This window comes from Cryptomeria japonica, chromosome 5, assembly GCF_030272615.1.
Source record: "Cryptomeria japonica chromosome 5, Sugi_1.0, whole genome shotgun sequence".
In the NCBI taxonomy this organism is placed as follows: Eukaryota; Viridiplantae; Streptophyta; class Pinopsida; order Cupressales; family Cupressaceae; genus Cryptomeria; species Cryptomeria japonica.
In genome coordinates this window covers 725,934,596-726,006,684 of record NC_081409.1, presented here as the reverse complement: position 1 = coordinate 726,006,684, position 72,089 = coordinate 725,934,596, and the positions used below count along the sequence as shown (strand labels likewise).

At 35.4% G+C, this 72,089-nt stretch overlaps 1 protein-coding gene and 1 long non-coding RNA gene across 17 annotated transcripts; both read right to left on the bottom strand.

Annotated features, from left to right (window-relative positions):
* Window positions 1-41,385: 41,385 nt before the first annotated feature.
* LOC131032853 (uncharacterized) lies at window positions 41,386-42,731 on the bottom strand. Its single transcript, XR_009103520.2, has 3 exons — window positions 42,466-42,731; window positions 42,060-42,369; window positions 41,386-41,945 (listed from the first exon to the last, which is right to left on the bottom strand). It is a non-coding gene; the product is annotated as an uncharacterized LOC131032853 (long non-coding RNA).
* Window positions 42,732-46,045: 3,314 nt separating this feature from the next.
* On the bottom strand, window positions 46,046-65,761 carry LOC131032836 (uncharacterized). Of its 16 annotated transcripts, XM_059221700.1 has the most exons (11): window positions 62,604-62,627; window positions 62,330-62,422; window positions 61,779-61,910; window positions 61,443-61,482; window positions 50,526-50,566; window positions 49,932-50,165; window positions 48,986-49,741; window positions 47,638-47,797; window positions 47,267-47,529; window positions 46,843-47,138; window positions 46,046-46,561 (listed from the first exon to the last, which is right to left on the bottom strand). In XM_059221700.1, the coding sequence occupies exons 6-10, from the start codon at window positions 50,097-50,099 to the stop codon at window positions 46,878-46,880; spliced, it is 1,608 nt and encodes a 535-aa protein (XP_059077683.1). In that variant the 5' UTR covers window positions 50,100-50,165; window positions 50,526-50,566; window positions 61,443-61,482; window positions 61,779-61,910; window positions 62,330-62,422; window positions 62,604-62,627; the 3' UTR covers window positions 46,046-46,561; window positions 46,843-46,877. The 16 variants fall into 16 exon arrangements, with proteins under 16 accessions (XP_059077683.1, XP_059077674.1, XP_059077675.1 ...); XM_059221691.1 differs by lacking the exons at window positions 50,526-50,566; window positions 61,443-61,482; window positions 61,779-61,910 and adding exons at window positions 64,131-64,279; window positions 65,196-65,761 and having other exon boundaries at window positions 62,604-62,696; XM_059221692.1 differs by lacking the exons at window positions 50,526-50,566; window positions 61,443-61,482; window positions 61,779-61,910 and adding exons at window positions 64,131-64,279; window positions 64,519-64,662 and having other exon boundaries at window positions 62,604-62,696.
* Window positions 65,762-72,089: the final 6,328 nt, after the last annotated feature.

Genomic DNA, 72,089 nt, shown 5'->3' with positions numbered 1-72,089 from the left:
ATATATGGCAAATTCGATAGGTATGCTGGGATTGGATGGTAGGGGTTAAGATATCTTCCACGAGAAATTTGTAATGTTGTTGATTCTCTTTATTTTGCAAGAGCATCTGCTGCTTTATTCTCATTTTTGGGGACCTGGGTGAATGTGATTTCTTTAAAGTGCCCTTTAAATTCCTCCACTAGCTGTTTGTATGGCATAAGCTTATCATCCTTTGTTTGATACTCATCATTTATTTGATTTATGACAAGTTGTGAATCACCATAGACATGTAGTTCTTTAACATTCCATTCAATGGCCATTTTGAGCCCTATAACCAATGCTTCATTCTCTGTAGTATTATTGGTGCATGGAAATCACAGTCTATACGATTTCGGAATTGTATGTCCTTGAGGTGTGATAAAAAAGATTCCTACACCTGATCCATATTGAGTATAAGAACCATCAAAATATAATTCCCAAAAGTTTGTACTTACTGTCAAGATATCTGCATCAGGAAATTCGATGTGCAAGGGCATGTTATTTTGTAAAGGTGCATTAGCTAATTGATCAACAATGACTTGTCCCTTGATGGCTCTTCGGTCAACATATTCTATGTCAAATTCACTCAGTATCATAACCCATTTGGCTAGCCTCCCTATTAATGTTGACTTGCTTAATAGATATTTGAGAGGATCTATCTTTGCTATTAGTTTTACAGAATGAATCAACATATAATGTCGTAGCTTCTGAGTTGCAAATACAACTGCTAGACATATCTTTTCAATTGAGGAATAATTTAATTCGTATCCAACAAGTGTTCTGCTGATATAATAAACTGCTCTTTCTTTTCCTTCATCATCATGTTGAGCTAGGAGTGCGCCTAATGACACACTTGTTGTTGAGACATAGAGTAACAATGGTTTCCCTTTGGTTGTTGATATTAGTACTGGAGGACTCATAAGATATTCTTTTATTTGCAAGAAAGCTTCTTCACATTTTGTATCCCACTTGAATGGAACATTTTTATGTAAAAGATGTGTAAATGGAAGACATCTATCAGCCAATTGAGAAACAAATCTCCTAATTGATTGCAACCTTCCTTGTAAAGATCGCAATTGACTTATGTTCTTGGGTGACTCCATCTCCATGATAGCTTTAACTTTTCCAGGATCTACTTCGATGCCACGGGCTGATATAATGTACCCTAGGAGCTTTCCAGAGGTTACCTCGAATGCACATTTCTTTGGATTTAATCTTAATTGATATCTTTCCAGCCTGTCAAAAATCTTGCTTAGAATGTTCAAATGTTCTTTTCTTGTGTGAGATTTTGCGAGTATGTCATCGACATAATCTTCCATGAATGTATGCATCATGTCATGAAAAATTATCGTCATAGCTCTTTGATATGTCGCTCCTGCATTCTTAAGCCCAAATGGCATAACATTCCAGCAGTATGTTCGCCATGCACAGGTGAAAGCTGTCTTCTCTTGATCTTCAGGTGAGATTCTGATTTGATTATATCCTAAGAAGCCATCCATTAATGAAAACATCTCATGTCCTGCTGACAAGTCTACTATGATATCAATGTTTGGTAGCGGGAATTGATCTTTTGAACATGCTTTATTCAGATTTCTGAAATCTGTGCAAATTCTTATGCTCTTATCTGGTTTTGATACTGGTACAATACTTGAGACCCATTCTGGATAAGCCATTGGTCTTATGAAACCTACTTCCAATAGTTTCTTAAGCTCGGTTCTTACAAGAAGAGCAATATGCGGGTGCATCTTTCTTAGCTTTTGTTTAACAAGTTTTGCTTTTAAATCCACATTAAGATGATGCATGATAAGATCTGGGTTAAGCCCTAGCATATCTGCATAAGACCAAGCAAAATTTATTTGTCTTTGCTTAAAGAATTCCATGTACTCTTTCCTTTCTTTTTCTGATAATGAGGCAACAAAATGAAGTATTTTAGGATCCTTTGATGTATCAATGTTTACTGCTTCTGTTGGTTCTATCAGGATAGCAGATCTTTCTTGAAAATATGCAGGAAAAATGTCAAACTTTCCATCTTCTGATGCCTCAAGGAGGTTTTCATCATGAGATACGCCCTTTATTTTCTCTTTTGATTGATCTAATGTTGCCATGAAATGGTTTTCAACAATAGGTCTCTTTCCTTGTTTTATTTCACTTTTGCGACTAAAAAGTTTGGCATTCTCCTGACTATGAAAAATATTACTTGATTCTGTAGTGGAAGATATCTTAGGTGGGATGGGTTCAATAGCATTAAGGTACACAACTAATTCATGATCATTGGAAAAGACATTTAGTTCGGGGTTGTCTAAATTATCCCAATCAATTAGCTCAGGATGAAGGAGGGGTAAATCATAATCACTGTCATCATTAGGTGTTTCAATGTTCATGACACAATGATCATAATTTAGCATAGAATAGGTATTATCATAGATTAGATGTTTTTGAGGATTGTCTTTCTCAAGTGTTTCCGAATTAGTCTTAACAAGATTAATACTAGCATTTTGTAGTTCACACTCAAGTGGTTCTTCAATTGACGTTTGTCCCTTAAATGAATGGATTATATCCACACGTACATCTTTGATACTGCAATTTTCTTCTTGATTGCCCTCATTTGCATTTAGAAGTTGACATATTTGTGTACATGATAAAGTAGATTCTTTTAATAGATTTTGTCTCCTTTCAAACTCAACTTCTTTGGGACTAATAGTTAGTCCAACTTGACTATCTCTTAGTTGTTCTATGGTTCTTGCATATCTGATCTTTGTTTGCGCTTCTTGTGGCATTGCTTCTCTGTCTTTGTCATTTCCTTTCCTTTTTGCATACGCCTCTTTTCTCTGGATTCTGAGTTTTTCTTGTCTTTTTTCTAACCTCATCCTTTGTTCTGCAATAGACAGGTCTTCTTCTGTGATAGCTGCTTGATCTTCATTGTGTTCTTTACTTGATGTAGTTGATAAGGCATCTGGACCCCATTCATATTCATTGGAATCTGTTTCTGAATCCTGATCTAAGATTACTCCACTATACCATATTGGAATGTCGTATGGTGCAAAGAGTTCTTTGATTTTTGTCATCTCTATTTTTACTGCTTTTGGAATATCTTGTTCAGATTTTGCCTTTGTTTGTATTTTTAGGACTTGTTGACAAGATTTTTCTTCATCTTTGATGGTAGTCTCCTATTCTTTCTTTGCACGATCTTGCTTATTTTGCTTATTAGCTACTGTTTTGGCCGCTTGATGTATCTTTTCTTGCCAATTTTCTTCTTTAGAAACTGATTTCTTTCTCCATTTTTGCTACTCATGATTATGTTGCTTTTGATTTGATTTTAGATATCCCAGCCCAGATTTATCTTCTGTGGATTGCGAATGCAGACAAATAGGTTATGAAATACCTTGATGTTGCTTACCAATTGGTCCTTTTCCTTCATATCCCATCTTTTGCATGATTTCATATCCTTTGCCATATTGTTTTATGGGAATATTAACTTCTGTTGTTGTTGCTATAGTTTTATCCTCATCTTTGTATAACCAAGCAAGAATGTCTTTATCTTCATTTTCCTTTTCAAGGGTTCCAGCACTAACAAAGGCTCCTTTAAACATATGTTTTGATTTGCTTGATGTCTGTGACTGAATATCTACAGGTTTTCCATATGACTTAGGGGAGAGTGGAAAATTATTCAAAAAATACTTGCCCATTCCTTCATCATTTAACTTGAGCTTTTTTTCAAAAGTTTCCCACAACTTTGCTTGAACTTCTTTGGTAGGATATACTGATTCCCTGTTATGTGGAACTCTTGTATCTTGTGCGGGTTTCAAATTATTGCAATATTGACTGGAGTCTGCAATTACAATGATCTCTTTTCCTTCATGAAGAAATTTTACACATTGATGATAGGTAGAAGGAACTGCTTGCATCTTGTGAATCCATGGTCTCCCTAGAAGAATGTTGTAGGAGAGGTTTAAATCTAAAACTTGACACAATGTATCCTTTTCCACAGGTCCTATCCTTATTGGTAACACCACAGTTCCTTTAGAAGAACGTTCTGCTTCATCATAAGCTTTGATAGTTATTTTCTTTTTCGGGTCCACTGCATTTTCTGAATATCCCAAAGCTTTTATCAAACTTAATGCACAAATGTTTAAGCCAGCTCCTCCATCTATGAGCACACGTTTGACACGAGTTTTGTTTATGGAAACTTCAACATGTAAGGGAGCATTATGAGGATGTTGTAAGGACGCATCATCATTCTCAGAGAATGATAAGCAATGAGGAGTTATGAGGTGTCCTACCATATTTTGGAATTGATCTACATCCAAATCCTTTGAAGCTATTGTTTCCACTAAAGCTTTCTCCAAAATTTCCTTATGTATAGGTGAGATCTTGAGAAGTTCCAGAATTGATATTTGAGCTGGTATTCACTGTAATTGCTCTACTAGATTGTATTATTGTGGATTGGGTGGTGGATCTTTTGCTACACCTGGGAAGGTAACCTTTGCTTTGCTTCTTGTGATAATAGTAATTGGTTCCGAAGATGAGTTTTCGTTAACAATGATCACATTCACCACATCATCATATGTGTAAGTGTAATTCACTTTAGTTTTTCCTTTGTCATCTTTTAATTGGGATGATTTGCCTTTGTCATAATTTGGGAGTGGAGTTTTAAAAGCCAAGTGTGATTCATTTGTTTTATGGCTATCCACTATGATTGTTCCATTATCGATTAGATCTTGGATAAGGTGTTTCAATCTTTGACAATCATTTGTTAGGTGTCCTTTATTCATATGATAGTTGCAAAAATGATTGTCATTCCACCAATTAGGCTTGACTGGTGGTTCATAATTTCTTGCTTCTGGTAGAACAATTAATTTCTTGGCAAGCAAAGTTTTTAGAGCGGATTCCAGAGATTCTCCAATGTTTGTGAATTTCCTTCGAGGATTGGAGAAAAAGGACTTAGCTTTATTGTTTTCTGGATTGTTATTGCTTGGGTTTTGACTTGATAGATTGAAAATTGGTTGTTGTTGTTTTGTATTACTATTATCGTCATTCCCTTCACTGCTGACATTCCTATTCTTTGACCAAAACTTGGGTTTGTCATTGCTGTTATTGTTGTTGTTGTTGTTGTTGTTGTTGTTGTTGTAAAGTTTTAGTTCTCCTTTCTTGATCATTGCGTTCTCTATTTTCAGACCATTTTCAATCATTTTGGCAAAAGAGGGAGGACATTGCATTCTTAGTCGATAACTCATTTCGCTGATAAGATTATCAATGAATATGTCATTTTTTTCTTGATCAGGTACATCTCGTGGATACCTATTAAACATGCATTTCCATCATTGTAAGAAAACCATAAAGGATTCACCATTCTTTTGTTTAACATTGCAAAGATCTAGCATTGTTATTTCATTCCTTATATTGTAGGAATATTGTGAAATAAACCTATTCACAAGTTCTTCAAAGGATTTGATTCCGGATGGTAATCTTGAAAACCACTCCATTGATTGTCCATTTAAACTCCTAGGAAAAAGACGCATAAGGTAAGTTTCATCATGAGCAAATTCCATGCTCATAGTACAAAACTCCCTAATGTGATCTTGAGGATCAGATTTTCCATCGTATTTGTCATATTTAGGAATTTTGCAATATTTCGGAAATGGTATCATATTCATATTTTTATCAAAAGGATATGGGCATATATCTTGTAATGAATACTTCTTGGATCTTGTGCCACTTTGCATGTCTTGTATTTGTTGTTGAAGAGTTTGTATTTGTTGAGTAAGGTTTGAAAATGGATTATCCACATAGTCTCTCCTTATTTCATCATGAGTCTTTTTGTCACTACGCTCTTTTCTTTTATCATCCCTTTCTTTCCTTGTTTCTTCGTTGCTTTCTTTGATCACATCTTCGTTGTTCTGTTCATCTATGTTTTGGGTATTACTTGTTTCCACGTCTTATTTTAAGCTTTCTATGTTAAAGTCTTGTGGTAGTTTAGCTCCAGATTTTGCCAACATCAAAAGATATTTCTCTTTTTGTTTTGCCAACAATTTTTCCATTAACTTATCAAATGTGTAGTCTTGCTCTAGATTTCTAATGGTGTTATTGATTGCTTCTTCGTCAACAGAAGTAAATCCAAAAGTGTGGACTAGAGGAGTATCTTCTTCCTCCATTTGTTGTTGTTTTCTAAGTTGTTCGTGTTGAGCTCTAGTCCAAATTGGCATGCACGATTGTTTCAAAGTTGTCAAAAGTTCCCAAGAACAAGGTCAATAGGTGATTATTGGTTTAGGAAGATATGCTTTATTGATCTTACCACTATTGTTTGTTCATTGGGATAAAGCATCTCTTTGTTGAAAAGCACGTCCTTGTAGAGTTTCACCGTTAAATTCTCTACTGCAACCACGTAAATAGTGACGAAAATGGTGTAGGAATGTCCTATGTTTCAGCAAGATCTTGCGATTGATATACAAGAATCTTATTCTCTTCTGAGTAGCTTTGTAACTGGGTTTTCTTTTCTTAAGGTGATACTTAAAAGTCATATAAGCATTTGACAGTTTACAAGTTTGATTGATTCCAATGTTGGTGCAATTTTGGTTCTAATATAACCTAAGTTCAAAATAGGAAAGATATATCCAAGATTAGAAACCTAGTATAGATTGATCAAGCTTCGTGATAGAGGATTTGAGTATCCTGATGAGAGACTTGACAAGGATGTTGATTTTTGCACTTAAGATGTTTGGATCAATAGCTTGTTGAATGTTGATGTTTATAGAACTTTTTGGGAATAACCTGTAGGATTAGCAACCTAGTTTGTTTGAGCTATTTTGAAAATATGTGATGGTTTAGAGACAAAACCTACTTCAAGATTTATTTTGATATTTTGATGTTTTGATACTTTGATTTTGAGTTGGTGTTTCAAGTGTTGGAATGCTTTTTGTTTTATCCTTTTGATCATACTTTTTAGAAATTTGTTGATTTTTAATCTCTTGTACATGATAATTTTCTTCAATTTTTGACCATTTGGAACATGTTACAGACATAGAAGACACAATTTTTAATAAATAATAAAAGAAAAAGCACAAACAAATACAAATCCCTATGGCAAACTGAGACAATAGTTGTTGAATCTCACATGGAGTTTCCCCCGAGGTTACGCTATTCAAAGCAAATATTTAGATGCTTGAACCCACTGGCTCCACCCTCGGCACTCACTTCTTCAGGGCAGCCAAGCACCAGTTTCCATGAAATCTCGTCATGGCAAACTTTATATCTCTACTAGGAACCGTATGTGTGTGAGCCGCTTCAGAGGTCCGACCTCCTGCGCCAACAACTAGAAGGTTTTTGGCAACTAGTACAAGTAGTTTTTAGTAAAGGCTTCCGGTCATGTGGCCATACATGCGGCACTTTCAGCTCTGTAAATACAGAAGGTTCCCAGCTTGTAGAGGTTACGCTCTATAGGGTTTATGGGGAAACATAGTGTCAGTATGAACTTATCAGCACATGTTGTTTGAACTTTCGTCACAAACATGATTTATTTATAGTGGATTGGAAGGACTCAATATTAGCCCATTTTCACTGTAGGTCGTTCCCCTCTCACTGGCCCCCTCAAGGCAGCTCGGGAAGGCAGGCCATCTAAAGGATTAATTGCTTGAAAGTAAAGAAAGCGTAAAAGAGTGGGTTTGACTTTTTGATCACCCAATAAAGGGGAGAGCATCTACCTACCACTTTCGAGACATGAAATACAAATGTTCTTTTTAACTTTCCATAGCAATGTGATCTATCCTCTATTTGGAGATGTTGCTCCAACAAGCATGGTGTTTATTTTAGCCCCACATAGCAAATGATTTTCTAAATTAAGAATTAGAAATCCTGGTCAACAAAATGAAAATCGTTACAAAAATTAACTTGCTTCGTAAAAATGGACAAGTTGATTGTTCTTTTTAACTTGCAAAATATAAAATTGATTGTGCTTTTTACCTTTGCAAGAAAATAAAATATTGTTTGTTCTTTTTAGAGCCCAAAGTTTGAGGTGTGAATCCTAACTTTTGCAAGAAAGTAAATGTTTGATTTGTTGTTCTTTTTACCTTGCAAATGTGATTATTTTTAGAGCCCAAAAACAAGTGAGTTATTTTTTAGAACACCAAATTTGAAAATGAAGTTCTTTTTACCCAAAAGGAAATATGAGTTCTTTTTAACCAACTTCGAAAAAGCTAGAAAAGAAATCACTAAATCCTAACTTAACTCCTCTAAATCTGCAAGAAATTGTTAGAAACCTGCAAAAATAGTAAAAAGTTAGTGAAAAACCTTAGGTGGGCTTCACAAGCCTAATTTGAAATCACGGTTACAAACTTTTCTATCAAATGCGCTAACCTACGATGCAAAAGCGCTAACCTGCGTTACAAAAGTGCTAACCTATGATGCAAAAGCGTTGTTTTTTAGACAAAAGCGCTACGCTACATAACATATGCGCTAACCAATGATGCAAAAGCGCTAATTTTTAGACAAAAGCGCTAACCTACATGACATATGTGCTAACCTATGATGCAAAAGCGCTAATTTTTTGAGGAAAGTGCTAACCTACATGACATATGCACTAACCTATGATGCAAAAGCGCTATCGTATTATGCAAAAGCACTAACCTATGATGCAAAAGTGTTGTCAAAATTCACACATGCGTGAATCTGCATTACAAAATATGTTAATTTTATTTTTGCGAGATTTTTAAAGATATATGCATGGGTTCGAGCCCCACGGTGGGCGCCAAAATGTGTGAGCTTGAATTTCATCCTTAGAATATTTCCTGTAATAAGTTAGTTTCACAAAATACAATGGAAATGCATATAGGAAATCCAAAATCCACCAATGAAACTACATGAAATACATATTAAAATAAAACATTATTTTACCTTCATGATTTATGTCTCATTGTGTCTTAACTCCACTGTTCCTGGTTGCAGATGGTGTGCTCTCAGATAATGCATTGTTGGCTTCCAAGATGGCATATGAAGAATGGACTGATAACTTGTAGTTAACTAATAGTATGATATGCAAAGCTACATGATTATGCTAAATGATATTATATGGTAATTGCTATTACTATTTGCTATTTGTTTCAAAAACTCACGGATGCATAAGATTGGCTTGAAGACTATTTTTGGAGACTCACTTGAAGAGTATTTTTGAAGACTCACTTGAAGATTATTTTTGAAGACTAACTTCCTCTCAACTGAAGCTCTTGATTTTATAGACCTTGAGAGGATTAGATGATGTGGCTCAGATCAACGGTCATGATCAGATCTATAGATTTGAATGACTATGAACAAAGGTGAAGGTTGAGAGAAAGGGGGAAGGAGAAGACACGTGTCACTCATCTCACCTTGACTAGGTTGCTGACTGAGAGAATCTAGGGATGGTTGGAGGAAATTTAGGTATGAGAGGACAAGTGGACTCAAGTCCTTCCTAAGATGTAGGGGTTGTTGGAGAGAATATAGAAGATGGTTATGAAATATGTGTACGTACACAATTTTCATTAAATTTTGGTAGTTGAGGATAAATGATGGATTAATATTTAAGAAATATTAATTTCCTTAGCCACATGTTTGATGAGTTGGCAAAGGGAAGATGAAGTGGAGATGGAGGGTGAGTTGGAAAAGGGATTTAAATAATTAGAAATTATTTAATATTTAAGACTATAGGATAGGAGAATAACCATTAAATATTGTATATTTAATTGATTGGAGGAGATAATTAAATATTAGATATTTAATTAACTTGGCTAGAGGAATAATTAAATATTAGATATTTAATTAATTGGAAGAATAGGATAAATGAATTAATTAATAAAATATTAATTAATAGAAAGATATGAAATGAATTAAATTAATTAATCTTTTCGAATTAACTATTTAATAGACGAATAATTATTAAATAAATATAAAATATTTATTTAATTGCCCATAGCCAATTTTCAGGTGTATACAATCATCATCCATAATTGCATCATCTACGTCCATCTGATCCCCCAAGGCATCATCGGGAATGTTTGTCTCTTCCATTGTTGTGGATCTAGAAGCATCAGGATTATTCATTGGTCGAATCGTCATTCTTCTATCCCTTTGACGTTTGGCCTCCTTCTCTCGTTCTTCTTGAATTTCCTCGACAGTCAATTTCCTTCTTTGTTTCTTCTTCTGACGTTGTTTAGACTCCATGACTAAAAACTTATGCAATAAATGCCACCTTCAAAAAATGGATCTAAAATTGCAACCAAAAAGCATCCAAAGGACAACTAGATCATAATATATCATGTAAAAACTCGCACATTTGAATCTACATGTTTTATTATGTTAAATGATCATATATTTATACAATTTTTTTAAAAAAATTAATGGTAAAAGGAAACGGGATCCCATTTGGTTTTTTTTTTAAAATAATTTGCAATAAAGAACGGGATCTCGTTTTCAACACGGAATCCCGTTTGTAAAAAAGATTTTTTTGGGGCCCGCTTGTAGGTTCGGAATTAGGCTTGGTAAATGGTTCAGAAAGCCGAGCCTGAGGCTTGGAATTGGTTTGACCTGCAACTTCAAGCCTAAATCAAGCTTCATACAAAAAAATGACTTCAAAAATATATCTGAACACCTAATTTTCAGAATTTTTTTAAACAACAAAAACCCATTATAGTACACATTGTCTAGATTCCAAATATATAATTTTTTAAGAGAATGGATCAATATTTTTAATTTTAAAATAATTTCTAATGAAAGAGATCCATAAACTTGAAATAAAATTATATGGCATCAAACTACAAACAAATATATGTCTTTAAGTTTTTTGAAAAAAAAATTATATGGCATGAAAATACAGACAAATATATACAGTTTAAAAAAATTAAAATTAAAAAATGTTAAGTTTAGGTCAAATTATGCTTTCCGTACACACAGATTTTTCAAAACAGTGATTATGCCCAATTAAAAAATAACAAAAAAAATAATATATGGAAAAAAATTACAAAAAAATATCCTCATCAAAGATGAGTGAGTTATAGATCTTTTCCCAAAAGGATAAAGAAAAATAGTTTCATTTAGGTCAAATTATGCTTGTCGTACACGAGCATGGTATGGTCCTAAAAAGTGACTTTTAAACTATAGGTTTTACTAATGCATATTCAAACTTCCTTTTTAAGATCTGGGTATTGAAAAAAATTACATATTTGGAAAGTAGACTTCGAGCACTACATTTTCTATTACTGAATTTTTTCAAGAATCATCCTTTAAGTGCCTCACATATTTAGGTCAAATGGGACGAAATCAAAAAAAAAGGAAAAAAACTTCCACTTTTTGGCCAAAAAGTGGACACAACTTCTTGCACTTACCCTGTTATAATAAAAGATTGCAGAAAATCATTGAAAGTACTAATGTGAAGATATATTAACATTTTAGAGGAGAATCAAGGTCTTTAGATTCTGAACCGATAGTTGAAATGATTATAAATGAACTGACAGATTGCACCGGTACAAAATGTAGATCCAGTCACACCAGCATCATCAGAAAACTCAATTGTGACTGAAGAACAACAACCTGTAAGTGGAAATCAGAATAAACCCAGGTATGTAAGATTGAATCATTTAGAGAATCAGATAATTGGAAATAAAAAATCAAGGTGTTATGACTAGAGGAAGATTGGCAAATGAAGAGGTATGTTTAATTTCTCAAGTTGAACTAGCATCTGTTATTGAAGCATGTCAAGATAAACATTGGATAAAAGCAATAGAAGATGAATTAGAACATATTAAAAAGAACAATACTTGGACATTAGTTCCCCGGCCTAAAGACATAAATTTAATGAAGATGGTGAAGTAATTAGAAACAAAACAAGATTAGTTTGTAAAGGTTATTCACAGAAAGAAGGAATTGACTATAATGAAACCTTTGCACCGGTTGCCCGAATTGAGGCAGTTAGACTATTTATTTCATTTGCAGCTCATAAGAACTATAAAGTTTATCAGATGGATGTAAAATGTGCATTTTTGAATGAAGATCTTGAAGAGGAAGTTTACATTGAACAACCTGATGGATTTTCATTGATAGATGATAAGGATATGGTTTGCAGGTTAAGGAAAGCTTTATATGGATTGAAGCAAGCTCCCAGAGCTTGGTATGCTAGATTGGATAAATATCTTTTAAAGCTTGGATGCAAAAAAGGTAATGATGACACTAATTTGTATTACAAAATTACCAATGATGACATTTTGGTTATTGAAGTATTTGTGGATAACATCATTTTTGGAGGTGAAGATGGATTATGTAAAGACTTTGCTATCAAGATGCAGGAAGAATTTGAAATGTCTATGATTGGAGAGAAAAAAAAATTTCTAGGTTTGTAGATTTCTCAAACAGATAAAGGTATATTCATATGTCAAACAAAATACTTGAAGGAACTTTTGAATAAATTTAGCATGGAAAACTCCAAACCGGTAAGCACTCATATGACTGCAAATGATAAATTAACGTTGAAGGATGATTCAGCTCCTATTAATCCGATAAGGTACAAATCTATGACTGGAGGATTACTATATTTGACACAAACCAAACCTGATATAATGAATGAAGTATGTATTGTTTCAAGATTTCAAAGAAATCCTTAAAAAAATCATGAATCAATAGTAAAAAGGATTTTCTAGTACCTACAAGGCACAACAAATCTTGGTTTATGGTATCCTAAGAATGATAATTTTGAGTTATGTTCATATACAGATTCAAATTGGGTAGGAGATGTAGATGACAGAAAGAGTACCACTGGCGGTGCATTCTTTCTTAGCAGATGATTGATTTCATGGATTAGTAAGAAGTAGACTTGTACATCATTTTCTACAACAGAAGCAGAATATGTTGCAGCAACAACTAATTGTACTCAGGTATTATGGATTAAGCAAATGTTGAAGGATATAAAGGTAAAATGCAAAGAACCAGTAATTATTTATTGTGATAATTCAGCATCAATTCATATATCAAAGAATCCGATATTTCACTCTAAAACAAAGCATGTTTCTACTAAGTATAATTTTCTGAAAGAGAATGTTGAAGCAAATGAAGTGAGATTGGTTTATGTGAATACTAAAGACCAAATTACAGATATCTTTACAAAGTCTTTGCCTAAGGAAACATTTGAATATCTCAGAGAGAATCTTGGGGTAATTTCCCAACCGACAGAGACTTGAATGATGAAGATTGGCATCAAACCGGCACGGACTAACAAAAAAATCTTTTTCCAGCTTTGATGAAGGAGAGCTACTTCTTGGGTTGAATAGTTAGCTGTATGTTAAGTTCTGATTTTGATTCTTAACTACTTTGGCATTTGATGTCAAAGGGGGAGAGATATCTATAGAAAAACTTTGTACTTTGGGGAGAGATGTATTTTGGTTTTGGTTATGTTTTTGGTACAGAACTTTGTGATTGATCTATCTTTGGGAGATTATTGGTTTGTTGGTTTTTGGCATTCTTTTTTTTGCACTTAGATTTTTTTCCATCTAGTGTTTTCATCAATGCCAAAGGGGAATATTGTTGGTATTATGGATGACTTCGTCATGTGTTGCAGTGATTTTGTCATTGATGTCAACACTTATCTTTCTGGAGGTCTACATTTTTGATTTGACACTCTGGTTATATTGGTTTGTTGTTGAACAGACACATTGTGTTCACCGGCATGGTTAGTGGCTTATGCACAGTTACCGGTATATGTTCACTGACAAGATATATTGTTCACTGGAAGTGATGATAACTTGTTATCATCTAGAGATCATTTGGTTATGTCGAAGACATGGATTGGATGTTTGGATTTGGTGTTTTGCTTATTGGTCTAATCGGGTTCTCATATTTGCCTTTACTGGTAGATAGGTCTAGGTTATGGACTGATACAAGATATCATGTTCCAGATTAGCACAACACATTTTGGAAATGGTTTATTGATTGGATATTGTATAAATGTATTGAGGCCAACATATTATATCACATCAAGACTTATTTTGTAATTGATTTAAATGTAATATCTTTAGTGATCCGACCTCATGTTAAGGTCTTAGGTTTTGTATAAATGATTGTAAGATCTTATTGAAGATCATATATATGGTATGAGTGTGTGTGAATATTGAATATCATTGAAGAGTGAAAATAACTAGATCCTTGTGCGAATCACGCAGATATTATCTCAAGGTTGAAGGAAGGTTATGAAGGTGTTTGACACTCATGTTTAGAGCTTAAACCGGTACTGAATCCAGCATTGTAGATGCTATTCTTAAGAAGTACATTGTCATTGGATTTAACCATCCAACTGTAGTCAGTGTGACTCCTATTTTGTGATTGAGCGGTGAGCTCTAGGCAGTTGGTCTTTCTGCATGCGCAGACCCCATTTGTATGCACTTACTATCTGCAGTAGTATCATCTGATTGTGGGTAAGGTTTCACACTGTGGTTTTTCCCCTTACAGGGTTTCCACGTCAAAATATTTGTGTCATGTGTTGTGGATGTTGTTTTCCTTTATGTTTCATGTATTAAGTTATACTGGTACTGCTATAACTGTTAATCTATTTTACCGACATTAAATTTTGATTTACCGGCACTAAGTTTTAAGTTGGAATAAATTATTTTGGGTTATAATTTATTGACAACTGGTTCACAACTGATTCACCCCCCCCTCTCAGTTGTCCTTCCCGGTTCCTAATAGATACTTCATCAAATGAATATTTGTTGCAACAACAAGGTTAGAGAAATGAAGAATATGTCTATGTGTTTCAAAGTCCTCGAACAACCAAACATCAGAATTCTTGATAGGGTATCTCTTAAGCCATGTTCTTGTCATGACAATAGACCCTATTGGGTACTCAATACCCTCTCTATCAATGATTGTGGTTGTCAATTTTCTTTTAGGCTCAACACAATGACACAAAAAGTAATTTGTTCCTTCTTCATCATTCTCTTCTACAACAACTGCATACACATGACTTGCATTTTATAAAGTGGTAATTAATACCAAAATTAAAGTGTGATGTACAATAAAATCAACCAAAAAGAGTACTTGCAAAAAAATTAACTCAAAAAATCACTTGAATCCACTAGGTCAGATACATGGTCAAAATCCATTGATGTCTCCATTTGGCTCAATTGTAATGCTTTGGGAATTTGATATGTATCAATGGGAACCAACAGTCTACAAGACCATTTGTCAACCCACTCTTGTGATTCACATTCTTCCCACAGAAATACATGCATGAAGAGTAAAAACTTACCATCTATCTCATATAAATTACTAGTGAACTTGCATTTGAACTCATAAATGAGTGCATGTCACTTGATCTTGCAACTGTACAACAATCTAGATAGTTTTCAATGAGATTCAGTGATCAAACAAAAATATATACGAACCATTGATGTACCTGGATTACCTGGACCCATCGTAGAGTTACACCATCGCACAATTGTTTCTACATCTATCAACTCAGCACACCTTCGTACTTCATTTCTTCTCTAGCGAGGGCTCTTTTTACACATGCTCCTGCACCATCGTGCTCTCCCTTACCATTTCCAGCCTCAGTGAAATTACAAAAATGTTGTACACCATTGGTCATATGCATCCGGGTCAACCAATAAAACATCCTTGCATTCTTGAATTGTGCGGTGCAATTATCTGATCATATTAAGTGTCAGTTGTATTGTATGTTTCTTTCCTTTAAATTATCATAGAAAATTTTAAAGCATCCTTGTACAAACTCCGATGAATGAGTATGATCATCACTTATGTAGATGTGATACTCTCTTACAACCTTTCTATCCTCCTTTGTGCTATCATTTGCATGCATGAATGTTATGTGTACAAAAATAGAAACTTTTGTAGAATGATAATACATAGATTGCACTTCATTTTGAGGTTGTAGTGTATAATTTTCAGCAAAATCAATGATAGAGACAATGGTCCCAAGAGGAAATGTGTCCTTGCATAACTTGAATTGCTCATATAACCATTGAGCTCTATGTGTATGCATTATGTACTTATAAACTAGTTTCTCTTGAAACATTTTCATAAATTCAGCTACACATCATTTTTCACTAACTCACATCTCTTCAAATTTTTTCCATTTTTAACTCCATATGTTACTGTCTTGTATTTTCTAAAAGAAACTAGTTTTGTACCAATTTCATGTGTGCTCTCCAAATGTACACATCTTGGTAAATGTTGCAAACCACCAAATATAGCACAAGAACCTTCCAAACAAGGCATCTTATAATGAATGCAACCATCATGTCTATTACATAGCATACCTGAAATAAATTCTCTTGTCGACTTAAGAGGTGCTTGTATATTGCATTCCTATAAAACATCATTAGTGTGCAAAGTAGAACAACAACACGTGGTGCATACATGATTAATCTTAATATAAAGAGGTTTTGTTATTTCAAATTTTTTTTGACAAATTCTTATTTGAGGAAACTTTTCAAGGAATCTTTCATAAAATTTTGTTTGAGTCTTATCCAAATAGTGTTTGGCATGTGGCTCATGATTTGTAGACCTGATTTGCCTTCAAACAACATCTATTTTGTGTTGTCACGCCAAAAAAAAATAATTAATGTTCTTAGTGCATGAACAACAACCTTGTCTTTGCATGGTAGTCTACCCGAGAATGCCCAAAGAGAATTATTGTTAGGTTCCTCTATTTTTTCCTGCCTCTGTAATGCTTTACTTAATGTTGTTCTACTAATGTTTAATGACTTACTTGTTTTCTTATCAAACGATCTTTTTTTATTTTCCTTCTCATTAAGGTTGATGTAATGACACGTCGAGTAACATTAGAATCTTCAGTACGTGATTTTGAACCAATAGCTTGATATGCATCAAATAGATTTCTCACAATAGTTCTTTCCCTGTTACTTTCGGATGATCTTAGGCCTAGAATTTTCATTGTCTCTCTAAAATTTAGATTTTTAATCATTTAAACAATTAAGTAACATCTTGTGGTTTGATTTAAATTTTCAAATAGTTTTGCCATATTCTTTTAACCATTCTCCTACAAGTTCGTTCATTCATTTTATTGTGCATTTGCTTCAATATATTCTCATCAATGTCAATTTGATACTTTGGTTTCCTACGAATGATTATAGGAGGTGTTAACATTGGTGCATTTCGTGCATTGGGTACATTCAATTCATCAAATAGAGAAGGTGTATGTTCATCATTTAATTGATTGGTCAATGTGGTCTCTTCTTCAATTGCATTAGGTTCATACGGTAAATCAAATGTCTCTTCTTCAATTGGATTAGGTGCATTATGTTCATTTGGTAAATCAAATTGAGATGTTGAGGATGACATGCCTTCTTGTCCCATTGTTCTTATGTCACATAATTTCTTCATGTGCGGCCTTTTTTTTTTCCTTTTTAGCCTCTCATTGCTGCATTGTTCCTCGCTTATTCTTTCCCATGGTTGATATCAGTTGTCCTAAATAGAATCATATTACATATATATGTAAACAAAAGTTCATAAACAATCAAATAACCATAAATTTGAGAACTACCATTATTTTTTTGAATCAAAACTATTAAACAATCATAATAACATTGACAAAACTAATAAGAACAACAATTCAATCATTTGAAATCATGCAAAAAAAAAAAAAATCACTTACTTCTATGTATAAAACAATCACAAAAGCGCAGACACAGTTGCAGTGGGGCCTTCAATGACCTCAACAATTTATTTTGAGGGTGTTGAGGCGGTTAGGAAACTAAAAGTATATGTCCCACTGTTGCGTATGCAATCTTTTTAGTAACCCCATACGCATTGTTAGGCCCAAAAAATGTTTGCGGATCAATGTTAATATTCCTAGTACCCCATACATGCTTTTAATGTATAAAGACCCTGTACGCACTGTTAGGCCTTAAAAATGTTTAGTAGACTAGCGAACTAATAGTCCCAGTTTCTCATACGTGCTTTTTGTAGTAAAGAAAATGTGAAGGAAAAGGGAGGGAGGGAGAGTGGGAGGGAGATGGAGGGAGAGGGGGAGAGGGAGAGAGAGAGAGGGAGGGTGAGGGGGAGAGAGCGAGAGAGAGGGAGAGGGAGAGAGAGAGAGAGAGAGAGAGAGAGAGAGAGAGAGAGAGAGAGAGAGAGAGAGAGAGAGAGAGAGAGAGAGAGAGAGAGGAGAGAGGGTGGAAAAGGGAGGGAGGGAGGGAGAGGGTGAGAAAGGGAGATAGGGAGAGAGGGGGAGCGAGGGAGAGGGAGAGAGAGGGAGAGAGGGAGGAAGGGAGAGGGAGGGAGGGAGAGAGAGGGAGGGAGGAAGAGGGGGAGAGAGAGGGTGGAAAAGGGAGGGGGAGGGGGAGAGAGAGAGAGAGAGAGAGAGAGAGAGAGAGAGAGAGAGAGAGAGAGAGAGAGAGAGAGAGAGAGAGTAAATTTTAATTATCATTAATAAAATATATATACACACATATTTTAAAGAACTCTTATTTATTTGACATGATTGCAAAATGTGAGAATATTTATTTGATGTGATTGCAAAAATGTGAGAATATTTATTTGAGACTGTTAACTAGACCGTCATCTTGGAAACAACTCTGTCATGTGGCTCTTAGTATTCTGAGAATTGTAAGGGAACAAATTGGAAAGAAAAAATGTGCATTACCAAAGATTGCGCAAAGCCCAACAACATGAGGAGTGTGAGTGAGGGATGATGCACAATGGTTTTTGTACACTAATTCAAATGCTAAGAATATCAAGGAAAGCATAGCCTCTACAACTCAAACTATGGACCTTGGGATTATTAGGTCTATTGTTCATCCAAATGGTGACCACTACATGAAAGACCTAATTGCAATACAACAATATAAATTAAGGGAGAGAGAGAGAGAGAGAGAGAGAGAGAGAGAGAGAGGATGGAAAAAATGTGCATTACCAAAGATTGCCCAAAGCCCAAAAACAGGAGGAGTGTGGTTGAGGGATGATGCACAATGGGTTTTGTACACTGATTCAAATGCTAAGAATATCAAGGAAAGCATAGCCTCTACTACTCAAATTGTGGACCTTGCGATTATTAGGTCTACTGTTCATCCAAATGGTGACCACTACATGGAAGACCTAATTGCAATAAAACAATATAAAGTAAGGGAGATAAAGGGGATAGGGAGAGAGAAAGAGTGGGGAGGGAGAGAAGAAGAGAGAGAGGGATGGGGTATGTAGGAAGGGAGAGAGGGGGAGCATGTTGGTTTGTTATTCTTTTAAGCAGTATTGGTACTACTTTTTATATTGTAATAATGGTTCATCTTTCCACCTTAGGATACCGTATGACCCCTTAGGATGTCATATGCTCCTAAAGGGTCATGTGGTGTTATGTGGGGTCATACAGTGTCCTATGAACCCTTAGGACACCATATGACCCCTTAGGTGTCATTATGGGTCATGTAATGTGTCCTTAGGGGTCATATTGTGTCCTACCACCCTTTAAGACACCATATGACCCCTTGAGACACCATATGGTGTCGTTATGGGTCATATGGTGTTCTAAGGGGTCATATGGTGTCCTATGACCCCTTAGGACATCGTATGACCCCTTAGGTGTCAAATTTTGCAAAAAGTATTGGCACTGCTTTTTATATTGTGATAATGGTTCATCTTGCCACCTCGGGACACCGTATGACCCCTTAGGACATCGTATGCTCCTAAAGGGTCATGTTGTGTTATGTGGGGTCCGGAGAGAGAGAGAGCGAGAGAGAGAGAGAGAGAGAGAGAGAGAGAGAGAGAGAGAGAGAGAGAGAGAGAGATGGGGGAGGAAGGGAGAGAGGGAGAGAAAGAGGGAAAGAAAAGGGAGGGAGGGAGATGGGGGAGAAGAAGACATGTCACATGATGTCATTAGGGGTGACGTGGGGTCCTAATTGATCCAAACATGTGTTACAACACCATATGACCCCTTAAGATACCATTTGACCGCTTGATATATCATACATGGTCTAAAGAGGTCATTAGGTGTTATGTGGGGTCCGAAGAGAGTGAGAAAGAGACGAATACAATACAGTACAATAAGATATCAAAAGATAATATATATCAATATACGTACATACACATATACATATAATACACATAAAATATCAAAAGGCAATACACATACATACACACATATGTGTGTGTGTACATACATAATATATTATATATCATTATATAATATATAATATGTAATACATATTATATATATATATATATATATTATATATATACATATATATAATATATATACACACATTATATATACATGAAATATCATATTTTACACATTATACATATACATATATGTATGCAAACACCCACATTTTAAACATGGGCAAAAGCACATACGCAATGTTTTAGCTTTAACACTGCGTACGCATTGCTTATTTTAAAGACACCCCGTACGCAGTTTTGTTTCACACGTTGTTTATAGTACAGGGAGCCCATACACGCTTTTGACTGTTTAGGCTTGTGAATAGGGCTGGATGACAAAGTTGCAGGTTGGGAGTTTGATTTCCCTCCAATTCCTTCCTTTTTCACGTGTTTTGTTTTATAACTTGGTTTCTCGACTTTGTCATCATCAGGTTTACACTTCAGCAAGTGGGTATTTCTAAAATTGCCACCATATTTTCACCCATCTTCTGAGCTTTCTAACCATATAATTTTTTAAAATTTGAACAATAATAATATATTATTATTGAATTTCTTTTACCAGTGTCTCTATAGTTCTCAAAGACATACGTGTACCATTTTTTTAATAACTTTTGATCTACTTATCCAAATTTTTAAAAAATTATATATTATTGTATTGCACTTGATTCTTTACAATTTAAAAAACAAAAATGTATTTTCGATTGTTTTGGTGCAAGTTATGCTTCGCGTACGAACAAGTCCCTGATTTTTAGGATGTGCTCGATTGGAAAAATCATTAAAAAAAAATACTCAACAAAAAATAACAAAAAAATACACAACTTCTAGTGTTCACTCTTAACTATCTTTCTGACAACAGATTTGTCAAAATACTAAATCTAACCGTATATGGTGAAAAGTGATGATAAACAATTGTAAAACCATATATAAAGATTCAACCACAAACAATCTAAGCCCTACAATGAAACATTCACCAATACCAATAGAGATACCTAAGATCATGTAAATCAACAAAAATAAAGCAATATTATCATTCACATGTATAGTAGGGTTTCAATCTCCATTGTCTTCCTATCTCCATTGATCTTGCTTGATATATTTTCTCTCAGATTTTATGTGTGCATAAGAACTCAAGAAAGAATGGAAATGTGGTTGATAACTTGATCGCAAAAAGGCTTGATTGCATAAGATTGATTAGACACCTTGATTAGACGATTAGAATGCTCATTAGCTTATTAGGGTTCTAATTAGAGTTGATAATGAAGGAGAGTATCCTCTTATATAGAAGACACTGTATGAAATGAAGGGATAAGATTAAGAGGTGTAAAGATAAATGGTCAGCTAGGATTAAAGGGTAGGTAGAGGAAATAATTAAATGATAAAGGGGGTAGGTAAGAGAAGAATTAAGAGATGAATGACACGTGTCATGGGTAGAAAAGGTTAATGAATTAATTAAATAAATAAATATTTATTTAATTAATAGAAGAAGTGGGATTAATTAAATAAATAAAATATTTATTTAATTTACGAAAAGGACAATTTTAAAAAATAAAGGTATTTATTTAAATGAGGAAGGGCTTAGAAGAGGATAAATGAATTAATTAAATAAATAAAGATCTATTTAATTAATAGAAGACTTAGGATAAAATAATTAAATAAATAAAAATATTTATTTAATTAGACAGGACAATTTTAGGTGTCTACACTAACTATGACATTTTTTATGTGCACATCAGACACTATGTTATGTTTTTAAGAAAAAATCAGGGTTTGTTTTTCATGCATGAGGGATTTGACCCCCTTATTCGTATCCAATTTTGAAAAAGTTTAGTAGTTTGGAAACTAGATTCAGAGTACTATAATATTTGTTCTTTGATTATCTTCATATCTTGAGTGGATGACTTTCAACTTTCGCCTCCAAGTTCAGGTTCACCTGATTTTAGAAAGAAAAAAAAAGTGTCCACTTATACCCCCTTTTTCACACCATTTTTGTGCACTTACCCATTTATTTAATTGGCTATAATGGGATAAGGTCAAGTGTTGTCAAGTATCATGGACAAATTTATGTGTCTACAGTGGTTAGTATAGTAGATGTAAAGTAGGTGGATAGAACAACGTAGTAGCCCTGAGCAGGCTAATCTGTAGTCACCAAAACAAAGTAGGATTGACCCAAATGAATATCTAGATATTCATATATATTTTGAATTGTGTGGGTGTTGAAATGTGGCGACTGCTCAGCAAAGTACTGTACACTCAGCACGTATCCTCGTCAGGGTTGATGAAAATCGACATTGTAATAAAACCCTAAAAAGGCCGACTTTGTTTGTTGCCCTAAAAACGCATGTTATAAGCGGCTGGGACGATTAAGGCATTGTAAGGTTGATGTACTGTTTTTGCTGGATAATAAGAAAGATTGGATGGTTGTGTATGGTGGACGTAACTCATTCTGGGTGAACCACGTTAAATCTCTGTTATCTGTGTCCTGTTTTATTTCTTTATCATTTGTATTTAAATCTGCATATAATTGTTCGTTCATATTTTCTTTGAATCTACTTGAAACCCTAACAATTGGTATCAGAGCGAGGTTTTCTGTAAATTGGCAGAACTTTCAGATTTGAGTGGGAGCAATGGAGGATTCCAAATTCAAGGTTGAAAAGTTTAACAACCATAATTATCAGTTATGGAAAATGCAGATGGAGGATTACCTGTATCAAAAGGATTTGTGGTGGCCATTGGAAGGAAAGGCAAAGAAAGCGACCACAATGTCAGATGAAGAGTGGGACATTTTAGATAGAAAGGCACTAGGATCCATTCGATTGTGTCTTGCACCGTCTGTAGCATTCAATATAATAGAAGCAAAAATGACTGTAGATTTGATGGCGACATTGGCTAAGTTGTATGAGAAACCCTCGGCTTCGAATAAGGTATTTCTTATGAAGCGTCTGTTTAATTTGAAAATGAGTGAGGGAGGATCTGTAGCGGAGCACTTAAATGAATTTAATACAATTACCAGTCAATTATCTTCGGTAAAAATTACTTTTGCAGAAGAGGTTAGGGCTCTCTTGATTTTATGTTCTTTGCCAGAAAGTTGGAATAGCTTGGTTATGGTTGTAAGTAACTCTGTCTCTGGTAAAAATACTTTGGTATTTGATGATATTGTTGGTGTTATCCTAAGCGAGGAAATGTGAAGGAAAAGCACAGATGAGACTCCAACATCATCGGGTAGTGTTTTGAATGTGGAGAACAGAGGAAGATCAAAGGAAAGAGGAAAAGGCCCTGGGAATGAGAAGTCATGAGGGAAGTCAAAGAAAGGACACTCTCAATCTAGAGGAAAGAAAGATTGCTAGTACTGCGGAAAGCCTGGTCATCTAAAGAAAGATTGTTGGTCTCGAAAAAACAAAGAAGGAGACAAAAATGAAAATGACAGTAAGGAAGCTAATATTGCAAGTAATACTTTACAAGATGCTTTAATCTTATGTTTGGATAATGTTAATGATTCCTAGGTAATAGATTATGGGGCTTCATTTCATGCTACAACCCATAGAAAATATTTTCTAGATTATGTTCAAGGTGATTTTGGACTGGTATATTTGGGTGATGATGAGCCTTGTCAAATTGTTGGAAAAGGAAAGATAAAGATCAAATTGCAGAATAGAAATGACTGGTTTCTGCAGGAGGTAAGGCATATTCCTAATTTAAGAAGAAATTTAATTTCTGCAGGGCAACTAGGTAGTGAAGGTTGTATAGTTACCTTCTCAGATAGTATGTGGAAGGTCACTAAAGGATCATTAGTAATAGCTAAAGGTGCGAAGGTAGGCACATTATATCTATGTACAGGTAACACTTACTCTACCCTAGCTACTATTGATAAAGTTACTGTAGGGACAACAACAATAGATGTTGCAAGAATAGATTCGATAATGTGGCACCATAAAAATCTATTGCCAAGACTAAAGAAGATTGATTTAGAGTTCTGTGAAAACTATGTTTACGGTAAATAGAAAAGAGTCAGATTTCTCAAGGTTGGGGAAGAGAAGAAGAGTGAGAAGTTAGAGCTTGTACATTCAGATGTATGGGGACCGGCTCAGGTATCATCTCTTGGTGGGTCTTGTTATTATGTTATTTTTATTGATGACTCAACCAGAAAAACATGGGTATATTTCCTAAAACAAAAATCAGATGTTTTTGAAACTTTTAAGAAATGGAAAACTTTGGTTGATAATGAGACAGGAAAAAAGTTGAAGTGTCTCAGGTCGGATAATGGAGGTGAGTATTGCAGCAAAGCATTTGAAGATTACTGCTCCTTAAATGGGATTTGAAAGTAGGAGACAGTTCCAGGAACTCCACAAGAAAATGGTGTGTCAGAGAGAATGAATAGGACCATCATAGAACGCGCGAGGAGCATGAGATTACATGTTGGATTGCCCTTACATTTTTGGGCAGATGTTGTACATACTGTTGTCTATTTGATAAATAGAGGACCTTCAACCCCTTTGGATGGTGGTATTCCAGAGAAGGCATGGACTAGTAAAAAGGTAAATTATTCTTTTCTAAAAACTTTTGGTTGTGAAGCTTTTGTCCATGTTGATAAAGAAAACAGAACTAAGCTTGATGCTAAATCTCAGAAATGTACCTTCATTGGATATGGGATAGATGAATATGGCTATCGGTTATGGGATTTTAAAAATAAGAAAATAATTAGAAGTAGAGATGTTATATTCAATGAGAAGGTTATGTATAAAGAACAGATGCAGGAAAAGAAGCATGAACATGACAAACAATAATATGTGGTGTTGGATGAGATTCCTAAAAATGAAATGCCACAGGTACCTGATGCTCAGCAACAACAGATTGTCCCACAAACTCCTGCAAGTGTTAGACGTTCTACGAGGTCAAGTAGACCCCCTGAAAGATTTTCTCCTTCTTTGTATTCTATTTTATCAATGGATTTTGGTGAACCAAAAGAATATGAAGAAGCAATGCAGGTAGATGCCAAACAACAGTGGGAGCTAGGCATGAAAGAGGAGATGGACTCCTTGATGAAAAATAAGACTTGGGACTTAGTTTTACTTGCAAAAAAAAGAGCCTTGCCTAACAAATGGGTTTATCGGTTAAAGGAGGAGGAAGGAGGTCATAAAAGATATAGGGCCAGACTTGTGGTAAACGATTTTGCACAGAAAAAGGGTATAGATTATGATGAAATATTTTCTCCAGTTGTAAAAATGACTTCAATTAGAACTGTACTTAGTCTTGTGGCTATAGATGATTTACATCTTGAACAATTAGATGTCAAAACAACTTTTCTCCATTGAGATTTGGAGGAGGAAATTTACATGTTGCAACCACAGGGATATGAGGTCAAAGGTAAAGAGAACTTGGTGTGCAGGTTGAAGAAAAGTCTGTATTGCCTAAAGCAAGCACCCCGACAATGGTATTTAAAATTTGATAGTTTCATGGCTGAACACGGTTATCATAGATGTCATTTTGATCATTGTGTATATTTTAAGAGATTTGATAATGATAGTTATATTATCCTGTTGCTTTATGTTGATGACATGCTTGTTGCTGGGTCTAACATGCAACATATAAATGATCTTAAACAGAAATTAGCTAGGTCATTTGCTATGAAGGATTTGGGTGCAGCTAATCAAATTCTCAGTATGAGGATTACATGAGACATTAAAAATAGAACCTTGAATTTGTCCCAAAGTGAGTATATAAAGAAGGTGTTGAAAAAATTTAACATGCAGGATGCAAAAGCAGTTAGTACACCTTTGGCTAGTCATTTCAAATTGACTAAGGAGATGTGCCTAAAGGCACAGGAAGAGGTTAATAAAATGTTTAACATCTCGTATTCATCAGTTGTTGGCAGTTTGATGTACGCAATGGTATGCACAAAGCCAGAAATTGCACATGTAGTGGAAGTTGTGAGCAGGTTTATGAGTAATCCGGGTATGGAACATTGGAATGCTATGAAATGGATTCTTCGGTATTTGAAAGGAACTACTACAAAGACATTATATTTCAAAGGATCTAATGCTACTCTAAGTGGGTTTGTTGACTCTGATCTGGCAGGTGATATTGATTCACGGAGGAGTACTACAGGGTATGTTTTTACTATAGGGGGAACTGCAGTCAGTTGGATTTCTAGGCTGCAAAAGGTTGTTGCACTTTCAACCACTGAAGCTGAGTATGTTGCTGCTACATAAGCCAGCAAGGAGATGATTTGGTTACAATTTTTTCTCGAGGAATTGGGTCAGACACGGGAGGATATCCCATTGTATACTGATAGCCAGAGTGCCATTCATCTTGTGAAGAACTCTGCTTTTCATTCAAGGACAAAACACATTTAGCTCAGGTACCACTTCATTCGGACTATTTTGGAGGAGGGTCAATTACGACTTGAGAAGATTCACACAAGTGAGAATCCTGCCGATATGTTCACGAAGGCAGTTCCACAGGAGAAGCTGATTTCTTCATCAGTTTCTGTTGGTCTTCTTGATTGATAATTGTGGAATTTATACCAGTCGAGTCCTACTGTTTTATCCAGCGGATGCTGCATGTACAGTGGTGTCGTGTAGTATCAGTCTCCAAGTGGGAGATTGTTCGGTGTGGAGCCTGATCAGTCTCCAAGTGGGAGATTGTTAAAATGTTTTTACTGGTCAGCAAAGTACTGTACACTCAGCACGTATCCTCGCTGGGGTTGATGAAAACCGACATTGTAATAAAACCCTAAAAAGGTCGACTTTGTTTGTTGCCCTAAAAACGCATGTTATAAGCGGCTGGGATGCTTAAGGCATTGTAAGGTTGATGTATTGTTTTTGCTGGATAATAAGAAAGATTGGAAGGCTGTGTATGGTGGACATAACCCATTTTGGGTGAACCACATTAAATCTCTGTGTTATCTATGTCCTATTTTATTTCTTTATCTTTTGTATTTAAATCTGCATATAATTGTTAGTTCATATTTGCTTCGGATCTGCTTGAAACCCTAACAGTGGGATCCTTCTACTTATATAAACAACATTTTATTCCCCTAAATCCTAAAGTTGAGAGAACTTGCCAAACTAATAATAGAAATGAGGAAACAATGAGTTTTTCATGCACAAAAACATACACCATCAACAATCATAAACTTTTCAATCAATGGAAGGAATGCGATTGTTATGTTTTCTTATAGCTTTAGAGTTTGGATTATTTTGATTCATTATAAACGATGTAAAATTTGATCCTTGACCATTAATAAGACTCCCAAGGAATCTAAAGAGATGAACCTAATCAAATTCTTGTCTAAGGATCTACATATTAGACATTGCTACAAATCAATACCATGGGAGTTAAAAATGAGTTCAACCTAAAGACTTACAAACTTAAAATTGAATGACAAAGGTTTTTTACTGAGTGATTTGTCTTGCACCAATCTCCTGTACCCAACTACTTCTTTGAGCATATACATAGAAGAGTTGTTGAAATAGCTCCCTATTTGATCCTTCAACTAAAATTGACATGTGAAGTCTTTGCCCAGTTGGATTGGTCAAATGGTTCCCAACAAACCATATTTCCATGAGTTTCTTCTCTATTATACACCATTCCTAAACCATAAAAAATATGTCCGCTTCAGAACAAATACCAACAAAAATTCATAGCTTAAAAAGAGTAAGGAATAGAAAATTATCAAGAAGGTTCGTCCAAGCTATAGCAAACATTTATCACCGAATTTTCATTCATCAAAGAATCAAATACAATTATCATAACCAAAATTACAATTATTATACCCAAACTAAATTTTAAGGAAATGCATGAATTATATCCATATGAAATCATTTGTATTGCAAGCAAAAACAAAATTATAATAACCTTCTAAAGACTAAAACCAAAACATCAAATGTGAAATTTGGAAAATCGTTAATTTTTGTTTAGACCTTGTGCCTATATTGTATTCAAAAAATAATTAACAAGTCTAGGCTTGAGTTTAATAATAATATTTTATAAACAAAAGAATTTTGATGTGCGTGATCATATTTAACAAGCAACAAAGTTTGCAAGAAGAGTAATTGTGGCATCATAACAAATGGTGTATCATATGTTGATTAATCATATATGGATGGATTGGATCTTGATGTGTATTGTTCCAAATTGTTTGAATCTTGCATTCTTTCCAAGAGATGTATTCCTCAAATACACTTTTGTGCTCAATAAGTCTTCTAAAACTATATTATTTAAAATAATATAGTATCACGTTGTGAGTATTATTGATTTCTTTTCTCACCCAACAAAATAAGGAATAACCATACATATGATTGGATTGTGTCTTCATTTTTTGAACCATAATGTCAATGAAATCTCTGAAATTAACAACCATAACAACTATCTGGAGGCAACCGTCATCGTGGGATTATCTAGAATAAAACCCAAGCTAAAGACACCTTGTATTTTGAAGTGATCAACCAACTTCAAACGAGTATAAGGTGGGTTGAATGAAGAAATGTTTATAGCATATCTACAATTCTTGTTGATCATAGGAACCAAATTTGTAAGTCTAATGGTCCTTGAGGTAGTTATATTTACATAGTGGTAAGATCCCTACAGAAACGACCAAGGGCCACTTACAGTAAGGTTCCATATGCACAAGATTTATAGCAATAACCATAAATCCTAGAAGAATATATGCTACTTTAAGACATGAGAAAATATTAACCTAATATGTACAATATTCATACTATTACCCCAGGAAAGAGGTTTTAAGTGAACAAAACATTAGGAAGTTGAATTTCATGCTCATCCCTAGAGGATGGTTTAATAAGCATTACATACATAATTTGGATCTGGCCTAATACAAGGACCAATAAAGTTCATTAGTTGGGTCATTGGGAAGGGGTTTGGATGGAGGTGTTTGCAAATTACTATAGCCAGGAAATCCAATAGTGGTTAGCATAGGAAATGCAAATCAGGTGGATACAACAATATAGTAGCCATAAGGAGGTTGATCTATAGTCACCAAAATAGAGTAATATCAACCCAAATGAATATTTAGATATTAATGTGTTTTGAATTATGTGGGAGCCTTCTACTTCTATAAGCTGAATTTGATGCCCTTGAATCCTAAAGTTGAGAGAAATTGCCAAACCCACATTGGAAATGCAAAAATGATAAGTTTTCCCTACACAAAAATATATGTCATCATCAATTCTAAACTTTACAAGCAATGGAAGGAATATAAATGTTATGCTTTTTTATAGCTTTAGGGTTTGGATGACCTTGATCTAATGTAAATAATGTACAATTCGAAACTCAACCATTAATAAGAACCCCACTCATCCCAGGAGATGAATCCATAACATCTATTTGCCTAAAGATATACATATTAGACATTGCATTGAATCACTATCATGAGAGTTAAAACCAAAATATCAAAACTGAAATTTGGAAAATTATTATTTTTTATTTAGACCTTGTGCCTCAACCATTAATAAGAACCCAACTCATCCCAGGAGATGAACCCATATCATTTTTTTGTCTAAGATCTACATATTAGACATTCCAGTGAACCAATACCACAAGAGTTAAAACCAAAACATCGAAAGTGAAATTTGAAAAATCATTAATTTTTCTTTAGACGTTGTGCCTATACCATATTAAAAAAAAAATTCTCAAAGTCCAAACTTCAGTTCAATATTAATATATTATGAATAGAAGAATTTTGTTGTACATATCATATTTTAAAAGTAACGATAGTTGCAAGAAGAGTAATCATAGAATCATAACATATGGTGTATTGAATGTTGATTAATCGTATAAAGGTAGATTAAATCTTGATATGTATTATTCCAAACTATTTTAATCTTGCATTCATCCCAAGAGATGCATTCCTCAAATACATTTTTGTACTCATGTCCTCTACAACTATATTATTGAAAATAACTAGTATCACGTTGTAAGTAATATTGAGTTTTTTTCTCACCGAACAATAACAAAGGAATAACCATCTAAATGCCATGATTGAATTGTGTCTTTGTTGTTTTGAAACATAATTCAATGAAATCTCTAAAATTAGTAGCCATAACAACTTTTTATAGGTAACCACCATCGCGTGTGAGATTATTTGGAATTGAATTCAAGCTGAAGACACCCTATATTTTGAAGTGATCAACCAACTTCAAAGGAGTTTCAAGTGGATTAATTGAAACACTACATATGACATATATATGCTTCTCGTTGATCATAGGAGCTAAATTTGCAAGTCTGATGGTCCTTGGCGTAGTTATATTTCCATTGTGGTAACATCTATGTGGATTGGACCGAGGGCCACTTGTAGTAAGGTTCCATCTGCACAAGATTTATAACAATGATCATAAATCCCAGAAGATTGTATACTACTTTAAGACATGAGAAGAAATTAACCTAAGATGTAGCCATATTCATATCAACTACCTTAGGAAAGGATGTTTTAAGAGAGAAAAAACATTAAGAAGTTGAATTTTGTTACGATTAAGGTGTCATTTATCTTGTAATGTAATGTCTTCAACCAAAAAATTAATATTATTCTTAGACCTGGAAAATAGATTCTCAAATATTACAAAAAAACTTCACCGAAAACACCCAAACTAGTTAGCTACTCTTGCACAAAAAAGCCTAAGTTAAAATGGACCTTTATATAACATTACTGAAAATGGTTTTTCTAATATGTGCATCCTATAATCAGGTCTGAAACTGATATATTACAACAGCAACATTAATATCTTCAATCTCCAATTTTTAAGCAATATCCATAAAAACTATTACAACTTAATACCACAAATGTCACTATAAGCACCACAAACTGATATTGTTTGATTTCCAAATTGAAAATGCATAGCATATGATCTAATACAAGATTAATAACATCAACAAATCCCTCAAATGATATTTGTAATCACTGCAACTTGAACACAAACAATAGAAAACAACTCAAACTGTCGAAGTCTTGAAGCCTCAATACAACCTCTGGATGAAGTTGTTCAATGTGAACAATGGGGTTTCATCAACTATCCACCCGGAATTCGAGGGTTTCCATCCATTGAATAATTTTCTAGAACATGAATTTCATACTATGAGAATTTGAGAAGCAGAAATGGCAGAAAGATGAATCCCCTAACATATACTTTGTATTTACCTTGTCCTTGGTCAATTTGGTGGGAAAATAATTAATTACAAACATTACAAATTCCCACTCCACTCTTGCTTTCCAAATTTGCTAGGAAAAAAATTAATTAGAAATATTTGAATTTCTCACTCTACTCTTGCCAAATATTGTCTTGGTGGGAAAGTCATTAATTAAAAATATTTCAGTTTCCTACTCCACTCTTGCCAAATTTTCTCTTGGTGGAAAATTTATTAATTAGAAATATTTCAAACTTCCCATTATGACATAAAATCCAATACCAACTGGTTGATGGATGAGGATGGCGTATATCTACTGCTCTGTGTGTGCGGGCTGGGGGAACCCTAGCCGCAACTTCCCTTCCTTCATGGACGTTCTTTGAACCTGGTTGCTACTCACCATGGTAGTGGGGTGCTGGGCAGGTTCTGTGAGGGGTGTTTATGAGTGAATCAGGCTGTGGTGGCGTAGGAGTAGCGTGGGGCTGCCCTGCCTTGCCTTCTTTTTCTTTTCTTTGGCTTTTGCAATGGGTGGTGGTCCCAAGTTTTGGGTACATGTGTCGCTTTTGTTGATTGGTTTGTGCTCTGGTTTTTGGGGTTTCGTGGGTTCTGCTTCTTTGTGTGGGGGCCTTGCATGGCTGCCCAAAAAGGACCCATGGGTGCTTCAGGCACATCATTTCGTGATATTTTGACAAGCAATATTTCTTCCTCCTACATGTGGGAGAATCTGATGTTTCATTTAGTCGGTTTAGATATGGGGGAACAATCTTCTCATGTTGGAGGTTTCAGACCAACGATGGTTAATGGGTGTTTGGCTAAGAGTGACAGTAGGCCGGTTGTTGTGATTCCTCTAGCTTTTGAGGAGGACATTGAATATCTGTCTAGGCATGCTCTAATTTGTAAGTTTATGGGGATCTGGGTGTCCTTGCCTGTCTTGGAATCTTGGGCTCAAAGGACATGGAATCTAGAGGGGGAAATGGATGTGATGTTAGCTGCTAATGGCTATTTTTTGGTAGTATTTCCATGCTTGACTGACAGAAATAAGGTGTTTGAAGGGGGGCCTTATTTCTATAATCAGATTGGCCTCTTTATCAAACCTTGGCATGTTGGATTTAATCCCATTGAGGAGCTTCCTTCGAGGGTTTATGTTTGGATAAGACTTCCTTGGTTTCCCTTGGAATTTTGGAGAGAGGACATTTTCAATCTGGTTGCAGCTCATCTAGGAAAGCCAATTGGCCCCTCACGTCAGACTATGGAAAATAAGGTAATTACCTATGCCTGTGTCTATATAGAAATTGATTTAAACAAGCCTCTGCCTGATTCCATGGAACTCCGATTGAGATCTAGCTCATGGATTCAACAACTTGATTCTGAAACACTGTTGTTTCATTGCCGAATTTGTCATGAATATGGACATTTACACAAGATGTGCCCCAAGTCTAAATCAACAAGGGATTTTAAATTTGGGACAACCAATACTCCCCCTAAACAAGATAAGGGGAAATCTCCTATGAGGGAGGATAAAGAGGGTTTCATGCCGGTTAAAAATTGAAATAAAGGTCAGGGTTTAAAGAGGACTCTTATGGACAGGCAGGCGGATGAGGTCTTCAATAGATTTGATATCCTTGAGGATCTGGAATAGTTTGATGGAGCTATTGCTAATATACCTGCCAACCAGGGTCTTTTGGAGGCAGGGGTAATAGGTGGGGAAGAGATCAATGATATTCAAATTGAATCACTGGAGGAAGCAGTTGGGGTACAGATGGATACAGATACTTCCTTGAGGCCTGTGGGAGAGTTGGTAGGTAGTGGAGGTATGGAAGTACAGGTGACCTCAAATTTTGTCTGCTTGGAGACTTGTGTTGGAAAGGATCTTAAGAGTGGGAGCAAAGGTACAAGAACTTCCCCTGTCTTAGGTATTCAACAAAAAACTTTTAAGAAAGGTACTTTAGAGAAGTCCCTTAAGGTGGGTACGAAGAAAGACCAGGAGAAGGTTAAACTTGCTAGTGAGACTTTAGTGGAATTTGGTGTTGTGAAGATCATTGATTCTCTCTTCTCTCAGTCTCAGAAATGATTGTGCTCTCATGGAATGTAAGGGGGTTGAATAGAATCCCTAGACAAAAGGCTATTCGAGAGTTGATTCGGTCTTTTTCACCTAATGTGGTTTTCATTCAGGAAACGAAGCTTTCCGTTGATGGTATGTTCAACATGGCTGATAAAATTTGGTCAAGATGTCTTTGTCAGTGTATTGGGGCTTAGGGTAGTTCGGGAGGCTTGGATTTGTTATGGGATCCTTGCAAGCTTGTCCCACTTTGGTGGATCTCTAGAAAGTCCTCTATCTCCTTCGTGGCCACTTGTTGCGAGACTGGTGAGACTCTCCTTCTCACTAATGTGTATGCTCCAATTGATTATGTTGGAAAATCCTTGCTCTGGTCACATATAGGTGTTGTGATCTTCTCTCTTGCACCTTTGTTTCCTTGGATTCTGGTAGGTGATTTTAATGTTGTATTATGTTTGGAAGATAAGCGGGGAGGTATTTCCAGGTTGGACCCTTCTATGGGGCTCTTGAGGAGTAACATTGAGACTCTGAGGATTGTGGATGTCCAACTTTCCAATGGTTTATTTACCTGGAATAATAGGAGATGTGGGGCTGAGGCTATATCAGAAAGATTAGATAGGTTCTTGGTTTCTAGCTACTGGTTGGAGGATAGTTGGACTACCTGTTCAGAGATTTTGGATTGGAGAGGCTCAAATCACTAGCCTATCCTTTTGTTAGCCACTAAGTTTAGGAGGACTAAGAATCCCTCATTTAAGTTTAAAATTTTGCGGCTAAGGGATGCTTCTCTTCAGGATCATATGCTTGAATGGTGGAGGGAAGGGAAGCTGACTTTTGGTACTGCTATTTATTCCTTTGTCAAGCAATTGCAACATGTTAAGTATAGGCTGAAAAAGTGGAACAGGGTGAGCTTTGGTAATCTTTTCTCTGCCAAAAGGAATGCTCAGCAGAGGGTGGACATCATTACCTGTAAAATTAGAGACTAGGGGGAGACTAATGCTTTATACAGAGAAGAGGCTATTGCTTTGAAAGAGCTAGAGGAATGGGAGCTCCGGGAGGAAATTTATTGGAAGCAAAAATCTCAGATTGATTAGCTTCAGGAAGGGGATAGAAACACAAGATTCTTTTACAACTCAATAAAAGACAGAAGGCATGGTAGTACTCTCAATTCGCTCATTACTTAGAAAGGGACTCGGGTTTCCTCTCATAGGGAGATTGCCTAGGAAGCCATTAGATTCTTTAGGAACCCGTTCAAAGAAGATTTGGTGTCTGCTTGTGCTAAAGAAATATTGGTGCTTGATTGCATTCCTTCCATAGTTATTTCATAAATGAATGAGGCTCTCATTAAACCTATTTCTCTTTCTGAGATTGAGACAGTGGTCTTCGGTATGAAGAAAGGCAAAGCTTCTGGGCCTAATGGTTTCCCTGTTGAGTTCTTTCAAGCTTTTTGGGATATTGTCAAGCCAGACCTCTTGGAAGTTGTGCAGGAATCTTTTGGTAACAAATTGATGCTTAAGGCCCTAAATGCCACTTTTCTTGCTCTCATTCCTAAGAAGGAAGGTGCTAATTCTCTTAAATCCTTTAGGCCCATTGCTTTGTGTAATGTGATCTACAAAATTATCACTAAATTGATTGTTGAAAGGTTGAAGCCTTGGCTTAGTAGATTAATTTCCGAAGAGCAAGGGGGTTTTATTTCTGGGAGACAGATTTTGGATGGTGTCATTATTGTTGCTGAAGTAGTGCATTCCATGGTTGTTTCTAAGCAGAATGCTATGTTTATAAAGCTTGATATGGCCAAAGCCTACGATAGGGTCAGATGGAGTTTTCTGCAAAAGGTTCTCTTAGCTTTTGGATTTGGAAGTGAATGGATTAGTTGGGTTATGAGTTGCATCACCTCTTCTTCCTTTGTAGTTCTTATTAATGGTGAGTCAATTGAGTTGTTTGGTGCTACTAGAGGCCTGAGGCAAGGTGATCCTCTCTCACCCTATCTATTTATTCTAATGGTTGATGGTTTGGGAAGGTTTTTCAAGTCTCAAGTTAGGCAAGGTTTGATTCAGGGTTGGAGGTGGGGTCCTGATATTCCTCCTTCTCATCTTCAATTTGTGGATGACACTGCTTTAATGGGGGCTGCTAGAATCAATGAAGTGGCAAATTTCAGAAGAGCTCTAGAAATTTATGTGAAGACCTCTGGACAGCTGATTAATGAGGAAAAATCTCATACTTTATTCTTCAATACTCCTGCTCCCATTCAAGCGAGAATTTTGAGGTTTCAATTGGTACCCTTCCTTTTGTTTACCTTGGAATTCCTCTTTCGGTGCGTAGATTGCCAAGATTTTTTTGGAAGGAAATTTTGGATAAGTTTCGAAGCAAGGTGTGTCACTAGACTAATAGGTGGCTCTCAACTGCTGGTAGAGTTACTCTTTTAAAGTCATTTGTTCAGGCGCTTCCTATTTACAGGTGCTTTGTGCAGTCAGCCCCAGTTAGCTTTATGAAGGAATTTGAAGCCCTCTCTAGATAGTTCTTATGGGCTGGCAATTTTCTTTCTTCCAAGTGGAGTTTGGTTAAGTGGGATAATGTGTGTAAATCAAAACAGGAGGGTGGCCTTGGTTTGCGGAAAACTATCTTGAATGGTTGCGCTCTTGCTGCTAAGTTGTTTTGGAGATGGTGTGTAAATCAAGATCAAGGATGAGATAATATCCTTAGGATTAAATATCTTGGTGATGTGGAAGGGAAGGATGTCCCCCAGTGTAGCTTGACAGGAAATGGGTCAATGATTTGGGACACCTTGAAGAGAGGAGCTCATCTAGTCAAGAAGGGTCTCTTTTGGATTTGTAATAGAGGATTTGAAGCTTTGTTCTAGAAGGATTCTTGGGATGGATATCCTCCTATTTTGTCTCAATTTCCTCATCTCCAATCTCTTGGTGACATCTTAATGGTAGTAGGCTGGAGTAAAGTTGAGGACTTTAAAGTGATTTCAAGGGTGGGTTGTTGTGAGGTAGCTCAATGGAAGGAACCTCAGGAATGGCCTCCTGGGGGTTCTATGGAAGAGAGGGAAGCCCTGGATGAAATTCTAGCTGGAAGATTGTGTAATTCTCTTAGAGGTTCTGACACCCTTGCTTGGGGCCCTAATCCGAAGGGCAAGTTTTATGTGGCTTCTGGCTATCAAGAGTTGGAACGTATGTCCTTTGCCAAGGTGGATGTTCCCTGGTGGAAACAAGTTTGGAATAGCCTAGCTTGGCCCAAGTGTAACTTTTTTCTTGTGGCTTATGGTGCAGAATAGGTGTCTTACATGGGAAAATCTTCATAAGAGGGGCTTTCATTGGGCCCTCTATATGTGTTTTATGCCATGAGAGTGAGTAGAACAACTCTCACCTTTTATTCTAGTGCTCCTTTGCCAGAGATATTTGGCATTGGTGGTGGGGGGTTTGGAAAAATGCTTGTGTTCATGCTAGCACTCTGGAGGAGCTTTGGAATAGGCGTGGTAGACCTCCTACCAAGACTCCCTTTCTGGATGCAGCTTGGGAAATTGGTCCAGGTTTTATTATCTGGCAAGTTTGGTTGGAAAGGAACCGTAAGATTTTCCAAGATGGGATGAAAATGGTGCAACAAGTGTGGCTGAAAGTTTTAAATATGATTCGAGAGACCCTAATGACGAAGTGTGACCTTTCAGGAGATGTTGATCTTGGTGACATGCAGGTGGTTCAAAGTTTGAATATTTTAGGGACGGGCCTTCATGATGCCTTATGTAAGAAACTTCGGGCCAGGAGCAGAAATGTTAAAAGGAGGGGTTGCCAGGAAGGTAAGTGGACCCCTCCTCCTTTGAGATATCTTAAGATTAATACTAACGAATCTTCTAGAGGTAATCCTGGGTATGTTGGGGTTGGTGGAATTGGCAGAGATAGTTCTAGTAATGTTGTTTTTCTCTTTTCTTTCTATAAGGGTTTCCAAACTAATAATTATATGGAGGCCCTTGCTATTTTGATGGCCCTTAAGAGAGTTTGTTCTCTTGGGTGGAGTAAGATTATCTATGAGTCTGATTGCCAAGTTGTGGTTGATATGTTAAATTGTCAGCGGATGGAGGATGTAGAGTGGCATTTGATTGTGGTGGGTAGACAGATGCTTTCTTTGAGTGTTGCCTTGGAAACAGTTTCTTTTTGTTATGTGTCCCGTGAGTGGAATAGAGTTGCCGATTGTTTGGCAAAGTGGGCCTCAGATCACGTGGATAGGTGGAGAGTTGAAGACTGGGCTCATCTACCCTTGGAGTATGTTCATGTTGTTGAGGATTTGGGCAAGGAGGATTTAGTTGTTTAGTTGTTGGTTGGTTGGGGGCTTTATGTCGAGTCCTCTACTTCTTTTTGCCGGGTTGAGGCCTTGTTCTGTGTATTGCTCAATTTGATTCAATAAATTTTTACCCCTCTTTTTTCAAAAAAATAAATAAATAATCCAATACCAAGTATTTTCAAATATTTTAATTTTATATTTAAATGTGCTTTTGATATTGAATATATCTAGACATTCATAAATATTAAATTAATTATTTTCCCTAAGCTTGTCTAATTAACCCATAGAAGAATAAAATGAGTTAATGTTGACAAAAATCCAATTTAACAAAATGGGACATGACATGTAAATCATATAACATGGTTCCAACATCTTCAGAAAGTATCCTAAGGCAGTTAGGATGTATTAAGATTAAAATTTGTAATATTTAATTCTCATCATTATTTGTAATACATTCATAAGGCATGATGGGTTCCAATAGCAGCATTAAAAGTGGGTTGTGAACACAATTATTTAATATTGTTTTCCCCACTTGTGGACGTCTAGAATAAGATATTTAATGACTTAAGGAAGTGGAGAAAAAAGTGACCTATGAGCTTCTCCATGTGGGAGCACGAAATAGGCAATGAGTGTCTCTTGTATATGTAATGTTTATCTTGCAAGTATGGGCACTTAAGTTGGAGAGAAAGTGTTGGAAACTAAACCGATGTCTTTTCAAGTTCCGTGGAGGCATTCCAAGGGTTGTGGTCATGAGAAACAAAAAGGATCCTTTGGGAACCTTTATTGGTGGCTTTGGAGCTCTTGCCATTCTATAGATTCAACCTTTCGATGTAGATTTTATAGGTAACTGTTTATCAGTAAAATTCATCATAATTAACTAGAAATAATAAGGAAATCATGAATCCTTACTCTAGCTAACAAATCCTAAATAAATCAATGAAAGTATGCAAGATAACAATAAGGATATAAAATATTCAATCAAAACTCCCTATTCATGATCGCATGTCGCTTCCATTGCTCTTCTCCTTTTTTACTATTGATGTTGGCTCTCAGATATTGCGCTGCTAACCTACATAAAGATGGCACAAAGATTTGAAGTTCGTGATTGTTCAAAATTGGGAATTGATACAAAATTTATAGATTTTTGGAGAAGATTGATTAAGAGGTGGAACTCAAGTGAGTTCACATGCTGATTGATAATTGAACTGTTGATTTGGAGGTGGAACTAAAGTGATTGAATTGATGACTGAATAGATTGAATAGATAAAATAATTAATTGATTGATGACATGTTAGAAAAACGCTGATTGGAAGATAGAAAAATGAATGATTGAGTTAACTGATAGAATGCTTTTTAAAAAAAAAGCTAATTGGAAGATAGAAAATGAAATTGAAGAGTTAATTGAACTTATTAATCCGTTATAATTTTAGCATGTGATGTAAGATTTTTTAATTGAAATTTCATTCCATTTGCATGATATTGAACTTGATTTAAGAATTTGATTTGATTTTTGCATGATATTGAATTAATTAATTTAAATTCAATTTGATCTTTGAATTCATGCAAACTTGATTTAGACATTCAATTTAATTTTGCATAATATTTAATTTTTTTATTTTCGAAATTATGAAATTGAAATGCACATGTAACTTGAAATTGAAATTAGAATTTGGGGAAATTAGCATTTAAATTTGAATTAGAGGAATAACTGAAATTAGACGAAATTAGAATTTGGGGATTTGGAATTTGAATTTAAATTAGAAGAATAATTTAGTTAATTAAATAATTTAAAGAAATTATTTAACTATTAGAAATTGAATTTAATTAAAGGAATTAAATCATACTTAATTAAATAATAAATATTAATTAATACTATAAAAAGGGTTAAATGATTAGATGATGAAGATAGAATAGAAATAGAATAATTAATAAGATAATGAATAGATGAAAAATGAAGATTAAATTAATTCAGAAGAATAGGATTAATTAAATTAATTAAAGAATTAAAGAATTATTTAACTAATAGGACGAATAATTAGTACATGATTAATGAGACATTTTTAGATGTCTACAGTAACAATTGAATGTAGATTTCTCTACAAGAACAAAAGACGAATGAGAGGCATAAGGAGGTTGCTCACATGTACATAGGTGTTTCTTCGGTGGAGGCAAAGAAGAAAATGGAAGTGATTGTATTGTAAACACATTTATTGTTGATAATGCAAGATTGTCCTTTTTTTTTGGTGGAGTTTTTTCCTACAAGGGTTCCTCTATGTAAATCTTGTGTTATATGTGGATTTTATGTTGTCAATTTATGCCTTATTGTTGCTATCTTATGTTGATGTTAATCATTATTTATTGTTGTTATGAGTTCACATAAGATAGTTTTATTAAGAATGGCTTAACAATCTATTTTTGGCATCATAAAGAAAAAGGCTCTAATCTTGATTTTTCACAATTAAGGCAACTTAATTTTCAGATTTGCATGTGAGTTTCAGATTTTCATGTTGTAGCGATCCAAGCCTTATATCCCATCCTTTAAATATGTTATTGGATAAAGATTGATCTTCACAATTTATGGTATTGAACCTGTTTATTTTCCAACAAATTTCATGCTCATTTGTCGTGCCCCCACCAAATTTGGGTTAGCAACCCTTAAACTAATACAAATCAGTCCTTATAAATAAGTATTTTTGTGCAATAAGATTTAGTAAAGATAGCCAGCTAGCATAAATATAAAATATTTCCCAAGTGGCTAATTCCAAGGAAGGTTGACCAAGGTTCAAATAGCCATTAAATATAAGGAGTCGGTCTAGGAAATAGAAATTCAGCAAGGGCTGCAGGGCAGCTAAGTTCCTGCCAAAACTGCAAGAACAAATTATATTTTGTCTATTTTGTGTAATTTGTTTATGAACAAATAGTGTATTTCAATAAATAGAGTTGTTGGAGTGAAAGGCTTATTGTAGAATTGTGAAACTATATATGCTAGTTTTCTAACTTTTGGTTGAGTGGTAGGTCCATATTGAGATGGTTCTCATCGACTTTGGCATTGGCATTATATTGGCCAAATAAATGAGGATATACTCGTATTGGAACAAGAATGAGTAGGGAAAACTCGAAGGCCTTATATTCTAATGGTCTTCAATAATTTATCTTGATGTTGGATAACTAAGAAAGGAAAACAATAATTGGAAGTGATTGTAAAGGAAAAAGTTTAAATGATCAAATTCAAAAATATTTATAAGTGATTGTAAAGGAAAAAGTTTAAATAATCAAATTCAAAAATATTTTGATAGTTGCCTTGTGGTCTTTGATCTTCGATCAAATATAAAAGCAAATATTGTGGATTGTAATTAACAAAAGTATTTTCAGTGGACATCCTCCAAAGAATGACTTTCTTGGGGTAAAGATGATGAATCTGTATAGATTTCAATTAAATGAATAATTTATAGTTGGTAATTTTTTAATAGATTAATTATATTTTTGGCCAGTTATTTTAAATTTTTATATGCATAAGTTTCAATTATATGGATAATTTACATTAAATTATATACAGTTTCTCTAATATTCACTTTTTAATTCATAAAACATATGTTACTTCTTTTTAATTTGTCTAGATAAGTTGTTCTTCATTGTCTTTTATAGTTAAATCTATGATTATTTGTTCAGTTACATTTTTTCTTGGATAAGGGAAGTTGATCCCATCATTTGATATCCAGGAACTATCATATGGCCTCCAATAATGATACAGAGAGTGCTAGTAAAGATAAAAGGAACTATCATATGGCCTCCAATAATGATACAGAGAGTGCTAGTAAAGATAAAATAAACTGTACAGTTGGAGATGAAGAGGGGAAACCCTTGTTAAGGTGCAACATTGAACCTGAAACATGGATTGATCAAGTTAAAGATGCATAAAATGATCGAAACTCACAGTACAGAGAACTAAAAATGTCTTCTTTTGTGTCCATATATTGGGTGCCTGAACCCATAAAGAAAACAAAACGAAGAGCATATGATCCTCTGGTTGTATTTCTTGGACCTTATAATCACAAGAAACACTAGCAGCTGACTACAATGGACAAATATAAGCTCCAAGTAGTAAACAAAACCTTGGAAAGGATCCCTCACATGACCATAGACAATTTAGTCGCAAAATCAAAGAGCTAGATACGAAAATCAGAGTTTGCTATGAAGATTCAGTTGTTGAATGGGATGAAGATATGCTTGTGTGAATGATGGTCATGGATGCATGCTTTATTCTCGAATTGAATGGACTTACCCGATTCCAGCCTTATTTTCCAGCTTCAGAGACCTAAAATCAAAAACAGTTTGAAGTTGGAAAATGAGATTCCTTTCTGTATACTGAAAATGAACCTACAATTGGAATGGAAAGACTCTTTATTAATACAAGATTACTTATCCAAACCTTTCTGTGACTGGATATATTTTAAACGTTATCCATTCTCAAGCAAATCAGGAGAAATAGACTTTGCGAAACATATTGAAAGTGGTCCATTGCATCTATTAGATTTGTCAAGACGGATGATTGTAGATTTCTTATGAAATCCTGGTTCAGGTTGTGAGTCTACTATCCCTGTTAAATGTTGTGCTTGCAATGTTCATTGCTACACTTTTACTTGCATTGTTGCTCCAAATAGCGTTGCTTGTTTTATAGGGGCAAGCTTTTTCTTCTTAGTCTATTTCACATCCAAGGCAAGCGACCTTTCAGCTTCCTTCTGAACAACTGAAATGGAGGCACTTTTTCATATCTATTTAACATGAAACAAGAATACTAACAATCTAAATAGTAGGGCAGAATAGAAGAACTGAACCTTAAGCATAACATGGTGAACAGGCCTGTGCGGGAGTGGGTGAGCACTGTTCCGTCCTCTAGCTATATTACTCTCAACATCACAAAGCTCTACAACACTTTCAGTTACACTGAAATGTTGATCATCTTAGCCCTCTTCTTTGTCCAAATCAAAATTGTGAACATGACTGCTTTCTATAGCATGTTTGTTAATAGTGGTCTTGGCAGAATTAGAAGTCGTTCTAGTGACTGGGTTATCTCCATTGTCACTCGAATCTATGCACTCTAGTTAACCAACATTCTACACCTTTCAGCAACATGCAAATGAATTAAATCCCTAAGAGCCAACTGTTGGCCCCACTCATTTGTCACCTGTAACCTCCGGTGATCTTTAGGGGTTTTGGAGAGCTGATGTTTTGCAGACCCAGTCCTGTCCTCGGAAGTTGCGCCTTCTCTCATATTGATAACCACAATTGCCTCTGTATCATCCAATCTAAGCATGCCGAGATTGGTTTTTGACAGTCGTTTGTTAAATGTCGATCAATTGCCATAACAACATTGCAAAATGAAGAAATCATGAAATAATATTGAATGCTGATTGGCTGGGCAACATTAGTTTAATAATTGTTTAGGACTAGCCCCTCCGCTATAGTTCCATGCTGGGGCAGGAACTAATAAGGATTGACTAAGATTGAGAGAAAAGTGCTTGAATGAGGTTGACTAAGACTAATCTAAAATTAGTATGGCAACGCTTAGCTTTGAAAGGATGCAACTCTTACAAAGGCACTTGGTGTTTTATGAAGAGATGTGACCCCCTCCATATGAAGACATAAATAGGAAGACAATTCATTTGATGAAGGTATCAATAGTGGAAATGAGATGGGAAATAGAAAATAGACATTGATTGATCATGCATAAAGCAAGAAAGGGATTTAGGAATCGAAACTGAGTAAGAGTATAAATAAATATATTTTAATGAGTAGCTAGACCAAACAAGAAAGATGTGAATATAGTAGAATTATAAGCATATTTTATATGTTCACGCCATAGAGATACTTGCAAAAAAATATTGATCTTTGTGAGTAATTTAAACACTTCTTTTTATAAAAATGTAATGGAAGATGTAACGTCCTCTTTTGGATTTACCCTAGAATCACAAATGCAATAAAGCAAGAGATGAAATAGGGTTAGAATTATATCTTTACCAAGTAATATATCAATTTTAACAAGATGAACCTTAATTTAAACCCTGCATCCATAACCAAGGATATATACATATATACTTTTCAATCATTACGGTTAGATGATATCATGCACATATCATGTAATAATCTCAAATCAATAAAATAGACAATAACTATATTACTCCCTATTATTCAATCACATGAGGGTTTGGAGGAGGAAGCATGATAGGCCCGCCCAAAGTCATCCCCACACTAAGCCCAAGAGTAGACACTCACCCTCTTGGCTCCAGTGAAAGGAACATTGGCCATCCACTCAGTGTGGTCTACCTAGTGGGGTCCTTGTTTTCCCTATGTGTGCCTCTCCCCTTAAGGTTAATAATCAATCATCTTAAAATTGGGAGAGGAGATTGTAATAGAGGTCCTTGTGATCCACCTATCTAAGCCCAAGAGTGAATCTTTGCCCTCTTGGCCCCAGTGGCAGGCACACATGGACATCCACTTAGGGTGGTCTACTTAAATAGCGATCTTATTATTACCCCTCTTCCTTACACCTCCTTCACTTCCCTACCGAATTGGTTGTTGCCAAAGATTTACATTCATGCACATGAATTTATATTCAACATATTTACGAGATTATACATAAGTGCTAAGTAAGGGCTAAACATATAGGTCACCATGATAGTTATTAGTGTTATTAACTGTTGGTATGAGAAATCTGGATATGATCTATTAGGTCTAATCCTTTGCTTAAATATGCCGTTCAAAGAAATCTTCTCCTTATTTGGATGATTGTTGTAGATGCTCGATTCTATGGATGTTCTCCAAATGATTTCTTGATCTCCTTTGCTGTTGTGATATGACAAAGAATTATCACTGCAAATTATGGATATTCATTATTTGATGTTATAGCCAACTTCCCTGCGTATGAGAGAATATTTCTAAGTTTGAAACTTCATATCTAGGTGTAACCTTACGTATCTAGAATTGTTCATTGATGAATAAAATTATGAGTTTGATATGTGTAAATTTGCTCCAAAAGGTCATTTAATCTCAGTGTGAAGTCTCCCACTAGATCTAAGTCACTATCCCTACTCCAATAAATTAATCAAATCTTCAAACTGTCTTCAGAACACTGGAATAAGGTTTATGTATGCTATTATTCTATAATCAAAGCTTTGTAGGTCTATTGTTTATGATTCAAGCAAATGAAGGTCAAAATGCTAATATTCCCTGCTGATTGTGAAGTTATTTAACAAAGTTGGATCGTATCTGCATTTCCAATGGGGTATTTCTTACTATCCCATGAGGTCGGCCAATAAAAAATTTAATTTAAATTCCTAGAAAGTGGTTGCCAATGCAAGGAGAGGTTAGCCCAACAATGATTCTTGTATAGTTTTGTTTGAGTGCCCAGGTCAGGTAAGTCAATCTTATTGCGTCTACTCGTTGGTTAACATATTCTAACCTTGGTCAGCCTTCTTATTGTTTTAAATCAATGCTTATGTGTTGTGATCCAAAACTTATGTGGGGCATGACAGAAGATTCGTACAATAATCCTTTCCAAATTTAGAGAAACAGATTGCAAATAGGAAGGACAACTAGCCTTCTGAGTTCACAAGAGGTGAAGGAAGACCAGCCTTCGTGCACTTATTGAATACGCCACCCCAAGATGGAATGGATGACTAGCCTTCCATGCTCGTGAACCAAGAAGTAGATTGGAAGACCGGCCTTCCATGCTCTTGGGCTTGATCACGGAGGATGACCAACCTCCAAGGTGAACTGAGGGATGGAAGGGCGACCAACCTTGAGATTGCGATTTGCAAACGTTTCAACAAATTCCGAATGAGATTAATATGGGAACTCACATTCGAGTGGATATTGGCTTAATTAGATTTCTACTATGAGTAATGTTTGTATGATATCATGATGCACACTAATGATTAGTGACTCGTATTGCATGCAGGACCTAAACCAGGATTTATCTTGTAAAAGAGCATTTCAATTAGTAAATTTGTGTTCTAAGATGTATTAAATTTATTATTTTTAATTGGAATTGTGATTTTAGAGCAAAATTTAGAAATATCCCCAAAGGGGACATTACATTAGCTCTAGAGGTTGGTTTAATAAGAATTGCATGTCTAATGGATCTAACCTAATTCAAGGAACAATCAACTTCATTAGTTGGGCAATAGGGAAGGGGTCTAGATGGAGGTGTTTGCATATTATTATACCCAAAATGCTTTTTATGGAAATGCATGAATTCTCTGTATGAAATCAATTGTATTGCAAGCAGAAACACGATTATAATTAACCCTATAAAGACTAAAACCGAAAAAACAAGAGTGAAATTTGCAAAATCATTAATTTTCATTTAGACCTTGTGCCTATACAATATTCAAAAAATAATTCCCAAGTCCAGACTTGAGTTTAATAGTCATATTTTATAAACAGAAAAATTTTGATATACATGATCATATTTAACAAGCAACGATGATTGCAAGAAGAGTAACTATAGCATCATTACAGATGGTATATTGTATACTGATTATTCATACATGGCTAGATGAAATCTTGATATTTATTGGCCGAAACTGTTTGAATCTTGATGATTGAATTGTGTCTTTATTGCTTTCAAACATAATTTCAATGAAAGCTCTGAAATCAGCAGCCATAACAGCTGTCTAAAGGCAACCACCACCGCCTGTGAGATTTTCTGGAATTTAACCCAAGCTGAAGACACCCTGTATTTTGAAATAATCAGCCAACTTCAAAGAAGTATTAGATGGGTTGAATGAAACACTGTTTACAGCATATCTATGCTTCCAGTTAATCATAGAAGCCAAATTTGCAAGTCTCATGGTCCATGAGATAGCTATGTTTCCATAGTGGTAATATCCCTGAGGATTGGACTGATGGCCACTTGCAGTAAGGTTCCATCTGCACAAGATTTAGAACAATATTTATAAATCCCAGAAGAAATCTGCAAGAATGTTTAACAAAACTATTTCTTTATAATCTCTGAAAAAATAAAAGAATCAAACTGTTGCCAAGGGCACTGTTTGTCCAGAAAAATGACATGGCAGAAAACAATGAAACAAAGCATGAAAACAAGAAAAACAAATGAATTCAGCTTCAACATTTGTTTATTCCATGACCAAAAGTATACATCACTTTTTACAAAAAAACAATTATTTTTCAAATATTATTCTTTTAACTACCGGTCATCTTTCATATTCCATAGGAAGCTGAAGGTTCAAATATGGAGCAAGATCAGCTTTAATCCCTTTGCATCCTCATTACTCTTCTTTTTTGGTTCTTCATGATGAAGCAAAGAGTTTCTCATCATGACAAAGTATGTCAACTTCCTTGACAACCCAAAAGGCTTCCTGTTGTTTCTGTTGTTGATTTCAGTCCAGTTGTGGTCATGCGCAGTGCTTTCTGACCACAAAAATCTTTCTGAATAAGGACTTAATAAACTTTGACAAAATTCCCTGGCATTTTCACATAACATCCCCTGTAATCAAACATTCATTCATAGCTCAGAATAATCAAACAAGCCACTTTTAAATAGATTAATTCAAATCCTAATATTTCTTCCATTCTTGGTTTGCATAAAAGAAACAACTCAATTGTATGATTTACCTCAGCCATAGCTTTGATTTTGATAGCAACATCATTACTCAGAATTACAACATGCCCACCATTTGGTAATCTTTCATAGAGTAAAGCGCATTCAAGAATATGATCTTCTGCAGTATGTGACAGACCATCTCCAACTGAAAAGGATTCTGCAGATCTTTGCACATGAACCCACCAACCCTTGTTTATCATGCACTGTTCAATCCATCTGAAAATCCCTTGCTTTGACTTATTTTGGTGTTTCAGACAATCTAATTCTTGTATAACTGCAAAAGAAGGATATCTAGAAATAAGAAAACTAAATAGATCTATCACTTTGACTAACAAATATTTGTGCATTTGTGCACATGGAATAAAAGAACAATGAAAATTACCAATTCTAGGGATGATCAGATGAGTCCCTTTGATGCCTTCCAGTTGCTTCAAAGCCTGTCTAGATTCCTCATGTATAAGGCAGCCAGTATCTACTACCATATGCCATTTCTTCTTTGAGTCTGCCACGTTTGGAAGTTGAACTATTCCAGGTATTTGAACCTAAATAAAACATCCAGTGCCAATGAGATTTTTGAATTGGAGCAGGGTCACACAACTTTACTCATCGAAACCATAGAGTGACCATAGAATTTTATCTTGCCAAAGTTATCTTATTGCATATGTAAACAAAAGAAATCTTATGTAGAAGCACACACAAAGAGGTTTCATACAGATTGACAAACTCATTAGATTGTATCTGAGATATAACTTGCAAAATTTTCAATATCATCCCACAACAAATTCTATCATGACAAATTCTATCCATGATAGAAAATATTGGTTGTGTGCTTGAAAGTAAAACTCCAGAGCAAGACATCAAAACATTCGGTTGGATGGTAAAGGCTCAACAAAATAACTCACTTGGCAAATTGCAAGCAGTTACAATGCAGCTTTTCTTTATATGCAGTATCAATGTAGTCCAGAAAAGGGTACACATGGATAGGGCTATACAAGAATTGTAATGTGACCACAATGCCATCTTAAGCAAATTTAATTCAACACAGATGGACATTGAATGATATATTTCCTGTCAACTAAAGTGTAAACGTTTACAGCAATTAGTATCTGGAACATTCAACTTATATATTCATGTCTAGAAGATGCAACAGGGGGAAGCATTTCTATCAAACTTCCATATGCCATTTATCTTCTGGATAAACCTTCAAAGTACATCACAATTTTGGCAGTAATAGCCTATTTTCTGAAGGAGAAAAACTTACCCTAAGCATCCCATCCTTGCTCAAATAACTGAATGTAACATATTTTTTCTACGTTGACTACAAAAACAATTACAGCAGTTCCAATTTTGGAGATATCTTAAACAGAAACGTTTATGTGTCATCATTGTGGATTACTATACACAAACACAACAAACTAGTAAGACCTTATGTATAATAAAGGATATGCTTCTTCATATCTTCCAGAAATAGAGGTTGAAGTAGTGATCTAAGATACTCTGTTCATGATATTCAGAGCAACCTCAGATTCTCTCATCATTTTGCTATAAGAAAATATTCAAGTTCCATCAGGGCAAATACAAAACTCAGATGTGTCAAAACAAAGTTCTGGTGCAACATTGTAATAAAAGAAATACTTGATTACAAAATTCCCAATCTCTATGAAAATGTATAACATTGGAACCGGCCCATAAACATTGACCTTCAGAGAAAGGAAAAGTTGAAAAATTACCTCAGAGTGTAAGCCTTGTTGATTATCCATACTTCTGTTAGTATTCTTCAAGGAAGAACTTCTGGTCGGTCTGTTATTCACCCTTAAATTCTGAGAGAGAGATGGAAATGGTGCCCTTCCTGTATCTGTTTGAAGAAGATGAGTGTCTTGGTCTACTCTACAAATGTTCCCTGTAGTTGTTTTCGATGCTTGGCATAAAATTTTTGAAGTCCAATTCTCCTTGTCTGATGGATAAAAGTCATTGTCCTCTGGGTTAAATCCAGCTGAAGAGGACCCATGAGCACTAATTTCTGGTGGCAATACTTCCAAACTACAGTCTCTCTTCTTTTCACCAAGAACCCCGTGTTTCTTGTTACATCTCACATTTTTTTTCTCAAGGATGATTTCAGCACTTGAATTCTCTTTTAGAATCTCTTTTAGAATTCTTCTTTGCTTTGTCATCTCTACCTGGTTTTCCTTCGTTTTCTTGGGATTTAAATTCATTTCCATGCAACCTGTGTGTAGAAGATTACCATATTTTTTCTTTGTTGACCAAAGGTTTGAAGCTCCTATGACTTCATTTTTTTCCCTTGGAATGCTCTGATTCTCCTGCACTGGTGTCGTCTCAGCATCATTTACCACAGTGAAGCAATCCAGATGAGAATGAGATTCCGAAAGTGGAGCGGCTGATGGTTGTTCAGGCTTCCATGGGACTGATTCAGCTAGTTCCACGTACTCCTCTTCCAGTAAGAATTGTTTCTTATTTTTATCACAAGTCTGTTTATTGGGTTCACAAATACCATCCAACATAATTTGATTCAGTAAAAAAGATAATTCCGAATAAGCCAACATCTACTAGAAAACTCTAGAGCACTTATCATGAAACAATGAATGTTATATAGAGTATCCCAGTGGTCGTAACAAGGTAGTTTATTTCAAACAAAAAATAAGGTGTTAACGGATTTACCAGGTTCTTGGGATCTAATTCAAAAACTTTGTCACCACCCTCTTTTTTATTTTTTGATGAGTAATTGTCAACATTATCATTTATAAAGAAATAATAGTATGCATATTCACAAGAAAAAGATGGGTGGATAACTCTGACATCGCCCTCTTTCATTAAGGTTTGTTCCATGTTTTCCTTGTCAAATTCACTCTCTTGTTTGTTGGGTTCCAGAACAGCATCAAACAAGAATGGGGCCTATAAAAATGGTCACAGAGAGTAATTTAGTTAAAAATGCTTAAAAAATCTAACAAATAAATAATAGATAAAGACATTTTTTTTCATTATATATAACAGATTAGAAACATAAATATTGTAGCATATTACTTCAGACAAGCATAACAGTTTAAACTCTGCCCCTCGGTCACTACAATTATTTTTCAATTCAATTAACTATTACAACTTAATTGACCAAGCATTTTAAACTTAGATTAAAAGTGCTAATTTCAAAACTTCTCCAAATGTAAAATACCCTTTTGGGTTATTCTTACATTTTACCCTAAAATCACAATTCCAATTAAAAATAAGAAAGTAATAGATTTAAGAGTATAAATTTACCAATTGAAATGCCCTTTATAAGAGAATTCCTGGTCTAGGTCCTGCACACAATATTAGTCACTAAAAATTGACATTAAATCATAAGCCAAGATAATATCATTTTTTACCAAGCATTAGTGGGCATCATGATATCACATAAAAATCATTCATATTGAAATCCAATTAAGTCAATAGCCATTCCAAAGTATATTCCTATAACAAGCTCATTATGATTCGTTTGAAATGTTTGTAAACCACAATCTCAAGGTTGGTAGCCCTTTTATTGCAAGAGTATGGAAGGTGGACCACCCTTCCATCCCTTTGGTTGCCTTGGAAGCTGGCTGTCCTCCTTGATCATGCCCGGAAGCACGGAAGGATTTCTTGTCCATTCCACCCCCCAGCCCATGAGCACAGAAGGCTGATTGTCCATTCCATCTCAAGATGGCATACTTGATAAGAAGCATGAAGGCTGGACGTCCTTCATCTCTCGTGAACCCGGAAGGTTGGCCATCCTTCCTATTTGCAATGTGTTTTTCCTAAATTCAAAATGGATTATCATGCAAATCTATTATTACATATTTATATCAAAGAGAAGCATTTATATTACTCACAATGATCAATAATTTTTGCAAGGTACATCTATGCATCTATACATTCATAATCTAATAATATACTTAAACTTATCTCGATTTGGTATTATGGCTGAAGATAATATTTATTGCTGTTTCTATTTCAATTTCCTTCTTGTTTTATCACTTCTCCTTTTATGCCTTCTTCCCAAGGAAATTATCTCTCTTTTATACCTTAATGGTGAAAGAGTCACAACCTTTCACCATCGCTACTCTTGGAAGGGTTGCAATCCTTCATCTCTAATTGCTGCCCATAACAAGATCTTAATTTAAACTTGATCAAATTATTTTGCTAGCATCTTGGTGCCACCTTTTAAATCGCCTAGATTACAATTTAAGAGATGCAATCATGTATTTTATAAAGGCTGTGATTTGGTACTTGGTGGGGCAATGACACTCAGTCACTACAATTTACAACTTAATCAATCAAGCATATTCTATCTAGATTAGAAGTTCTGATTTCAAAGCTTCTCCAATCACCATGATGGCGTCAACTCAGCATCAGCACTTATATGCTAACACACGGAAGAAGCTCCCTAGGTTAGGGTCATCCTAGACCAAGACCTAAACCTCGAGCATTCATTCATGATGACCTTGCCTATGTATATCCTTTGGGAAATCAGAGGCTTCATAGTTCGCACACCGATGCTAGAGGGAGTGGGAGTTCATTTTCTCTTCTTACATTGGATTTTCTAATCTCACCTTTAAACCACGACTATACATTAAGCACAATCTATTAACTTAGTCTAATTATAATAGAACGATAGCTATTTGCCATCAAGTGTTGGTTCCATACCAAACATTACCAATTAGTACTGTACAAACATACACAAATATGCAGGGATAATATCATTCCATAATCCCCAAATTTCCATAGTGATCAACTTGAGTATACATCACATATACGTAAGGTGACTAGCTCCAACATACATTACAAATACACAATGACTAGCTACAACATAAATCACATATACACAAAGACTAGCTCCAGCATACATTGAAAATACAAGGTGAGTGGCTCATATACGCATCACAAGTACAATAGTGATTGGCTCATCCATAAAGGATAACACACACCTATCCATGATGCACCCGAAATAGAAAAGGAATGTTGGTGTGTTGTGCACTACACAATGATTCCCATTCTTTTTTCCGATCTTCTAAACCAAAAGGCAACTAGGAAGAGGATTTGATGTATCCCATACTAAATCGGGCATATGTCCTCAACCCAACAGGATTAAGTATACCATTTGACAACCAAGAAAAGGATTTGGTGTATCCTACACTATAGTAGGCGTTTGTCCTCCATCCCAAGGATTTCCACAAGTAATGAACCAACTTAGTTTGGTGGATTCTAACTTCAATCACCCATAGGCCATTGCCAACAAGTCTATCAACCTAAGAAGTAGCACTTGTCAACTATAGTGATATTGTCAACTATCTTCTTCAGAATCCAGAGTAGCACTTGTCATCTGTCACTCTCATTCTAGTACCCCTCCTCGATCAACCTCTTTTGTATGTTTTGAGTTACTTCAGTGACTGTTCTGTGGAACATTATTGTATTTTGATTCGGATATTATGCGATGTTATTTCATGTTTTATCTGGATTTATGGTGTATGATTTTATGCAGTATTTCAGTGCTTATGATTAATGTTATTTTATGGATCATTATCATGGACTGACACTTTTCCCTTATATTGCGATGTGTTATTTATATGTTGCGTGTTTGCAAGTGTATTGGGAAGCAAGGGGATGATTTTCCTTCACTCACTCCGGTGAGACAGGGAACGTCACGATTCTCCTTCATCAGTGAGTGTGTCATGTCTGAATATATATATATATATATATATATATATATTGGTCTATATGCACATGTGGTTCTTTGGTGTAGGACATTGCAGGTACTAGTACCGGGTAGGTACGGGGTATTGACTCCACCTGGTTTCACAGGTTTGAGCATGCCTTATATATCCGATGGGAGTGGAGGAGATAGTTGGTGTACCCTAGCTTGACCGCAGTTACACTCGTGTGACTATTGTCAGTCAGTTGTGTTTTCCCCGTCTGGTTGTTATGTGTGTCATGGTGCCTTGGTTTGGTCATTTGAGAGTCGTCATTTGATTTGTCTTGGTTTTGCGTGTTTCCGTTTATTTAAATGGTTATTTAATTTAAATGGATGATGCTATCTTGTGTTGGCGTAATCATTTAATTAATATGCTCTGTGATTATTGATTTATTTAAATTGATGAAATGCTAGATTAAATGGTTAAATGGCTTAATTTATTGTGTAAAGTTGCATTGATATTTTTGTGAAATAAATAAATTGCCTAGCCATTTAAAAAGGTAAAATGCTTATGTTGAAGGAAATATTTATGGAAAAAGAAATAAATTAAAGTTTTCCTTTTTATTTTTCCATTTGGCCTTTTAATTTAATCATTTGAAAGAATTATTATTTTTGGGAAAGAAATAAATCTGATTGCCTTTTAGTTTTAAAATAATTAAATTTGATTGGATGAAAAACTTTAACCTAGAAGCTTGGGTTAAAAGATATTGGGCATCCATTCTGGGAATTCACGACAGGAGAAGAAGAGGATTTTTGGAGAGAAAATTCTGGAAAAACTTCCTGGAGGAGCTGGAAATTCGTCCGAGTTGCAAGACTAGATTTGCTTCATACCTTTTGCTTGCTAATTGCTTCAAGGTTGGAGGTTCCCTTCTGGTTTTGAAATTATTTTGGAATTTTCAGTTTGCTTCCTGTGTATGGAAATTTTTGTATTCTGCCTGTAGATTCTTTTTGGAATGTTGAAATAGAAGAAAGAATGCTTGTGGTTGTTGATTTTGTGAATCCTAAATCATATGGTTGCGTACAGGAAAGAAATGGTTCATTTCTCTATCTGCTATGTGTTTTGTTCTTGGAAATCAATTTCTTGATTTACCTCTTCTTTTGAAAGAATGAAGTTTACATTGGGTTGGTTGGGTGCTTCCTTGTTTCTAAATTGTCAAGATTTGGTTAGTCATTGTTTCCAGTGTGTTTATTTCACCATTTACCTTGCTAGTAAAACTCTTCCTTGAAATTTTAGAAATTGGCATTATATGTGTGTGCCCGTGAAATAATTCTGGAAATGGAAAGTTCGAAGTGATAAGTTACCAGTTCGAAGTGGTAAATTACCAGTTCAAAGTGGTAAGTGTTACCAGTTCGAAGTGATAAGTGTCACCGGTTCGAAGTGGTAAGTGTTAACAATTCGAAGTGGTAAGTGTCACCGGTTCGAAGTGGTAAGTGTTAACAATTCGAAGTAGTAAGTTACTAGTTCAAAGTGGTAAGTGTTACCAGTTAGAAGTGATAAGTTACCAGTTCGAAGTGGTAAGTGTTACCAATTCAAAGTGGTAAGTTACCGATTCGAAGTGGTAAGTGTTACCAGTTCGAAGTGGTAAGTTACCAGTTCGAAGTGGTAAGTGTCACCGGTTCGAAGTGGTAAGTGTTACCGGTTGGTAGTGGCAGTGTTACCAGTGGTAGCAGCACTACCGGTAAGTGGTGTCTGTTGCCCCGGCAGCAACACAACCGCGGGTTGGTTTGACCCCCGCTTAGCTTTGAGCCCTCACAGGTCTCCAAACCGGTTTGTGTTAAGAACTTAAATTTTATAAATGGAATGTTTAAAGTGGTATTGCGTGATGTAATGTGATTTTCATTATGTGGTTAATAAATTTATCAATGGAAATTAAGGCATGAATTAGAGATTCAAATGGGTATATTTAGAATATTGATTTGGAAATTGATTAGATGTGACTGGTGGAAAGGAGTGTTTTATTTAATTTTCAATCAATGATGTTGCAAGTGTTTATGATTCTGATATTTTCAAAGATTGTCTGAGTGTGGATTTGATGTATTTAGTTGTCCTTGCAAGTGTTTATTGAGATATTTTGGTCTGTGGTTCAGTCATCTTGTGGTGGTGTAATTGGTACCTTTGACCAAGTGATATATGTTGGCTTCGTTGTCTTAACCATGTAATGTCTTTGCCTTATGGTTAGTCAAGAGTCAGTATGTCCTTGTTTGACCACTTGTTTCTGATAGTGGTGTTATGGCTGTTTGCTTCGCCATAGGGTCCTCGGGGAGTGACCATGCTTGTGTAGTGTCCTTTGAGAGAGTGGCTTTCGCTTGGGGGTTGCATCCAAAGTAGTAGGCATTACGACCCAACAAAAGTCAAATAATAACTGATAATCTAATGAAATGATTAGGTGGGTAGTATCATAACATTAATAAAGATAAATGTACCTCGTGCATAGGTGAGTGCTAGTACAGGGCTCATAATGTTGCGAGAAGGCCTGGAATGGCAAACCAACCACCTTATCTTCACGGAAGGCTGGTAGGGTCCGCATGAGACTTAGTTGGAACCGGATGGTCAGGAGAGGTTACCAGGACAGTGAGCCGAGATCTATGGAGGCTGTACCAGGGTAACCATCTTAAGCTATGCGATGACACTCTCTCTTTCGGTTCACTTGTGTTTTGTGATGTCTATTCACTTGTGTTTGTGAAGTTGAGTCACCTGGATTCTTGTGGAGTCTTATTGTGTTGTCATGGAGTCGTATAGTTTTGTCGACCATGTCATGCTTATGCTTGTTTGAGGGTCCTTAGCTATCTCCTAGCACGGTGGGGTGATTCCATTTGGGAATTACATGGTCGGGTGGCAGTGCCACTTCCCATCGGATGTTCGAATTTGTGCCTTCATGTGAGGATTGGCTTCGCAGGTGTTTCTGTGGTTCGTGACTCATGCTTCATCTCATGTTTTGGAGATTTTTGGTATTTGTAGACCTACGTGGTCATTGTATCATTGTAATATTGATCTTATGTAACCTTGTAATTGGATGAGATCTATCCTTTATGTTTATTGAGAAGCTATGTATTGGAAGAGCAATGAAATCCTATGTTTGGATGTTTTTATCAGTTTCCTTGATGATGTTAGTAAATACTAAATGCTTATTGAAGTGGAAATTATGTTGTATCCTTTCAATCTTTCTATGATGAATCTTTATTTATGGCTTCTTGTGATCATTGAGTTAATGATGCATATGTGGATTTATGATTTTGTGGAAATTATTCTTGAAGTTAATTCTTCATTGGTAACCCTTAAGGAATTCTGGTGTAAGTCTTCCGCTTGTGTTATCGTGCATGTTGTGAAAATGCACTTATGATGTTTATACTTTAAAAAAAAAAAATTGTTTCACCCTTGTTGTGGGTTTTCCTTCGGGGTTCCTACCAGGGCATTACACTCATGCTATAGGTGATTGCTTGCTAACCCTCTTGATATAACTAAAACACATAAGAATAACTTTGAACTACACAAGATGGCCTCTACCCAGCCTATACCCTTAAACAAATACCAACATAAGGTAGTCAACCTATTCGCTTCATTTAGTTTGCTATTCAGATGCACATTAAGTATTGAGTTCTAGTTATCAAGTTTCCTTAACTCATTCACAACCAAATAATTCCCATTTTAGCCTCATATTAAAGCCTATTGAGAAGGGAAGGTGAAACAAGTTCGAAAGAACCCCAAACCTTGGAGTTATCACCCTCAAATCCTCCCCTTATGGACTTGAGGTCACAAGGGCATCCTTCACCCAAGGAATTCCTACATACCCGATTTCAAACGAGAATATACCCACTGATTCTCAATTTTGGCAAACCTATACCATGACACTTCCATCCAAGTATGTTGAGATATCAAATCGTACCTCGCCACCATCGCTATTCCTGATTCAACATGAGTATCCCAAAATATCCTATAGGTTCATCTCCTTGAAACAAAGGTTTCATTGATTACTTAACAAAAGAAATTCTCTTTGCTTGCAAAGACATACTTTAACCATTTATCTTATATCTTGGTCATAGATATCAACAAGTCAAAGAGGAAGTAAATGTGACTTTGTACTTCTTACAACATAGGTATATCTTTGCCTCAGCCATGAGTTGTACTCCAATCACACCCCAAATATCTAAAGAAGACTTCATTTATGAAGACAATCAAGGATATCACAATTAACCTACATTTCTAATAATTTTAGCAAATTCTATGCAATCTACTCAATAGATATGGGGGCAAAACCAAACATATAATTACGCCCAAACTAGTAGGAGATATCTAAATAAGTGCTATGAGATTTCTTCAAGTAATTTCCAAATGGATATATTTGATACAAGCCTTCTACTAAGGACCTTAAATCAACTTTACACTATCTGTTTGAACCTTATTAGTTACTATAATACAAGGTAGAATACTAACAGCATTTTTGTGAGATATATAATGTCCTTTTCCATCCCAATCTACTGTCATGATGCTAAAATCTGGATCGCATCAATGATCTTTTTGCACATCATTCATATAAAGGATATGGTCAACAACATAATCACTTTCCCCCTATTGCACAAGATAATAATGGACAAGAAGTTTACTCATAACACAAAGATTATAAACCTTAATACACAGGAAATGGAGACAGCAATATTTGTTTCTGCTTAACATTACTGCAACGATCATGCATATGGGAGATTATACTAACTCCATTTGAGTTTGCTAGAGAAGCCCTTAAAGAAAGGTAGACATCTTTAACTCTCAACAGTGTGGTTAACAAAACCTTACCGCAATTGGTTAGATTTCATCTTAAATACCTAAAGTTTGCATCCCTTTTCTAAGATAAAACTCGAGTTAACCAAACATCACTATCCAGTAGATTCATAACAGTTTAATGATGTTAGATGCTTTATCTATTCATTGAAACAATTTAGCAGTTTACAACATAATTACTAGGCTGTCGTAAAATTGCCATAATTTCCTCATTTCTCCTCCGCATTCAAAACTTAAAATGTTTCAGAAAGCTAAAAAAGAGCAAACTAAAACCCAGAAAAGAATTGAAAATATTAATCAAGACATGAGAGCATTTCTGATAACAGACTGATGTTTAGGGGAGCAGCCAAGGTTGCAAATGATCTGCACATCCAAGACAACATCATACTTAATAAAAAACCACCTATCTCCATGTTAAGTAAGATTATCATGTCACAATCTACTACTCTTATAACCATTAGGCTACCAAGGCAATCCCATCATTTTAAAAACCTTTAACTATATCAAATATCTTACAGTGACTGCTGCTTGCTACAGCCATGACTCTTTTGAATATGCTTTCAATCTCTTTAATAGCAATACCCATAAAAAGCGATCATTCTAGACTAATTATTGTCTAGCTGCAAGAGTGGATAATTCAAAATTAAATGTCCATCCAAATGTCTCATTCAAATCTTGCACTGTGCATACACATAATACAGAGGCATGACAAGTATTTGACAAAATGCTGGGTAAATATCATAGTTTAAAATCATTCAAGAGAACACTCATGCACAATCTCTTCATAGCTTTGTGAAGGCTGTGGTGATAAGAAATGGCTCTTGTCATTTAAAAATGACAGGAACCCCTTTTTAGTCACGTTTGGCTAGTTCATTTAATTAAAAGTTTGTAAGGCCTTCTCAACAATCCATTTTGAACATACCCTGCTCTCTTGGCACTATGTAAGGTCACATTTCTTGGAGGGATCTTGTCAAACAGCTCACATCCTATAGTCTAAGCTTCCATATTTTGTATTCAAATTTACCATATGTGTACAGAAAGTTATTTCATTATTTTAAAAATCACTCATTATTCTTCTACTACCAATGGCTAACAGGTCATTTTTTAGGGAAAAGACTGAATATTTATTATCTGAACTGTAACCTAGTATTCTCCCTTTGCAATGCCAATTCTTGGTTAAACTTTCACCTATACATTCCACAACCAGCTTGGAAATGTTGACTACAGAGATGGATAGAGGTTATTAAATGCAAAGGCAGCACCTATGTTTCTTCCAAAAAATAACATTATATTTTTACTAAGATAGCAGACATATCGCAGTGATAAGTACCTAAATGTGCATCTTCTAGTATGACCTTCAATCACCCTCAAATCTGCAACTCTCATGGCCTTCCTCCTCTTCTCCTTCCTTCCTCACTTCTTCTATTTCTTGGGAATAACTGGAGTTTTTCCTATCTCAGTTGGATAATTTAAATCGTCATGGCGTCCATCCCAAATAACTATCCCATGCTGTTCTCACACCATCCCATTGTGAGAATCAACTGCCAAAATAAGCCATGAATTTTCAGCTCCTCCCTGCTCTTTCTTCCATGCCATTCAATCCATCCTCCCCTCCTCGTCACCCTTCTATTTCTCACATTTTCTCCCAGCAGTGTGTGTGCCTCCAGTCGAGGGGTTGTGTGGGTTTTAATAGCTGCGTGGCTCCCTGTTTTTATGTTCACAGTCAAGGCCATGTCTTCCACAAGCAGGGACACCATGCTGCATTGATGGTGTGACTGTATTTTCTCTCTACACCCCTTCTCTTCATTGTGGGTTGTCTCCTGCATGTCCAGTAAGAAAAGTGCCCTATTCTCGCCAATTTGGGTTCTTCACAACTTAGGAAAGAATGCTTTAATTCATATTTCATTCCCTTTGGTTTTGTTTCTAATGATTCATTTATGTGTTGTTTACTTTTTTTTTCCTTTTTTTCAGTCCTACTTCATTATATTTTGCTTCAATCATTTTTATTGTTTCTATGACCACACAGCATTTGTGTAATGGTCTTCTATGGGGATGTGACAATCAGCTCCAAAATATCTTTGTTTCTTTATGATATGTTCCTTGTTTTCACCAGAAAATGCAAATACTTGCTTTTGCATTTGAAACACTCTCCACGAATATTGGAATCTTTACTGGATTACTTGGGACAGGTTCAATAATTTCAGCATGCTCACATTCCTTGAGGCCTCTTCCTTGTGTTCACCTAGCAAATGAACACTCCCCTCTGTCGCATTCAAATACACTCTCCAAATAGATTGGGGTCTTTATTGTATTATTTGGGACAGATTCAACAATACAACATGTTCCTGTTCCTTTAAGATTTGTTCCCTGTTTTCACCAAAAAATGTATGTTCCTCTTTATTAGGTTCAGAAACACTCTCCAAAAATATTGTGGCCCTTACCCTATTACTTACAACAGATTCAAAAGCTTCAACATGTCCATATTCCTTTAAGACTCGTTCCTTGTTTTCACCAGAAAATGCAAATGCTGGTTTTTTGGGTTCAGAAACATACTCCATAAAGATTGGAATCTTTGGTGGATTACTTTGGACAGGTTAAACAACTTCAGTATGCCAATGATCCTTTAAGACCCCTTCCTTCTTGTCACCATCAAAGGTACACTCCTGTTTGTTGGCATCAGGAAAATTCTACAACATGCTCTGGATCCTTAGTTCAACAGCAACAATATTTTCATCTTCTTTTTAAGACTTGTTCCTCGTTTTCACTAGGAAATGAATACGTGCCTTTGTTGCATTCAGAAACACTCTCCAAATAGATTGGCGTCTTTCTTGTATTATTTTGGACAGACTCAACAGCTTCAACATGCTCATGTTCTTCTAAGGCCTGTTCCTTGTTTATGCCAAAAATTGTAGGCTCCTGTTTATCGGGTCCAAAAACACTCTCCAAAAGGATTGGGTTCTCCATTTATGGAGAAATATATGGGGCAAATTTGTGATTAATAAATTAAACATAATAGAGGAAATGAAAAGTGACAAAGAACAATTTTCACAAAACAGAAACTGTAAGACTGGTACCCTAGCAGGATCTTACTGAATTCTTGGGGATGACGGACTCAACAGTTTTAATACATTCATCTTCCTTTAAGGCTTGTTCCTTGCTTTTTTTGTTAAATCAATATGCTTGTTTAGTGGGTTTGAACAACGTCTCACAAGGCTGTGGTTTATACTTTATTGAAAGCGAACATATAAGGACCAAGGTTAACAATTTAACAAGAAGGCTTTTAGAAAGCAAAGCATGTTAGAAGAGTATCCTGGTGGCCTTTATGGGATCAGTTTTTGCAAAAGTCACAACAGAGGTATTAATGGTTGTATCATTGTACCCTATTTCTAGAATTTGATTCAATAGTTGATACATACTGCTCTTCTTTTAGGATTTGTTCTTTGTTTTAATCTGTTTAACAGAATCAGAAATATCATCCACAAAAATTGGGTTGGATAGGAAAAAGGACAATTTGGAGAAATTATTTAACAAATCAACTTCAGAATATATGTAAATGATGAAGAGAGAAAGCAGAAATGTCATAAAACAGAGAATAGCAGGTACAATTTATGAGCTAATAATCTTAAAGTGAAAACAGAGAAGCTCATGTGTTTACCAGAGTCCACGAAATGGATTCTATAGCTTCATCACATACCTCTGCCTTGCCCCTTGACTTCATAATTGAATCCACACTTCTGTTTGTTGGGATCAGAAACAATGCTGGAGAAGATTAGGTTCTACTAAATGGGCATATCGAAAGTTTATGTTTTCAATTACTTATTTTATTTTATTTTAACTGATATTAGAAAGTACACAGGAGGAAGCAGAGCATTACAGACAATCCTTGTGGTTTTATGATATAAATAAATTGATAAAACACTTCAACACAATACTACAGGAAAATTATAATAAAGAAACAGAGCCTTCTAGAGAGTATCCTTGTAGACTTTATGACTGCGAATTATTTCATCATAGGTTCACATCGTTTTACCAGGTTGCTAAGGACAAGTGATTCATCAGTTTTGAAATATTCCTTTCGCTTTGAAGCTAGTTCCTTGTTCTCATCGTTATGTCCACCCTCTTGTTTGTCATGTTCAGAAACAATGTCTGACAAGGTTGGGGCCTACAGAGAGGCATGTGCAGAATAAACAATTAATAGAACAGTTTAAAAATATAATTTAATTTGTGAGGGAAAGCACAACACATTAGAGAGTATCCTTGTGTCCTATGGGATTTTCTTATAAGTAACAACACAAGTGATGTTCGTATGTGTTTCTAGAATTTGATTCAATAGATCCCTCGCATTCCTCTTCCTTGTTCCTTATTTTAAATGCCAAACACACTCCTATTTGTTGGGTTCAGAAACACAATCCAATTATTTAACCATATAGAAAAGAAAACATTAGGCCGTTAATGTAAATGATTGAAGAAACAAACTTGTAATACTAAGATAAAACATAATGAAAAAATCACAATTGCCATAAAACAGAGTTTGCAGAGCATTCTTATGAAAAGAAAATACATTAGTGCTTATGGTTGTACCAGATTCCTGGAGATGGATTCAACAGTATTGGCATACCCTTCTTCCTCAACAGATTCTTCTTTGCTTGCATCACTATATCCACAGTCACACTCCTATTTGTTTTATTATATTACATGTATAGTTAGCAGTACAATAAAATGTTTAAATTTCTAACAAAAATGATAAAGAGAACAGTTTTTAGGATGGAAAGCATGTTAGAGGATATCCTTGTGGTCTTTATATAATATGAGATAAATCTTTTGAGAGTAATAATAGAGGTGTCAATGGTTATACCATATTCCAGGAATTTGATCCACCAGCTCCTGTATTCCCACATGCATATGCTTGCTTGTTGGGTTCATAAACACTCTGCAAATACTTTGGGGTCTATAAAATAAAGGCATTGAGATTAAATTCTTTTGAGATATAACTTAAGCATACTGGTAGAAAAATGTAAAATAAACAAGGAGCAACTTTCATAAAATGAGACAAAATGAATAGAAAGAATGTAAGAAGAAAAATACTGTATATTTGTTTACGAATGATTAAACATTTAAAACAAATCAATGGGAATGTAAAGGCCTTCGAAGAAAAAATAAACTAATCTGTTAATCCTGAAGTTTCTTCAATTGAAGTTCAATTGTCATGGAAGAGTGCCCATTGAGTCTCTAATAATACAAAATGGCCTAAACTACTGCAGATCTGTTTACCCACAAAGCATTGAATAATGTACCAACAAATCGAGACAATTCAATAGAAGAAACCAAATCTAGTTGTGCCTCTATAATATAAATAAAGTTTGCAAGAATTCATCCAAACAAGCGGAATGCACAAAATATTACAATTTACAACTCATATAATGTTAGACCCCATTGAACTAGAAACCTTGTTAAAATGCCTTAAAATCGAAGGTCTAAATTCTCTAGAAAAACTAAGTCATCAAATTGTGATCCAGGGTATCAAAAGGTTCTAAGTTGTAACAAGTGGGCATAAAAAAAAACACAGCAGAATTCAACCAAAAAAAGAGGATGCTCCCCAAACAATCACAAAGAGGATCTTCCCCAAACAGAATTTAATGATTGAAAAAGAGAACCTTCAAAAAACAATTAACTTAGATAACAACGAGAAAAAAAGGAATTTAATCTGAAACTTCACGACTGTTCACCAGACTGATCAGTCACCTAACTCAATAAAAGGAATAGGATAACCCAAATCTAGTAATGCCTCTATAATTCACAGAAATTCCTACAAACAAGTACAATACACAAAATATTTCAATTTACAATTCATACAATGGAGGACCTCATTGAACTAGAAACCTTGTTAAAAAGCCTTAAAAATCAAAGGTCTAAATTTCAACATAAACTAAGTTATCAAATCGTAATCCAAGGTATTGGAAGGTTCCAAGTTACAAGTGAGCAGAATTAAAACAAAAAATCGGTTATGGTAGGAAATAGCTAGAAACAAATAAAAGAAATATTTCTACAGCAAGTGCAAGGACTAAATCAGAAATTAAAAAAAAAATTAATGACACATCTAATCAAGGATTCACTCAAATCTACGACAGCTACCTTGGAAGGAAATCAGAACCAAGCAGAATTAGATGCTGACTAAATGTAAAAAAATTTAATCGACTAAAAAGGATACTCCCCCAAACGATGACAAAGAGGACCTTCAAAAAAAAAGACGTTAATCAACCATAATAAAAATAGATTAAAAAAAATAAACAGAACTTAATCTAAAAGTTACATGACAATCCAGTAGACTTGGTCAGTTACCCATGATAACAAATAACTCAAAAAAAGGAACAGGATAACACACCGGGCAATCCTCCTCTTCTTCGGATGGATAGGGAAGCCACTGGAACTTGTAAACCCTGGTGGAAGCTCCCATCGTAAATGTATCATTCAGTCATAGTGTTATCGGAAGTTTGGGAGTGGCTTTCTGTCCACAAACATATGTTCCATGTACTGCAAACAAAAACAAAATCAGAACACAATTTCCAACACTGTAACAATGAATTCAATTATCTAAGCGTACATTGTTTGATTTTTAAATTTTGTATTCATAAGACTAATGGCTTAAACACTAATTCATACTGTGAGAAATTCTTGCCCAAGAATATGACCTAGTTTCCAGAGGCGGATCTTGGTTATGCTGGGATTTTTTCTTATCCTAGGACTAATCACCCGACAGTTATCAGAATTACCAAATTCAAAACTCGATTGCCAAGACCTTCTCCAGCACAGCTTATAGAAGCAAAGAGGATCAAATGAATTACAGCTAATTCCTAATCCTAGAAGAATAATCCCACCTATTCTAACTCCACGGAAGGGATTGCCCTACCCCCCACCCGGGATAGAGTTCCCCCCCACCCAACCATCACCCGGTCCCCACCCTGCTTCCCGGGCCCCTACAATAATCTACCTCCATGCACGGGGGGGGGCTCGCCAGGGCCCTACTATTCTAAAGGAGACCTGCTGCTAAGTTGGAATGTGATCTGTGGTCCCCCCGGTTCCTAAGCGCATGAATGATCCATAGCTCCTCCACCACGGATGGGATGACCACTGGCGTACGGGAGAATGCCAACTACATAATGGTGCTAACTATACTCAACTAGACGTGCTAATCATGGTTCACATGGGAACACTGGTACATTGTATTTAATCCTATTTTAAAAGCCTATTCCATTAAATTGAACTTTATTAAGAGCCAATGATGCCCGAGGATAAATTGTTAATCTACAAGTTTTAGAAAATCCAGGTTCAGAGCTTGGAGAAATTCATGTCAATTAAATTGCCCCATTAACAATTCTAGTTAACTGGGGATACATCTCAGGAGCATTCTAATCACATTTATTAATTAGAATTTAATTTCCGTTCATACCTGAAGATAAATCAGTGAGGAGGGGCTCCTGAGATGACTTTTGAAATTGGATTTGCAGATGCCATCTGCTGATGCTGGGATGATCCAGAACTATATCACAAGCCGGATGCCTTCCCAACTTCAGTATTCTCTCTTCTTCTTCGTCTTCCAATTCGGGATCGCTCAGGTAAATGTTACTCAGGATAGGTCCATCCTTGAACACAGAGAGCGAAGGAACGAAAGCTGGTGCTCCCTTCTCTTTCACAGTCATGGCGCGCAGAATTTTCTCCAAAACAATTGTCGCGCAAATCGCTGGCTACTGCAGACAGAAGCGAAGCGGAGCTGTGATTTGAAAATTTGAATTTGTAATTTGTATACCGTTAGTTTTCTAGGTTGAATTCTGTTGAATGACACAGATTAATAGTAACGGGATTCTTCTGAGGTTGAATGCCCCCACTTCATCCTTGTCAACGTCAGAAGAATCCCGAGACCCGCTCGGACGAAGAAGCTCCGTCATTGAACGTCAATTGCTCCGTTCCAGTCCCTATCAGTAAATCTTAACCATGTTATGCGTGACAGGGAATACCGGCGGACAGCCGATCAATTGCTCCGTTCCAGTCCCTATCAGTAAATCTTAACCATGTTATGCGTGACCGGGAATACCGGCGTACAGCCGATCAATTGCTCCGTTCCAGTCCCTATCAGTAAATCTTAAACATGTTATGCGGGACCGGGAATACCGGCGTACAGCCGATGAAGTCCACCGACGTGCCCATGATAACAAATAACTCAAACAAAGGAAGTAACAATATTTTACATCAATATAAACAGAGTTAACATTGCTATATTTTTTCATTTTTTATAGTTTTAATATTCTTTTATAATTTTAATGAAGTATAGATTAATGATATCAGATTTCTACAATTCATGATATTAGCTTTTGGGTTAGATTGAATGTTAGTTTTATCATCAACGATTGGGATCGCACAGCACCTCTGATCCATCATCAAAATAAAAATAGAAGAGAGAAGTAAGAGGCATAAAATGAATAGTTGCACATCAGACTATGACTAAAAAGAAGAAGGGAAATGATAATTGACATGTTATTAACAAATGTGTAATAAAGTCATAATTATACTGATACATTGAACAAAATATATAATATATTTTAACTAAAATATATAATATATTTTAGCTAAAATATATAATAAATAAGTATACAAGTGCATATAATTCATCTTTCCTTATTGTGAAGATAGCTAGTTAGCTATAAATATAGAGATATCATTATTAATAAATAAAGAAAGAATGATGGAAGACACTTGAAAAATGAAAAAAAAAAAAAAAAAAGTGAATGGTTAAAAATTGGTGACACTGATCATGTTTATAAATGTAAAGGATATGAAATAAATTATAATAGGTTATGGATTGTTTATCTTATTTAACTATTATCCATGCTTACAAATATTAAGAATGTTGAGTTAATTCTAGTCTATCAACAAGGAGGGATTGATTTGATTTCTCTATTTATTACACACATTAGTTTAAACAAGATAGAAAAGTAGGTTTTATGTCATCATAGTAAATGATAAATTGAATAATGATGTAATATCAATTTTATTACTAATAATTTATAAATTGATATTGTTGGTATATTTATTGTCTTAAATTTTTTGTAGGTTTTATTTATTTTTGTGTTGATTTGAGTGGTATAGAAGTGATCTAATACACAAAATTGACTTGTAATTCATAAGATTGATTTATGAGACTATATAATTTTAAAACATGTTTCACTCTCATCTATAATATTTAAAAATTATTGCAAGGACATGTAGTAATAAAAAAATTCTCAAGAGAAGTTGTCAAATTTCAAGGTCAAGTTCTTGTTGATCAACCATCTTGTTACATTAACTTTACAACCTTAGTAAAAATTTGGAATTCAAGCAAGCATGCAGTGGCCTATATGTTTATTTTACTACATATGTCTTCATTTTATGCTCCAAATTGAAGTATTTATATAATGGTTTCTCCTTGTAATTTTCTCACGTTTATATGTTCTAGGATAATCCTCATATTGCATAAATGAATGTCTTAAAATACCAAGACTTAACACATAGTTACACAAACATGTGCCAAGTCAACTCCTAGTGACTAGAAGAAAAGTTGAAAGTGAGCAATTCTGAACTTGAGAAAATGAATTATATGCTCCATCTCATGTAGGTCATGATCAAAGTTGAGCTTCGTGAAATGGATTACAAATAAAGAAAGACAAATCTTTGGATCAAGTTCGGGTGTATGATGTTGGATTAATAGGGTAAATTTGTGGAAATAAGTATAAATGGAAATTAGGATAAGGCTTGTAGACACCTAAAATTGTCATGTCTAATTAAATAAATATTTTATTTATTTAATTATCTAAGCTTAATTCTTCTATTAATTAAATAAATCCTTATTTATTTAATTAATTCATTTATTCTCTTCTAGCCTTATTTCTCATTTAAAAAAATACATTTATTTATTTAAATTATCATTTTTCTAAATTAAATAAATATTTTATTTATTTAATTATCCCACTTCTTCTATTAATTAAACAAATATTTATTTATTTACTTAATTCATTAGCCTTTTCTACCCATGACACATGTCATTCATCTCTTAATTCATACACTACCTACCCCTTTCATTATTTTATTATTTCTTTTACCTACCCTCTAATCATAGCCGACCTCCTTTTACACCTCTCAATCTTATCCCTCCATTTCATATAGTGTCTTCTATATAAGGAGATGCTTCCTTCATAATCATTCATCCTAATGATTCATCCTAATCATTCATCCTAATGATTCATCCTAATCAATCAAACCCTAATCATTCATCCTAATCATTTTATGTAATTGACTACACTACGATCCTACTTGCAACCACATTCCGTTCTTTGTTGAGCTCTTGTGCACATAAAATCTGAGAGCAAATATATCAAGCAAGATCAATGGAGATAGGAAGAATGGAGATCCAAACCCTATTGGACATGTGATGGTATAATCTTTGTGATTTTATTTGATTTGCATTGTCTTAGGTAATCTTCATATGTTATGGTGGATCTTTGTTGTTGTTAGGCTAGGGTTTTGTGGTTGAATTCATTTAGCCTTTCAATATTGTTATTATTGTTATCCATTTTCACCATATACATTTTGGCACGCCCGGTGGGACTCTTGTCCCTTTTTGCATTTAACATCTTGTTGCAGATTTTGTATTTTGAAGTTGCAGATCTGACGTTTTCGGCAGCATATTGATATTTCCGTGTTTGCGCACTTTCGGATCGCGTTTTTTATTTTCTGGCGCATCTGTGACATTTGGAATCGCATCTGTGTTATTGGCAATATTTTATTTTGCAGGTTCCAGGAAAGCGCGGTTGTGTTTTAAAGTCGCATTTGTGATGTTTTTAGCCGCGTCTGTGTCCAGAAGATGCGTTTGCGTTCTGTAGTCGCGTCTGTGTCACGAAGTCATGTCTGTGTTCACTAGTTTCAAAATTTTGGGTTTTTATTGATTCAGTTTTCGGATTTTGCATTTAGGGTTTCAGATCTGATTTATTTTGAACTAACATTTCCAGATCTAGCTAACGAAATTGTTGCAGCTTGTCTTGAAAGCTAAATCGTTTGGTTGAAGGCCCCTATTTTCACAAAGTCTTTTGGGTTTAAAATTTACCTAACTTGTGTGCTTGCAAGAAGGGGTGATCATTTGAAACAATCCAAACTACTAACAACTCTTTGTTGCAGGTCCTTGGCAAGGGTTTTTTGGATTTTTATTGTGTGCCTTGTTTTCATAGACTAGCAAACACTTCAATTGGTGCACTAAAATTGAATCATTGTCTTTTGTGTCTTGAGCAATAGGCTCTTTTTGTTTAATCTTTAGAGGGCATGTCTTCCCGTGTGGTCATTAGGACTACTAGTGAGAAGAGAACGACCCAAGTGGGAGCGAGGAAAACCACCTCTTCCGAACCACTATAAACAAATGTATTCATGGTGAAAACTATGAATAACGTGTGCTGATTAGTTCATATCGACACTATGTCTCCCCATAAACTCGTTTGATCAAATTTATTTGATCAATTGTAGGGCGTAACCCCTACCGGCTGGGAGCCTTCTGTATTTATAGAGCTGAAAGTGCCGCATGTATGGCCACACGAGTAGATGCCCTTACTAGCACCTTTTTGTTTTAGAAGCCCAAATCCTTCTAGTTGTTGGGGCAAGAGGGCGAACCTCTGGTAGCGGCCCACACACATACGGTTCTTAGTAGAGATACAAAGTTCGCCACAGGGAGTTTTCATGGGGACTGATGCTTGGCTGACCTGAGAAGTGAGTGTCGAGGGTGGAGCCAGTGAGGTCAAGCATCTAAGTATCCACTCTGAATAGCGTAGCCTCGGGGGTAAAACCCCATCTGGGATCAACAACTATTGTCTTGGCCAGCCATAAGAATTGTGCTTGACTTATTTTAACATTCAAAACATTCAAGACCAAACAGCAAAACATTGTGTCTTTTGTGTCTTCAAGTGTATGCAAAACATTTTTACATCAAACAACACACTTTTCTTGGAGTCATTTTGAGTCTAGACACTTGCAAACATTGAGTCCTCATCAACATTGTGTCCTCTTGTCACGAAAAACAGTCAAACAGTCAGATTTGATCACAACAAAACGACTTCACAGATTGGAAAAAATTGCACAAATTTTACAGAAACGCGTCTGTGTCAGACATAATAGCGTCTGTGTGGTATAACCGCGTCTGTGAAGGGCAGAAACGCGTATGTGTTCCAATAGTCAACATCACACTTTGCAAAAAAAAAAATCTCAGGAACGCGTATTTGTTAAACAGAGCCGCCTTTGCGTCAGGAAACCGCGTCTGTGTCCAGAATTGAAAAACTGTTGCAGTCCAGCAAACAAACACAGTCAGTTTCGGAATTCTTGAGCTTCCTAGGTCATTTCTCCAGGGTTTCATTTAGCATTCAACCTGTCTTTGGGTCTCACAAAATCCATCATTGCTTTACACCTTACATTGCATTCACATTTGTCTAAACTTGAGTCAAAAGGTCACTTGCTTGTCCTCATCATACTTTGTCAACACACTACATACAACAACACTTTGCTAAGTGGTCCCTCATCAAGGTTTCTTACCTTTGGGTCTCATTTGGTCTTACTTAGAGTCAAGGTCAACTTACCTCATCAAGAGAAACTATCCTCTCTTTGGAAGTCACACCTACTCTACTACATACATACTTGGTCTTACACTTTGGACATTGCAAGTACACCTCAGATTCATTTACATTCCAGCCAACTCTTGGTCTTCCATACTTTTTCCATTTTCATCTAGTCTCACACATCTTGGTCAATACCTAGTTCATGGTTGAAACCCATCTTCAAAAATCTAGGAGAGAAACTAAAGAGGCTCAAGAGTCCACAAACATGAGTTCTTATGAGTATGAGAATGATATCTTTTTCAATTCTGATCATACTACGTTACCTGACATGGATACCTATAGAAACATTCCAAATATTGAGAACATGGACACTACAAACAACAATGCTACACACAATGACAATATGGACAACTTTTCCGTACATTCAACAGATGTGGAAGAATCCATTATGAATCCCCATTTCAATCGATTGGTTGAGGAAATAATGAGGAGGGATAGACAATACTTTTTACAAATGATGGCACAAAGTGGAGCCAAGATACCTCATGATTTTGGCATGTCTCAAATAATGGAAAATCGACCTTTGCAACAACCTCACTCCAACATGGATCAAAGGAGACCTAATAGTGGAGGAAATAGAGGACCACATATGGTACCTGAATCACCATCAGCTTTGCTTCAAAAACCAGAGGTCCCACATACACATGGTCAAACATATGACACTCACCTTCACAGACCATTATGGAAGTCTTATGGAGAGAAATGTGCTCAATCACATAGCAATGCTAAGGATCAACCACCAAAGCAATTGGATATTCAAAGGCATACTCAAAATCTGGACACAAGGAAACCCCGCGTCAAATTTAGGGGCAATACATTAGAACATGACATGCTTGTAGAGTATGGTATATATGCACAAAATAAATATGGTGTTCCTCAACATGAATCTATACCAAGTGGTCCATATATGCAGCATCACTATAGACCTCCTCCATATGAACATGTGTATGATCAATATCATCCATATATGCAACATGCTCCTCCTCCAATTGGTGCCTCAAGCATGGGGTATGGTCCAAGAAGTCAATCTCCACCTAAGAACAATTTGGAGCAACAAATCAGGGACTTACAAAAGAAAATGGAGGACATAAATACACCAAAGCCAACATACACAATGAGAGACATATGTCCTTATCCATTTGACAAGAGCATTCCAATGCCTCCTTTTCCTACACACTTTGTGACGCCTAAATTTGATAAGTATAGAGGAAAAGGAGATCCTAAGGCACACATAAGACATTTTTTCATAGCTTGCATTGAGATAGCAGCAGAAGAGACATATTTGATGAGATTATTCCCACAGAGCTTAGGTGATCAAGCTATGGAATGGTTCTCCCAACTTCCACCTGGTATTAAGTCATGGGGTGATCTAGCAGAGGCATTTATCCAACATTTCTCCTACAACATAGAGACAGACATATCAGTCACTACTTTGTGCAACACTAAGCAAAAAGAGGGAGAATCTTTTGCATCATTCTTACAAAGATGGAGAAATCTAGCAAGCAAATGCTCTTGTGAAATTCCACAAAAACAAATGGTAGAAATGTTCACCCAGAATGTTAACAAAGACATTGGCTATGATCTTAGGAAAGCTTGCTTGTCCACCTTCAAGCACGTTATTGAAAAAGGCTTAGCAACAGAAAAGGTCCTAATTGAACAAG

Excerpts from the sequence above, each read along its gene's own strand:
- LOC131032836 (XM_059221691.1), bottom strand. The coding sequence starts at position 64,202 with ATGGGAGCTTCCACCAGGGTTTACAAGTTCCAGTGGCTTCCCTATCCA. Across the intron at positions 49,742-49,931 it reads AATTAGATCCCAAGAACCTG|ACTTGTGATAAAAATAAGAA; the intron begins GTAAATCCGTTA and ends CCCAATAAACAG. Across the intron at positions 47,530-47,637 it reads TCTGATCATCCCTAGAATTG|TTATACAAGAATTAGATTGT; the intron begins GTAATTTTCATT and ends CTTCTTTTGCAG.